This window comes from Phytophthora infestans, genomic scaffold, assembly GCF_000142945.1.
Source record: "Phytophthora infestans T30-4 supercont1.8 genomic scaffold, whole genome shotgun sequence".
Lineage (NCBI taxonomy): Eukaryota > Oomycota > Peronosporomycetes > Peronosporales > Peronosporaceae > Phytophthora > Phytophthora infestans.
In genome coordinates this window covers 2,787,458-2,857,682 of record NW_003303751.1, presented here as the reverse complement: position 1 = coordinate 2,857,682, position 70,225 = coordinate 2,787,458, and the positions used below count along the sequence as shown (strand labels likewise).

The window sequence follows — 70,225 nt, the reverse complement described above, 5'->3', positions numbered from 1 at the left end:
GGCCGTATCGGACGGTAAACCTCGCGGATGTAGAGCGACCACCATCGTCTTTTTGTGGTTTAGCGTCAACCCGGCCGCCGCCCCAAAAGCGTCGGTGATGGTTAATAGCGTTGGGATCAGCCGGGGAGATGCTAGGTATGAAGCCGTGTCATCCGCGTAGCCCGCGACTTTGATCTTAACAGCTCCGCCGGCAGAGCGGAGGTGAATCCCTGTTAATTGCTTGTGTATGTCCAGCTGTTGGTAGAGCGCGTCCAGGGACAGTATGAAGAGCAGCGGAGCCAGAGGACATCCTTGACGTATGCCACTAGTCACTTGGACCCTTCGTGAGAGAAATCCATTGGCCAGGAATCTGGCCGACGTGCCGTCGTGCAGGAGCTCTACCGTGTTAACGAACTGCTCTGGATACCCATGACGTCGTAGCGCTTAATAAGGAAATCTCGCGACAGTGAGTCGTACGCCTTCATGAAGTCTAGGAATAGGACAACGCCCTCCTCTTGATCGGCGTCGGACTCGATATATCTTTGGGCGGCTTCAAATAGGTGCAGAGTCTCATGGATTGTGCGCCCAGGGACGAACCCGTTTTGATTCGGATGAATGCGGTCCACGAGAGTAGGTCGGACACGCTTGGTTAGGATCTTCGCGAAGATCTTGTAGTCCGTGTTAAGGAGAGCAATGGGGCGAAAATTAAGTGCATCTCGGAGATTTGCGCCTTTCTTGTTGCAGTAGATATTGGATTTCAGGAAAGAGTGTGGGAACACTCCTGCGGAGTACCATTTGTTGAGCATCCAGGTGAAGATAGGGATCAATTGCGCTTTGTATTCGCGATACCAGTCGTTCCCCAGATGATCCGGTCCCGTCGCCTTGCCGCTCTTGCATTCATTAAAACCTGCAGCTACTTCCGCTTCCGTGATCTCACTCGTGATCGCGTGCTGATGTATTGTCGGGTCATCCACCTTCTTAATCCATGCCACCACCGCGTCCTGGGAGCCCGGGTCCCGGACCCGTTGTTGAAGTATCGGAACCCATGCATCCGCCAGGGTGTCCGCTTTGGCGTGGACCGCACGCACCGGCCATCCCTCCACAGCATCCAGGCGGCGAACGGTGTTGTCCTGGTACTTGTTAGAGGCTCGCCGGAACATGGCCTTCGTGGACTTCCCTTCCCAAAACGTCGCGTCAGTAAATCTGCGTCGTTGCCGAACCGACGACCTTTCCCGCTGGCAATCTGCTATGGCTCTACGAATGCGCGAGTGCGGCGTGGATCCGACCCCGTCCTCAAGGTCTAAGACATCCAAGCCAGCAGTGATGGCCTCAACCGTTGCAACGCCGTCAGCGTCCTGGGCCAGAAGTCGCGTCTGTTGCGCCTTCAGACGGCGGAGCTTTTGGCGAGTTGTGTTACGCAGACGGTATCTCTGACCTCTTATCACCCTCCGGGTGACTTGGGCAATCTCCATTTTAAGCGCATCCCATCTGTGTGCGACGTCCTTCGCCGAGCCCTCTCCAGTTGAGATCTCAGTCCAGAACTGTTCTAGTAGCACTGTGACGGCGGCCTTAACAGCCGTTTCTGCATACGCCGGGGCCGGGTGAAGACGCCCGGTGCGTTTGATCCGTACGGGGTCCCCTGGAACTTGGAGGTGAAGGAGAGCCCCCTGGTGATCCGCATATGTGAGCGGTGGGAGAACCGCCCAGCCTGCCACCCAGGCTGCCATCGCCGGGTTCAAATACCACCGGTCTAAGCGCGACGAGGCTTCCCCATGCCCCGCAACCGAGTAATGGTATGTGTGGGTGGCCACCTGATGGGCCCGGAGCGCCTCTGGGTCCCAGCACGCCGGTCTCGCCTCCTCCACTGGGTCCAGGAGCCCCCAGTTCGCAAGCAGTTCACGTAGGCCAGCTGAGTCGTGTGTACCTGAGGAGGAGAAATAACTTCGATCTGCCTTCTCGTCTAGGGTGCAGTTTCAGTCCCCCCCCCCCGACAGCAACTAGGGTGTCGATAGGAAGGTCAACCTCGAGTAAAGATCGGAAGAAGCTCTCTCGCTGCGCTGTTGGGTGTGGGGCGTACACATTGAGTAGGAGCAGTTTCTGACCGTGCAGGGTGCCTTGGACCGCCATGAAGTGGGGGCTCCAGTGTTGCTCAAAGGCAGGTATCACGTCCTTGAATGCACCGTACGGGATGACAAGAATGGCTACTCCCCCTTTCGAGTCTTCCGACGGTGCCCAAAACGAATAAGCACATGTGCCTGGTCCCGTACGAAAACCCCACCCGGCAGCATGGTGGCGTTCGTACCGATAGATCTCCTGCGGGTTGACATGGGTCTCCTGTAGCAACTGAATTTCTATACGTCCTTGAGGAAGCGAGCCCCGGAGTGATCTGAACCAAGCATCTCTGTCTGCCGCGCCATTTCCGAAGCCATTCACATTGTGGGACACGAAGCAGCTTGTGTCCAAGTCACGGGCACCAAGATCCCCGGGCCCACTGCTGTTGGAACGATCCATTCTAGCCTTTTCCAACCGTTGACGAGCGCGCACCGTGCGACGCCGATCTGTTCTAAACTGACGCCGGACTGAGGTGGCAACAAGCTCTGGGGGTAGAGTCTGGAAAAAATCTCCCAAGGACCGCTGCCCTGGCCGGGTCGGGGGCCTCTGCCTGCGGTGGGGAAGAGGGGTACTCTGTCGAGTATCATTCACCCTGTCCCTGCAATGCCTCCCTCGAGGCAGTCCCGCCTGATGCCGCACGGGGTTGTCATCAGGCGCTAAGGAGCCTAGGGCTCCTTTATTTACGGCGGGGGAGAGCGGCTGGGCTCACGCTAGCCTCCAGCCGTTCATCCTGCGTCAATCCAGTGGGAAGTTGCGCTACCGCTCCCCAATTACCCCCCGCGATCTCGTCACAGATGATGACAAGCACTGGGTAGGTGGGGACCCATAGTCGTAGGGAGCTGGATGCCACCCTCCCCATTGCGGTGCTCTTCCAATGTCGATGAAGATAAGGCAATACGTGGAGCAGCCGCCAGTTGGATAGAGAGATCCCTTGTGGTCGAGCTCTCGAAAAGGACGCTGGAAGCCAGTGCGCGAGGCGAGCCCACCGGTTATGGTCTGCCATTAACTCCATGCGATCCGTGCCGTCGATCGAATCCCCAGTCTGAAGCCACGCTGAGCAGTATTCCTTCGGTGTGTCCATAAGAGGCGAATCAGCAACTATCCGGCGCAGAAAGTCCCGTTGGGAGCGATACACCTCGAGTCGACCCCAGTACTCGATCACCTTTCGGGGAAGCTGCTTCGCTGCGAGTTCTGGGTATGGTAGGATTGCAAAATGCTCACGAACCACCTCTTCATCACCAACATAATGTGCTATCACATCCGCAAAGGGTGGGACTTGGCCGAGATGATCGGCGATCGCAAAACCTGCGCGGGCACGCTCCCACCATTGCTCGTAGGCACCGTTGTTTGCGTGTTTAGCCGACTGGAGTTTGATGGCTTGGGCCGGCATGAGCCCATCCAAAGTATCCGCCGCAAGCAAGTCCCAGTACCCTTCGTCTGCAAGCCGTCGCCGAGCCGGTGGTCATGTCCTCGGTGGCGCCACCCACTCCGCCACACTGGTTACTTCTGAAGTCCCCGCCGCGTATGGGTCGATTCCAGCAGCCAGGTATACCAGCTGTTCTTCCTCAAACATGATGTCCTCCGTATGTTTCCCATCATAACTGTCTGCATCTAGAATTCTCATTCCTCGCCGAAGATGCACAACGTCCAGTCGCTGTCGCATCGTAAGGCAAGTGAGAAGGATAGTGTTGACTTCATCACAATCGTTTCTGAGGTCGATAGGCTGTTTGTCAAGGGATACTGTGAAGGGGGCTTCATGACAGGAGGGGTCCTGGGTCCGTATGACCTCTACATTTGGTGCTGTCGAGAGACAAGATGAGATCCAATCGAACGGAGCGGTAATTTCCGCTCCGTAGGTCGGATCTCCTTCTGCCTGCCAACGGAGAAAAAACTCCCCGTGCTGGACTCCATAGAAGTGGCGCTCATGATGTTTAAGAAGCATCAAAGACGGTAGCACGTGCAAACGGCCGCACGCCTGTAGGTACTCTGATGCCTCGGCGTCCGTCATGACTGTGCACACGCCAGACTCATGGGTCGATGCGGTCCCCTCCCTCTCCTCTGGCATCGCATGATGGCAGTAGCTGTAGACTTGCATGTGTGCATCACCATTTGCGTCCACGTCCAACACCAGTAACGGCTGACGGAGGTACTGCGCGTATGCGCGGAGAACATTGGAGGTGGTCCAGTGGGCACAGGGAACTCTGCGAGCGACCGAGCGGTTCCGCTCAATCAACAGGTGCTGGAACAGGAGGGCCGTGGCTAGTTCCCGTGAATCTGGGGGTGGGCATGCAGGGTACAGGCGCGCCAACTCCTGAGTCGGATCGATGAGGCCGAGAAGAACGTCGGTCCGTAAATTTGCCAGCATTAAACTATAAATGGCCTTTTTGTGTGAATTCACATTTTTTGTCACGGCCGGGGACCGTTTCAGAGATCCGGCATCATGGTTGGTCACAGTTGCGTAGAACGCCAGGATGGCGCACTGTCCGGCGTCCGGCACTGACACTTCCTTTCCACCAAACCATGACAACCAAAAAGCCGCCTGCGTGGGGTTCCGGGCCGCTGCGATCGTTGTCACGTACTCCACTTCCGGTTCTGGTTCCACGGTCTCCAGTGTCGCGAGCTTGGAGGTCTGACCGAGAGGCGGCGTGGGCTGGGCTATTTCATCCGATCTAAGATCAGAGGAAGTTGAGGCAAGCGAGTAGGGGAAATCAGACCCTGGTGTCGGGGCTGTATCCTGAGAATGCGTGGGGGCTGAAGACCCTATGTAGCTCAAGGTGAGGTTCCCTTCGCTGTCCAGAGAGCTGCTCGCCTTTCCTTCGGTCCCGTTTGTGGCCTCCGCCATACCTATCGCTACGTCAGACGCTAGGGAGAGGGTCTCCACTATTCGTTGACCCCGAGGAGATAAAGCATTAAGGCTCTGCGTCTCATCCATCATGATGACGTCCACTTCCTCCGTGTTCCCGTCGTCAGGAAACGCGTAGGCTGCATCATCGTTGTTACTGTCTGAATCCTTGCCCTCGTCGTCCCCGTCCGAGCTATCTGCCTCCGACTTCATGTCTTCATCCATGAGTGCCTCGAAGCGTCCGTACGTACAAGCCGGTCCTTCCGAGGCGTGCATATCCATCTCCGCCATGTCCTCGTCTTCAGCCGGATCGGCGTGGCCTACGTTGGGCCCCTCCGACGCCGAGGGTGCCCGCGATTCTTCCCTGTTTACAGGCGTCGCCTCTCCACCCATCTCAGGTCGGTCAACCGGGCGTGTACGACGTCTCACAATTGTGTAATCTCCATCAGTCCTAGCCTCCGTGGGAGGAGGAATCGGGAGAGGTGAGAACCCCTTGCCAGGTGCACTCCGCCTGGGACGCTGCACGTTGACTGATGTGACCGGTACTAGCAGTGTATTTGGATCCTCTCCTGCCTGGTCCATCGCTGCCGACAACCCTCTAGACATGGTGGACCAGAAGAGGTCAAAACTGGCTGGGTCAGTGTGCCGATACATCGCTGCCTGGCCTACCTCAAAAACTCTCACGTTACCGGCGAATTTCCGGTAGCCTCGGGTGCGGCTGGCCTCAAGGTGGGCTGGGTTGACTTTGCAGAACCCGGTCGAATGCTTGGGATTGAAACACCGTGCACAAGGTAGCCGATGATGGATGAGGTGGTGGTGAATTACCGCGGTGGAAGACCCAATCTCCACCCGAGTGACTCCTTGTAAGGCGAGTGGGCATTCGGCTTGGGCAAAACGCAAAAGGTAGTGTCGGTTGTCAACCGTGACTCGGTCTCCCGTCCGTGGGCACTTTGCATCAAGGACCGACACTCCGGCCACCCGAGAGAGGGCTTGGACCAAAGTGGCCAGGCCAATTCCTTCCGCGTCGAGGATTCGCACCGAGTAGAATCGCCGTAGCTGAGAGCCCGTTAGGGATCCAGCATTGGAATTTCCTTGTTCTTCCAGTTCCAGGATCACACGTTGGAAACGTAGAGTCGCCCCCGCGTAACGATCGGCTATGCGTTGCGTATGAAAGACGAATTGGAGGGTATGATTGCCATCAAATTGCAGCATTTTAAGGTCCTTTGCCATACATTCCATCATTTGGGTACCATGCTGAGCGTCTGAATTAGCTCGAGATAGCTCCTCTAGTAAGTATGCGTGCGTCATGGATTTCCGTAGTCGTACTTGGGGCGGGACTGTCGCAGTAAGGGTTGCCTCAATGTGTCGCTCGTGATACTGTTCCACCATTGCTCGTTCGAGGACCGGCATCGTTTTCTTCAAGAAATTGGGGGGATGATGGAGCTCCAACTCCCGCCTCAAATATGCCATCAGGGCCTCGTTCTCCTCCGGTGAGCGTTGCCTGAGCATGGCAGGCTTGCATACCTTGGCGCTCCGGAGGGCCACGGAGCGTAAGTTGGCTTGGGTGTCAGAGAGACAGGAGAACTGGTCTTCTGTCCAGTCCTTCTCCAGTGTCTTGGCGAGGGCCTCTTTAATCGCTGGGGGCCATGGGAGCTGAAGGGACCGTCGTGCGGGGGGCTGTCGAGTTGGGGCCGATGAGGTAGTAGCTACCGCCTCAGCATAGGACCGAGTGGTCCCGAGGGGAGGAGGGCGGTCTGCTCGACGAGCCTGGTGGGAAGTGGGACCGACATGCGCGTCCGATGGTGTCGTCACATTCGGGTCCCGTCCTACCGGTGGCTTGAGGGTAGCAGGGCTCCTGGAGCCTAGGCGGACGGCCCGGCCCGCTGATGGGTGCCCGTCGCCGGGGTCTGGGGGGCGCTGTGGCGTCCCGCCAGGTGAATGGGCTGGTCTCGGCATGATGGACCCCAAGGGGAGTCCAAGGGGGATCGAAGGCTGTAAAGCGAAGAGGGTCTGAGAAAATCCTGGTCGGCGTGCCGGTGGGAATTGCGAAGTGACGCAGCAGCGTCTTCATGAGTTTACCATTCGCAATGGTCGGAATACCGTTGACCGAAATGTAATTCTCCATTGCGCTAATCGCTCCAGCTTCCGCTGCAGCTTTAAATGGTGGCAGGAAGTAGTTTAGTAAGTCATAGTCCGACAGCTGTGCCCCCTCTTTGTCGTGACCTGTGGGGGCCTTCGTGTACGCGATCCAGTGTTTCATGCATGCAGCAGTGTTGTTGTTGCTCTGGAGGCCACGAATGATGGCATCGCCTAGAACCGAGCTCAAGTACGGGTCCTCGCCGAACGTCTCAAAAGTGCGCGCCCACAGCGGGCTGCGTGAAATACCGAGAATTGGCCCGAAGACCCACGGCATCCCGGCCGCTTCCGAGTCGCGGCCCGTAATGCGGCCCATTTCGTACACCAGGTCCCGGTTGAAGGACGCACCGCCGTTAATCTGCTGGCCGAACAGCACGGCACCTTTGACCCAATTGGCACCGTGGACAGAATCAACACCATACACAATCGGGTGACCGCCGTTCTCCTCCATCGAAATTTCTTGGATCCTTGTGATGCGTTTGCGCCTGTCGTCCACCTTCCACATGTACGTGCCATTCCTAGGGCCCGTGTTGAATGGACTTGACATGTACGACCCCACACGCAGTTTTCCATACTCGCGAACCTTGTCTTCATCGACCTGCAGGTCTTCCGTAAGAACCATGTCGATGTGGAGTTGAGTCATTTGTCCAATGATGTCATCCTCGGAGAACGTGTCCATGATGGCATCAGCGCGTTCATCGTAGTCATCTGCCAACGCGACCGCGCAGCACAGTGTCGTGCAGACCACGACGGTAAACCACGACTTTAGCATGTGAGCTCTTCAGTGCAGGTGAAACTTGGGTTTGAATAAAGTAAATTGGAAAATGATTTGATCCGCTGCGGCGGGAATCGTGCTTTGAGCGAGACTACACGCATTATTAATGGCCCGGGTAATGTATCAGCATTAAAATATTGCGTGTAGTTTTGCTCAGAGCACAATGCTGTACCAGCTTCATTTCGTCACATTCCTATTAATTTAGTAGTTCTTTATTAATACTGGTCAGCCAGCTGGGACAAGTTCTCGACGTATTTTCTGTTTGAAATAGCTTGACATATACGAGTAAATCGCGGTATTCAACCATAAGCGGATAGGCATAGATTCTGATAATATGGCCTAATTCTTCTACTCCAGAATGGGTACATACTTACTACAAGACGTAACCCCGTAGCAAAAGTCTTTTTCTCGGAAGAGCTCGTAGAGTCAGGCTGACAAAGTTATCAGCTAGATGCCCTAAAATGTCCTTTAAATGTATGAGCTGCAACCACGCATCTTAGTGTTACAGTACTGCACCCCATTTTCGCGACCTCGAAGCTTTGATAGACTTTCGGGTGTAATGATCCTGAATCTAAATGAGCAATGATTTGTATGTTAAAAAATAATTGTTTTGGAAATCCTATATGGTCCACCCCCGCGAAAACGGGGTGCAGTATTTGCACTCCACAAAACTTTGATGGGTTGAAGCGATCGGCGTCAAGTGATTGAACTTCAGTGCTACAGGGTGTATTTACTCCACGCACTGATACGTGTGCGGAGCAATTTGCACCTATCTCAATTTCAGGCAAGGACTATCTCAAAAACTTCTCGAAGGATAAAGACGCTAAAATGATTCGCGTGAGCACGTTAATATTTTTTTAAAAAAAGTGCTGTGCTGTGACGGGGTCACACAGCACCTTGCGCTAGAGGAAGTTATCTTCCGAGTGTATACAAACTCTCAGTGAACGGCAGCTCACAGGTCCCCTCTATATTTAAAGAGAGCGAAGTGACCTAAATAAGGTAGATTGTAAACTGAGTATATTTATAGGTAGGTTAAGTTTGGGTTTAATACAAACTATAAGTTACCTATAGAAATGCAATGTCGTTTGACCAATGGTTGGCTTTGAACGACCTTGGTACCTTGTACCAAATATCCCGGAGTATGACGTGTCTACTCCTGAAGTGTGAAGTGTCACACTTCATGTAACCAGGGTACACTTAGGGCTACGTACCCTGTTACATCCTCCCCCACTTAGGTTCGGTTTACCGATAAATCAGAATGAAGAGGTGTTCGTCACAAACTCTCATTCTCAAAGTCGAAAACCATCGACTTGGCCGCGCGAGCGCGGCGGAGGCTCACTTCACAGTTAGAGCCTCGAGCAGCAACCTGTGCGCTCTTCGTCTAGGTCCCCACTTTGACCGTTATCATGCCTCGTGGCACTGCAAAGAGCGGTGCTAAGACACGCTCCAAAGCTGCTGCCGGTAAGGCGCAAGCCAAGAGCACTAAGCCTCACGGCAAAGGCTCTGCACTCAAGGAGGCTACTCAGGTGGCCTCCGAGGCGATCGGTTCCTCGGGTGACGCGGCTGTGGGCAAGCGAGCAAGCAAGCGCCGCAGTCCGTCGCCCTCGGCCTCAGACAATTGTCCGAACCCTCGGTTCGTGGAAAGTGAGCTCAACTCTGGCAGTGAGGACGATGCCGAGTCCGAGAGCACTCATGATGCTCCTGCGGGCTCTGTGGGAGGGAACAGCCCAGTGCCCAGTGAGCACAAAGATGACAGCGTGCAGTCGCCCGCTAGTAATCACGGTGATCACAGTCCCAGGACCTCTGTGCGCTCTGAGAGTCCGGCCGTCAAGGCTAAGGGCACTCCCAAAGCCGGTGGCGAGGAGGAAGAGAATCCTCGCAAACGTCTCTCGCTTGCCGAGGGTCTTGCGCGTGCTAAGGCCTCTGAAGCCGAACGCGCCAAGCCCTCAAAGAAGCGTACCGCCTCTAAGTCTCCACTCCGCGAGGAGAAGGAGACTCGACGCTCCTATCAGAGTATCTTCGACTCCTCGGATGAAGAGGAGGAGAAGGAGGAAGAGGAGGAGGAGGGTGCTATCGTTGAGCCCCGGGAGGTCTCGAATGACCTCGACCAGCAGCAGGAGGAATTCCAAGCTGCCCAGCGTGTGCGTGGGGGTTCGGTGGCGGCACCCGTCAGCCAGGGAGCTGCCATCAACTCAAGAGGGTATTGGCCTCCCGAGGAGAGCTCTGAGGCTGACCTCTTCTTAGAGGTCCTCGTTGCTCCTCGTGGCCTTGTGGGCGGCCACACTTCGAGGGGCGTCTATGAACGAGCCCTTGTTCAGAAAGAACAGTTGTTCGTCGACAACTTGGAGGCTGCTCGGTGTGTGCTTCTCGCGCCACACCGCATTCCCCTTAAGGACTTCACGACTTGTCGTAAAAAGCCCGAGACCCAGGGTGGTCTCTATCCTGTTTGGGGATACCCCTGGGTTATGCCCGAGAACTGTCCCATGTGGAGTTCTTGTGAGGACATGTTCTGGGCGTGGGTGGAAACTCTCAAGTACTCACCCACGGAGTTATGGGAACTCCATGAAGATCAGCAGCTGTCCCACATCCTGGACCAGCGTGATCTTCGTGTGAGGTTTGCCCACTTGATCAGCAAGCGTATGCTGCCAAGGGACATCCTGAAGCGCGCGGCTTCTAGCGCTCACGATGAGCGCGGGTACGGTATGTATTCATCGTCCGTACCCCGTTCGGGCAAGAAGCCCCGGACTACTTATGAAGCTGCCGCCGCTTCTGTTCCCAGATTGCGACAGCCTTCGGGCAGTCAATCAGGAGCCGTTCAATCGGCTCCCACGAGTTCTCGGAGTGGGCATAACCCCTCCACTTCACGAGGAGCTGTCGCTTACCGCGACACCGTTGCTCCTGGAGGATCCGCTCCACGTGGAAGTCGACTTCTCCATTCCGGTCAAGCAGGGGCGGAGGTGCCCTCGTACGAGTACGAGTACTCGGCGCCTCCCGAGAGCCACTCTCGTCCGAGTGCTCCGACTGCGGGTCCGACACAAGACCCTGAGGTTGACCGCCTCCGTCAACGTGTCCTCGTGCTTGAGATTGCACTTGGCCTTGGGACTGGCGGTAATGCTGCCGCCCAGGCCGGGAATCAGGGCGAGCTCGCTCGTCTTGCGGGTCGCCTGGACCTGGTGGAGCGAGAGGTCGCGAGCCTGCACCTGCGGGTGGATCGCCGGGCCTCTTCGTCCGATCTAGACGAGGCCTTTCGAATGATCCGACGGATCGAGGCTTTGTTGCCACGTCCGGAGCCGCCTGCGGCACACTCCCAGACGTACGCGTATGGTGCGTACCCGGCGTACTCAGCGTACTCGGCGTATGGCGCCGGGGTCCGTTCGTATGGAGCCTCTCCTGCGTACGGTCTTGACCGCAGCCTTGCCGTCCCGACCGAGGCTTGGGTGCCTGCTCCGACGCCCTCGTCGACGACTGTGACCGGCCCTCGCTTCGAGGAGCTGGGTCAAGGGGGGACTGCGAGTCAGCAACCCCCTGCGGGTCAAAGTACCGCTTAAGACGTCCGACATAGAACGTCGGGTGCGTCGTCATTGACTTTGGAAGGTCGATGGTGTACGACGCACCATGTCTGGCCACGACTGCAATAGGTCCGATGAAGCGGTGCTTCAGTTTGTTGCTGCCGACAGAGCTGATAGTGTCAAGAGGTAGGTTCCTCGTGTCTAGCAACACTAAGTCCCCAACCTCAAATATACTTGAGTTTCCTCTTCCATGTTTGTCTGAGTACTCATTTTGTTTATGTTGGGCCGCAGCCATGGCATCGCGGACCCTGCTGACAATGCTCAGCTTGGTATCCATAAAGGATTCCACCTGTTTCCGCAGCGAAACTGGTCTCACATCCGAGACCTGGGAGGAAAGGGCTTTCCGAGCCTCTCCCCCACTTAGAATAGAGGAGTCAGTGTCTCCTCGAAGAGTGAGAGGCACTCTGGGGTGGCGGAAGCCGCTCAAGTAGAACGGCGTGAACCCCGTGCACGCGTGCACCGCGTTGTTGAGCGCGAACTCAACAACTGGAAGCTGCGTCGACCACGTACGTGGTGCTGCCGCGCACACACTGCGCAGAGTGTCCTCGAGCACTCGATTGACGCGCTCTGTTTGGCCGTTTGTCTGCGGATGATCCGCAGTGGACATCTGCAGACGAGTTCCCAGTAAAGGGAACAGCGTTTTCCAAAACGCAGCAGTGAACCGTGGGTCTCGGTCCGAGACAATCGTCTCGGGGAGACCGTGATAGCGGAACACGCCATCGACGAACAACCTTGCGGTTTGTTCGCCCGTAACAGTGACGGGAACTGGAGCAAGATGTACCATCATGATCAGCCGACACACGAACACCAAAATTCCGGTGTTGCCGTGTCCGTCGGCGGGAAGCCCAAAGATGAAGTCAAGACTCATCGACTTCCAACAACCAGCCGGTACGGGCAGGCTCTGTAGTGGAGAATGAAGAGTGCCCTGCGGGTTTGACCCGCTGACATGTTTCACATGTCTTGACGTACCGGGCGACCCACTTGTACATGTGGGTCCACCAGAAGGACTGAGAGACCGACAGAAAGGTCTTCTCGCGGTCCAAGTGGCCGCTGGAGGGCGCCTCATGCGCCTCCGCGAGGATGTCGAACCTCAGACCCTCGTCGTTGGGTACGACCACCCGTGGAGGATCAGTGGGCTCCACTCGATAATAGAGGAGGCCCTCCTTCAACTCATATCGGTGGAGCCGTGAGCGCTGTCGCGACGAGAGCCAGTCGGACTTCGCGCTCGCTCCGGTCTTAAGGAACTTGACGATAGGCGCGACAGCCTCATCGTCCCGATACGCCATGCGTATCCGATCATATAGATTCGTTGTCACCCGCGTGATGTGGGCCAACTCATAGTCGGGACGCCGAGAGAGGGCGTCCGCAAGCACGTTGAGCTTGCCCGGCTTGTATTCGACGCGGAAGTTGTATTACGCGAAGAAGGACAGCCACCTCGCCATCCTTTGGGACAGGTGAGGCGAGTTAGTCGCCGTCCTTAAGGACGCGTGGTCTGTGTAGATCACAAAGGGCCTAGAGGCCAGAAGGTGAACACGGAACTTCACAAGGGCATATTTCATTGCCAGGAGCTCCTTGTCATGGACAGGGTAGTTCCGCTCGGCGTCTTTGAGCTGCCTGGACTGGAGCGAGATAACTCGTTCCTGTCCAGCCGTGTCGGCCTGCAGCAATGCACATCCGATGGCGTAATCGGAGGCATCGCAGACGACGCTAAACGGCTTTGTCTCGTCCGGCAGGGCCAGGACAGGGGCCTCTTGGAGACTGGCCTTGATGCTGTCAAAAGCATCTTGGTGCTCTTGCTCCCAGCGCCAGTCGACGTCCTTCTGAAGAAGACTCGACAAGGGCTTAGCGAAGCCCGCGTACCCTGCGCTGTACTTGTGAAGGTAGTTGGCCAAGCCCAACCACTTTCGAAGATCCTACTGGGATCGGGGCGTCGGCCGTGCTGCTATGGCCTTGACCTTGTCCGGGTCAGCCCGAACGCCCACGTTGCTTACGAAGCAGCCGAGAACTTTAATCTCTGGTGACGCGAAGACGCAATTGTCGATGTTGGCGTAGAGCTTGTTCGCTCGCTTTACGTCCAACACTTGACGGAGGTGACCTAGATGCACCTCCATGGCCGTCTTGCCTCCCTCGGCACGGCTATGGACGAATATGTCGTCGAAGTACGTCTGTACGAAGGTACGCAAAGGGCGGAACAATTGCGTCACCAGACGATTGAACGTCGCCGGGGCGTTAGACAAGCCCTGTGGCTTGACGAGCCACTCCCAAAGCATGCCGCTTGGAGTGCTTACCGCGGTGAGCGGGATGTCACTCTCGCGCATCAGGATTTGGTAGTATCCGTCTACCAAATCCAGCGCACTGTACAGTACGCTCCCGGCCATGTTGTTCAACAACACATCCTTTCGTGGGATCGGTGTTTGGGCCGGCACCGTTGCGTTGTTCAGCTTGTTATAAGCGTGAACCAGACGCCACTTTCCGTTCGGCTTACGAGCGCAGAAAGTCGGCGTCGAGTGCGGGGATTTCGACTCCCGCACCATGCCTGCCTTCGCTTTCGCGGCGAAGAAGGCATCAATGACCTCGCACTGTTCGCGCACGAGAAGCCATTGCCTCGTGACACAATACTTTGTGCCGGGCACGAGATCAATCTCGTGCCGTACGCCTCGATCCGGTGGGAGTTGGGTCGGTGGGTGTTTGTTCACCACGTCCGCATACTCCGTCACCAAAGGATACACCGGATCCTTGGGGTTCTTAAGAATATCAGAACCAAAGCTCGTCTGACGCTGCTTGTTGAGGTCTTCCAGGGCGTTCTCGTCCAAGACAGAGGAGGCGTTCAGCTCCTCCCGAGTCTCATGAGTACCATCTCAGCAATCTCTCCAGCCTTGAGGTTGGTCAGGAAAGACTCAGCCGTCATTTCCTCGAGGTGCAGTATCTCTGCAACCTCTGGCAACGGTTCCAAGTGGACACTAGATGCCTTGACGGGTAAACCTGTCTCGCCATCGAAGATGTGATAACACTCTTCCACCGGCCTTGTCGGAGGAGCCCGGGCCCTGGACTCCGAGTCGCTTGAAGCGACGTCGATCGAAACGAAGTTCGGATCCGACCTGAGGCGGCGGCGGCGTCTTTGCCGACGGCGTCTGTGACGGGGAGCTTTGCTGCCCACGTCTAGGGATGCCGTCGCTACGACATCCGAGGCACTCGTGGCCTCGTGTGGTACTGTTGTACCCACACAGGAAGCGTGTTCAACGCCTTCCTCTTCAGTTAAGGTCTGGGCGACCGCGTGTGGCACTGTGTTACCCACACAGGAAGCGTGTTCAACGCCTTCCTCTTCAGTTTAGGTCTGGGCGACCGCGTGTGGCACTGTGTTACCCACACAGGAAGCGTATCCGACGTCTTCCTCTTCAGTTATGGTCTGGGCGATCGTGAGTGGAACTCTGTTACCCACTCTGAACACGCTGTTCTCAGTGTTCATGACAGCTGCAGCTGTCTGCGGAACTAAGTTACCCGCCTGTGGACCTAAGTTACCCACCTGGCCGGCCCCTCTTCTGAGCGCGGCCACCATAAAAACATCCTCGGAGTCGTCATGTACGTCGACGACTCCCAAGCATCTGCCGGATGCTTTGGTACCCTGGCAGCCCTCGCGGGCGCCCCGGGTCCTGACAGAGGTGGGAACATGACTCACCAATGCTCTGTCGGACTGCGCAGGGCGGCTGGCACCGATTGCCTTGCCTCGCCAGTCGATCCAGGGCTCGTGCTTCTCGAGCCAGGGCATGCCCAGGATCATATCATATGGATCCATATCGAGAACAGTGAACTGTTCGAGGCTGTCAAAGTCTTCAAACTTGACAGCCAGATCCACTTGGACGTTGGGGACAGTGACGACCTTCCCGTCGGCCAGTCGCACTGACACCGTCCCGTTGCCCTTCTTTCTCTCAAACCATCGGACAACTTGTTGCTGTTACGAGCAACCGTCTGGCGGCGTGCGAAATTCTTCGACGCTCCAGAGTCAATCAAGATTCTAAAGGGATGATCGTATCCCCGTACACATCCGTGTACTACGAGCAACCCGCCGCTGCTCTTCGCCGATTCGAGAGTGCGAAGACTCTCAGGGGCTAAGTCCCCGTGGTACGCGCCACCCGCGCGCCCATCACGAAGACTTAGTTCTTCCCCAGTAGGGTGCCCCGCCCCTACTGGTTCCCCGCGTTCCCCTGTCCCCGAGATCCTGGCTTTTGCCAGCGACCCTTGAGGACGGGCTTGGGGAAGGACCGTCTGTGGATTCTTTCCGCGGGGCAGTCGCGCTTGAAGTGGCCCATCTTCCCACAGCCGAAGCAGCGGATGTCACGCTGTTCGGCGGACCCGAGTTTCATGGGAACTGGTCCGTTGGGGCTTGTTCGACCGGGAGCCGACAAGGAACTCCCAGGCCACGCTGAGGCCGGCGTACGCGCCTGGCGATGGCTGTACTCTTTTTGAAGAGCCACTTGAATCGCCTCTTCAAGGGTGCTTGACTGCACCCGGAACAGCTGAGTGCGTGCGGGGCCCACTCGAAGGCCGTCCATGAACACAGTCATCTTGATGTGTTCGTTAAGTGGGTTTCCCACTAGGGACGCCGTGAGCTCCCGTATCTCTTGCACATACTCGTGCAGTTCGCGCCTTCCTTGTTTACACGCGAGGAAGCGCGAACGCTGGCGGTACTCGTAGTTCGCCGGGAGGAACGCGGCTCGGAGCTGTTCGCACAGCTGAGCCCAGGATGTGAAACATCCATGAGATGTTGCTTCCCGTGTGTACACCCAGCTCTTAGAACGACCGCTAAGGTTGGAGAGTGCAAAAGCAACACGCAGTTGCTCGGTCGAGATCAGAGCCGCGTCCATCGCGAGCTCTACTTCTCGGACCCAGAAGTGAAGGCTCTCGCCTTCCTTCCCCTCATACGGCTTAACCTTCAGCCGTATTGGCTTCGGGCGAGGCGGATTTGCTTCCGCCGCCGGAGCCTGCAGGTTATCCCGCACATGCGCGATGAGGCCCTGCTCGTACGCGTCGAATGCATTGACGCGCTCGAGCTGCTCAGCCGGTGTTGACACCACCAGGCTCTGCAGGGCCTCCATCCCGAAGATGCCTGCCATCTTCCGAACCGACTCGAACTGAGAGTCGTTCAAATGGGAGAAGTCGTTCCTATCCATGGCAACGAACTTCGGAGAGGTTCAGGTAGTCTACCCGCGGTGGCGTGGATTGACTACTAGTGCTACCAAGTGTGACGGGGTCACACAGCACCTTGCGCTAGAGGAAATTATCTTCCGAGAGTATACAAACTCTCAGTGAACGGCAGTTCACAGGTCCCCTCTTTATTTAAAGAGAGCGAAGTGACCTAAATAAGGTAGATTGTAAACTGAGCATATTTATAGGTAGGTAAAGTTTGGGTTTAATACAAACTATAAGTTACCTATAGAAATGCAATGTCGTTTGACCAATGGTTGGCTTTGAACGACCTTGGTACCTTGTACCAAATACCCCGGAGTATGACGTGTCTACTCCTGAAGTGTGAAGTGTCACACTTCATGTAACCAGGGTACACTTAGGGCTACGTATTCCGTTACATGTGCTCACGTACCACCCTTAATGAGCCTTGAGAAACCTGATATCCTGTCGTACATTATATAATCCAGGTCCACCGAGTACATTTACTTTGGAGTAAACTTGTTTTGCTCCGCTTCGCGTCGCAAACGCAGTCGCTGCGCTCCTGCAATAAAAAAGATTCTCTCACCTGGAGAGTGAGGTGATCGGCACTTGGCCCGCCTCCGCAAATACCGCGCGGGTTTGATACGGTTTCGCGACCGCTCGCTTTCTCCGTTTTGATGTGCACTATAAATTCATCCCTCAATCCCAGTTGTCTTTTTTGTATTTTCAAATAGTTGGTGGACTATCATTGTGGATTAAAATGTAGCCCTGACTAATTACAACTTTGGCTACATACAATATTTCATCGAGAACAGATACAAGCTGTTTTTGTTCTCGATGCAGTCGAAGTATGATAAAAAAAATATCAAGGGCGCAGCAACGAATGCCGTGTTTAATTTGTGGGTAGTAAAGAAACACAGAATGACGGTCATTCAGTGTTTGTTATCATTATTATGATCAAGTGTTTCATAATCCAACAAATGACTGCGGTGCCCGAAGAAGCTCTGAAATTAATCCAGGCTGCGCTTTGAGCTGCACGCTTTCGAGGATTACGTACGGCCAAACAGCCTTAACACACAAGAGAGTGAAGAAATGACTAATCCTGATCCTAGCACGTAGGCCCAGTGCTTTTACTTACATACCAGCATATCAAGCGCTATATGAACTTCGAAGATGTTGGATTTCTGTGGTAGGTCACACTTGTACACAGTCTGGGGAAGCTGGCACTTCCTTCAGGTTGTTGCCGATTGTATTGTACTTGTCGACAGTAAATGTAAATATGAAACAGGAAAACGTGTACGTCGACTAGCTACTCTACATCGCATTCACTAGCGTCCCAGTGAATGTGTCCTTCTCGACCATCTTACAGATGGTCGCCACCTGTACCAGCTTGAGTTGGTGAAGGCACGTCAGCGCTGCTCTCGTGTCTACTGAGCCACTAGTCGGTAGTTGTCGTCTATAGCTTCAACACAGCAGCTCTGTGAGCCGCAGCACTGTGGCTGACTGCAACCACGTGCTGCCATTACCATACTTGACTGCATTGCGTGGTCGTGGTTGGGCTTTCATGCCACCACCCACTACAATTTACTGTAGTAAGTACCACCGACGCAGTATCTATTATATACAAGCTGCACTTCGAGCTGCACGCCCGATTTCTAGAGTATTAAACTCCTCTTAAGAACAAACGGCCTTAGCAGAAGAGAGAGTAGAGTTCCTAACACCAGAGCTCAGGGCCCTTACCTAAATACTATATCCGCGACTTTGTTCCCATTTTCCCACCGTAAGTCAGTCATCTTATTACCTGGCTTCGAGCTCATATTCCAGTTCTATATTCAATAGCTGTGCACCGAAGCCGTTGATCGCCACATACGTAGTTGCTGACACCAAATTTTGTCTGGGATTATTGCATTCCGCTCTGCCGACACTGATTGATAGCTATTTCCGTGACCTTCTTGCAACATTATGTAATATGATTAGGAACCGACCCGGGCGACACAGGCAACATTCAATGAGTCTATCGTTTTCACTCGGATATTAAGATCCACGGACTCGCAGTTTTGGAAGTTTATAAAAAGACCTCTCTTTTTCGCTGACACATCAGCATCGTTATAGACAGGAATTTAGGAATCCACAAAATAACACCTCGGCCTCTGAAATAAATTTCCGAGAAAAAGATTTCATTATACTCCGAGTTCGTTGAACGACGCGATTGCCAAGTGACTTAAGAATTGTAATGGCTTACTTAAAAATCATGCGCGGTTCTTGCGCTTGAGTGAGATTCAGTACGATTTACGACGACTTAAGTACGATCTGGGCCGCTTCAAAATGGCAGGAAATGCGTATGTGATTGACTCGGCAGAATTGGTCGGAGTTCACAATTCGACAGCAAACTAAACTCAGGGCGAGTTCTAATTGCAGAAAAACTTGGCATCGAAACAGCGTAGAAGATTACATTGAAGTTTCGCGTAGCCTCATTCACACAGATTTCCTCACGCGTCCAAGTCGTAGAGATGTGTGTGGGGCAACCCGTGTGTATTGCCTTGGTATGTTCGGGGGCGAGGCTAGCGGCCCACATGCTTGTTGCTGGCCCGCGCTTAAACAGGACGAGACAATATCATGTGACTTGAGAGATCAATTGTTGAATCAGCCGCTTGCATTGGGTACTCCTCGAAGCATCGTGATAGCCATCGTCTCAGCAACTTGATCGATAGGCCGTCGGCCTTTCCCGTCATAAGCGCCGTAGCACCGCCGCTCCTCAACGAGTATGTGGAATAGCTAGCTGGAGACACCCTTGCCCTTGTGGCCGCCGCTTTGATCGCTGTATTGACCTCACGAGCGCTGAGGTCAGCAAAGAGACACTTATGGTTGGCCCTTCCGAGTGCCTGACGGGCACGGGGGACGTGCTGGAGTGCTCGGACTGGGCACAACAATTGATCGCCAGACTGATGCATAGATATCCATGCGTTTCGACCGGATTAATCATTTTTGGCGCCACGTAGGCCGATTGTTACTGCTGTTGCACGTTGTTCCTCAACTGGGTTGCCTCGTGAGTCTGTAAAATTGACTTCAGCTATCCTCAGACAGTAGAAACTGCGTGTGTGTCCGATCTTCAGATACTCGGATCGCCGCAGTAAGAGGAAGAAGCCGAGGAGCACGCTACCCCACAGGAGCCGGTCGCGAGGGCGGCTGAGATGCAGTGAACGTCGGAGAATCCGTAGGAATGCGGGTGCTATCGGCATTTTCTTCGCTGCACAAAGACGCTCCCAAACGCTGTAGAGATTGTTGAAGGGAGGAAGAACCTCGACCTGTGTCCATGAAAGAGATAAGTTAGACCATAATTTCCATAACGGATGCGTATCCGCTCACGCTCGAGACCCTGCGTCGGCCATGATGTTGAGCTTTCCGGCAATGTGCTCTGCTGAGAGCGCCAAGTGATACTTGAATTCGGCAAAGAAGAGCAGTCGGTTGTAAAGCTGCGCAGTCGGATGGCGGCTGCGACGGCTGTTAGCTCATGTTACTGCACTTGTGTTGTTTATGTGGAGGCGAACGTGCACCGGATGTGTTTGTTGCTCGTGCTGCCATCGCGGCCCCCAGTGAAGTGCTGCTGCTAAGACCGCGCTATGGGTTCGCGAACATTGATAGAATTCTCGAATGTACCTGACTGAATGTGTTGGAGCTCCAACTCGCTGTACTGCACTCGTATATATTCTTTTCGTTGCGGCTCCAAGACACAAAGCCCTGACCCGGACGCGTCCATGTAGACGTGAACACTTGGTGTGGCAACTCCAGCAAGCTCTGCAGCCGGATTCTATTAAAATGATCCTTGTAATCGATTTCTGACGTAAACCAGCGCAAGTTCTCGAACACTTCCGATTCCATTTTACGACTGCCGAACAGTGGCGCAGTGATGCAGCAACGTGGACACCCTGATAAAATGATCGTGCAGGCGGGAAGCACGTCGTCCCATGCCTCATAATATTAAGTAGCTTGTTGAGCTCCGTCCGTGTAGTTCGTCCTCTTGCGACGAGTTCGTTGAGGCGACGGCTTGCCTTGTCCGCTTATCGTTTGGAATGGACACCGTACCGTCTGCTGTGTTCCAGAGCAGACCAATAGCTTTGTTTTGTGTGCTCCAAGCTGTAAACTTCCTGTCATTGATGGCGGTGGGCTCTAGGACGGAAGCCATTGCAAGTCGTAGAGCTGAGTTTGCTGCCTAGCAGCGCTGCCCTCGGTTGACCTCTACACAAGTGTGATCATCACACCACAAATTACCTTGCAGATGGCCAAGTTCGGGGTCCGACGCCTCCGTCAGGGCTGTCGATTCATACAGGTCGCTAATAACTGAGCCTGCTAGAGAATAAAAGGCCGGCGATCCACACCAGCCAAAACCACAGGACAAGTCGATGACTACGTAGCCATCGTACCCAAATGTGAGCCTGTACACTGCGTTTTCGTGCACCGGCACATGCCGAAATGCTCCGGAGACGCCTCCGAGCATTATGAGTACTTCCTCGTCCGGGTACTGGATCCGCAACTCGTGAATGCGGCGTGCAATATCCAGAGGTGGATTGTACGAAATGGACGGATAGTTGACTCGATCAGTAACTTCGTTTACTGAAGCCCACGTGAGTAGAAGTAATTGTTGATCATTCGCGTGTCATCACCCGCCTTGTCGATCACGCCGACGGGGCTGACAACAAGTTCTGGCCAGCGTTGCAGCACACTCTCGTTGAGCACGAGATACCTGCCATCGTGCTGCCCTTTACGAATGTGGCGGCGAACGCTTTGTGGGTTCGTGATGGCGCTCTTGTGGTTTGGTGATCGTATCAGCTGGACCTGTGCGGCGTTATTAGTCCACTTTGGGCGTACTCCTTCGCGGAATCTCTCGTTCCATTGGCGATACAGACTTTGCCGACTTGAATCAGATGGCACGGGGACTTCATATAGTGCATTGTTTGGCCTTCCATCTGTGGGTGTTTGACCACGCACTAGTCGAACAAAGGCCGGTAGCGATAACTGTGATCGGCTAGCGAGATCGGACAGGAATTTAGCGGCCGCAGCATCGATTGTGTCGCCTTGATCCCTGGAGGGGAGAGGCACCATATCGAGCTTGGATACAAATACACGTACTTGTTCAAGCCATTCAGCCTCGGAGACTTCGGCAATACACCCAAGTAACTGGACCGTTGACGACGATGAGGATACAGAACTGTGTTCTTGGGATGCGAGCTGGTGTTGCTGGTGTTGGCGTCCGGTCGTTTCCTGTAGTCACTGATTCGGAGTCTCTGCGAGCCCATTGTACTTCTCCGTGATGTACACTTTGACCACGTCCGGCAATTGCTGCGGCCGAAAATGTGCTCGCTTGCTATCGAAGCACCCGCCGTGGCCATCTCAGGAGCACCCGAGGGCGGAGTTGTACTTCATACAGAGTCGTTTGTCGCCTTGGCGGGGAAGAGCAGATAGAACTTCGGTAGGAACTGATGACTGTCGACGTTGGCGTTCCGATCCACGACCTCGGCCCGACTGGTTGTGGCTTCGCGAGGGCGCGGCGGAGCCGTTGTTGTGAGATCAGCGTAGGCCAAGTAGCTCGAGTAAGTCCTCGTCCATTCGTCAGAATTAGTGGTGAACTTCTTGGGCTGAATCTAGATCGCGAGCGACGACACAGCTACAAAATTTCACAAACTTTTTCGTAACCCAGAAGCTGATCAGCTTCCAACCGACTGCGTCTGAGTCTACAATGCCTCTGTATCGCTCGATCAACGTCAGTGCGCTATCGATGAGATCCGTTACGTCCTCCACGTAGAATTACTGAGCAAAACCTCGGAGAGCGCGGAGTGCACTGTTAATATCAGAGCGGGACGTTGCTGAGGGCGCGACGCGTAGTGCGTTGCGCTCCGAGAAATCGGTCATACTGGTGTTGGATTCCTGTGCTTTTAATTGGGTCCATATATCGGCCGGTCGACAGTGCATCAACGTAAGGCCCCGCGCGAGGAAACCGAAATCCAGAAGCCCACGACATACTGGTGGGAGCCGCAGGAACGACGCGTTTCTGGAATGTTGCATTCGTTCTAGCACATACACAGCAGGCTTACCTTGGAAACGAGGCTGGAGAACAGTCTTGCTAACGCATCTCTGGGTTACTGACTGCCGGAACGCTTCACGGGTGCCGAGGCCCTCACTGTCTTCGTCTTGTTCACTATCGTCGAGGCGTAGTCGACTGCGGCGGTCTCGAAGGCTCGGGTCTGTTGCGCGCCGTCGTTTGCCGAGTGAACGGTTCATTAGCTGAACTTCCTGTATATTCGCATCATCTGAGCTACTGTATGTGCTTGAAGCGCTATTTGAACGTCTTCCAACTGGCCTAGCTTCACTCGTAACTGACGCAGTCTCGTCTTGTCTGTCCGGTATCGTGTCGCGGTATAAATCGAGCGCGTTTCTCTTTCGTTTTCCCATGGAACAATTTAAAATATGCTGGCGACGTACGGACACGACACAAAAAATAGAGGGTTGAACGAGAGGGATACGTTCGCCGGGAGGAAATGGCACGGAAAGTAATGCTCGCACCGATGGAGGAAGAGCGCCCCGCTTCTTGCAGCACGTGTCCTGGTGAAGGAGAAGTTCCTTCGGGTTTAGCATCATGTCGGATACTGTTGCACCGATCTGAAGCGCGTAGGTGATTGGGTCTGCCTTGATAATACACATCGGCTCAAGCAAAGGGACAAGGATGGTGTCATCGCCGGAAAGCACAGTGAGGCAGGTTCCTTTCGAGTTCACATCGTAGCGAAGAACAGCGCCGTAAGCCCATTGGTCAGTTCGTGGTCCTCCTGGTTGAATGAGCGCTACTGGGTGCGCCAAGTAGCTTCCTAGCCACAGCTTCCCCTCCTCCGCTTCAACAACCCGGAGTTCGAGGGTTGAAATAGGCACCAATATTTCTTACCCGTCCTCATCAGAGTTAGGTCGCACGACTTGAGCAACCGCTTCCTCGCCAAATACACGGCGGAGGCGTACATAGCAGAACTCTGTCAGCTCAGAGGCGTGTCCTGGGCCGAGAAAGGCAAGCGTGTTCGGAGCAAGGTGTCTTGGCGACATTCGAGAAGCTTGAAGGAGCGGAAGGGGCGCTTGAAGTGACTGTTGCACTACTATGCAGAAAGCTGAATAATCTACCGCTCCTGCTTCTATCTACAACCGACTGCTGAGAATACGCTTCTGGTCTCGGGACCTTACCGCCTATCGGAAAACGGATCATCCTCAGGACTAATCTCAGGTATGCTGCTGTGCGTGTCACTAAGCAATTTTTTTTCGATTGAATTGATCTATGTAAGGCTGTCCATAAAGCTCTCCTAGCTGTCCTCCCTGGATATACTTTCATCTGCACTGCTCACGAAGCTTCTAACTTCGGACTTTACCATACTACTTGTTTGGAAAATCTTGGAATAACTACGAACCCTACAAAAATCTGATCGGCTTTTGAGCTCCCAAGTATTAATCTTTTCGTGTGTTTTGAAAGTTTCGTATCAGATGACATTAAATGTCACTAATGGTTACAAATTTTGTAACCAAACGGAGCTTGAGCTTAGGGAGCTCAATGTACCCAAATTTAGAAATAGGGCTATTTGATGTACCCAAATGCATTTTGTGTTTTAAACAAAGTTGTCAGGTTGGTTTAATTGAGCTGCCACAATTTCAGCACAACTACCTATATCATACATATATTTTACACGTCCGAGATGACAGTGATGATTACAGACCTGTTCTCCGCATAAGTGCCCCTCCTCGTCCACGGACCCCTTCGTAGGTTTAGAGAGCATTAGAGTGGTCTTTTGCTCTTTCTTGTGGTATTTTGTGCATCTTAGCAGTCTATGAGGGCATGCAACATTTGATACGTAGTCGATGGTGGTCAGACCGTTCTTCTATAAAGGTAAGTGAATGAACGGGATAGTACTACTCAAGTATCTACCAGTATTGATGAAGGACCTTTAACCCTTAGACAAACACCATTTACAAAAAAAAAATCAAGGAAAGCTCCAGATTTCCTACAGATACAGGAACGAAGCGCTATATAAATGCTGGCTTCTTCCCACACGGTGCAGGATATTCTAAGACACCCCGCCACTCGACGAGGTGGCCGTATCATTGTGTCCAGGAGTGTACCCGCACGTGTCTTTAGGACTGCCATGAATAATATTTGACTGAATTGAGATAATATTCAATAAAGTCAATAATGAATGGTGTTTTCCACACCAGTTTTTTTATACCGACACGGTACCGGTATACACTGCTCCTGCTTGTTGCTGACCACACGTGGCGAGCTCTCTCACTTCGTATTTGGAGAACAAGCAGCAAGCAGTCAAGAAATACCCGCCTCTCCTCGTCCCTTTTCGGATCGAGCTGATGGTCATTGCATAAGCTCTTATTAATGTATTTGCTCGTTTGACCCCCAAGGATTGTGGAAATGAGATAATAAGAAATTGAATTGAATAATATTCACAAATACCTACTGTAGATAATAAAGCGAGCAATATCTATAGTTAAGGGCATCTGTATAGTAAAAGCCATCGGTTTTGTATCACTAAGTAGAACCTGGAGGTGAGAGGTAGTTTAGGGAAAAAACTATGGAGCTCGAGCTTAGGGAGCTCGAGGTACCCAAATTTAGAAATAGGGCTATTTGACCTGTAGACCCTCATAGAATTGCAATGTCGTGAGCTGGGCCAAGAGAATACGGTATGCCTCGCTCAATGAATTACAGCGGAGATGTATTGTAATATATCACGAAGCTATATTACGCCTCAGCTTTGCTAGTTGGTGACTTAAAGTAGAGATCACCCTAAATGAGGCGACAATTGCCCATTCTAGAGCAAGTGTAGGCGTTTTTGAATGCGAACTAGACCAACAAATCGTACGCTGACACATGGACACTTAATCGTGTAGTGTTGAGTTTCGCAAGAGTTACAAGTAGCCATGGACCTTTAATAGTGCGCTTCCTAATTTTTTCGCCCATAACTCAGTCAATTTTAATTATTTGACGGTGCGGTTTTCACACAAGTTGCAAAACATGTTTCAAAATAGCAAGGATGTGCTAACGCTCGCGTTTTTGCACTTTATAGGGAGGCTCACATACAAAAAATAGATTTGTCAAGCTGGACACAATTTACGGCCACCATTGTCCCAATACAAAAACCATTTTAAAATAAAACATGTTTCATTTTGGTACAGGTTTGCATAATCCATTGGCAGCAAATCATGCAGCCAATGGCACCCTTGTAATATTACAGCTCTGGATAGAGATTCCTCCGGATAGTGATAAAAAGTGGCTTCCCGACGGGTACTATTATACAAAGAGGATCGTATTCACGTGAACGTGCGGCGCATTCCCTACACCAGTTGGGATTGCCAACTGGTGTACTGGGGAGCTTGCCATCAACATTTCACGGATTTAGTTTTTATTACTGTTCTCCAATGCCAGCAGTGGCGCGTCCCGGACGAGCAGACGTTTGGGCCAAATTACTTCCGCATAAGATTCAATTTTGCTGAGAACATGCGGTCAGCGAGCCCAGAACACATAACATGTAAAGCGGCAAACTCGAGCTGATTGCGGACACTCAAAGTTAGTGTCCGCTCCCAAAGTTTAATAAAAATACTCCGTACCGTATTCCTTATGTGATTGGCGACTGTCATATTCCTGAGGTGGTCCAGCCTATCTGCCAGCATAAAAGATACATGCTTAGAAAAACTACTACGTATTATAGTATAAAACATGGGCGAAATTATACACCATTTCCTGGCCAAGTTTCCAGCTTTACCAACCATCGTGCAAATGGCCCGTTCTTGTGAGATCTAATTTGGAGTAACACCATTTTTACTTTTAAGCTACGGCATTTGGCCCATCACACTTTTCAAGCAGGTTGCAAACCTGGTCAAATACATAGAGCCTACGTTACCGCATGATCTGACGCTTCAAGGGTACCCCTTCTTCAGAGAAGAAAAAAATGCACAAACAAAGCCAAGCAGCGACTACAGTATTCATTGTACCATATAAACAACATTTAAGTTGTCCCACAATAAAAAATGTTTTGGAGGGCTTCATTTCTTGAAGCACCAAGAGCCGTGCCCTTCGATGCGGTAACGTAGGTCTATGTATTTGACCAGGTTTGCAGCCTGCTTGAAAAGTGTGATGGGCCAAATGCCGTAGCTTAAAAGTAAAAATGGTGTTACTCCAAATTAGATCTCACAAGAACGGGCCATTTGCACGATGGTTGGTCAAACTGGAAACTTAAGCACTTAAAGCGCGACGACACGAAATTCAAATGAATTTGATTGGCTGCTGGATTTGTCGGTAATGTTCGTGCGTCAATCACATAAGGAATACGGTAATTGATTAATGCAAGTACCGGTACAGTAATCATCTGGAGTAGGGACCATCACGGGGTCGCGAAAACTAAGTGTCTAGGAAATAATACATACTTGTACTAGGCAGGGTTTTTATAATAATAGGGCTGTAGTGATCATCAACGTTACAAAGAATCCCTTGTATCTTCAGTCTTGCACACCATGGCGGACATTAATAAAAATATGTTCATCGGTGTACATGTATTCTTTATAAGTAGGAAGCAAGTTTTTCTATTTATGAGTCAAGACTCGCAGGCAAAAAAAGTCAAAGCGATCGTATCATACGAAGGCCGTGACAGCCATAAGCTAGATATCCGTGAGGCCACTTGGGCGGGGAAGGGGAACCCACCAACGAGTTGCAAAATCGCGAGCATACGAAGCACGATCATCGAAAGCACCGATAACGATCACGTTCTATTAATCTCCAGCTCATTCCTGAATTAACCTTCCACGTCACACAAGACCCAAAACTCGACTATGCAGATCATTGCACCCCTCGTTGCTTTCGCCGGTCTCACCACTGTCGGAGCTCTTGGCGACCGCGCATGCAGCGGACCGAATGCGCGTACGGACCCTCCGACTGGCGCTATTGTTGTCGACGCCACGGGTGCCTACAAGAACAGTTTTCGGACTGTGTCGGAGGGTGTGGCAAAACTGGACCCCAAGACGACCTCGGAGCAGACTGTGTTCGTGCGTCCTGGTGTCTACAACGAACAGGTGCTGATCTCGCCGCTGTCGGGCCCACTGGTGCTCCAGGGCTTCACGTGCGACGCTATGTCATACGCCAGCAACGAGGTTACCATTACCCAGGCAAAGGCCCAGAAGGACATCCCCGCCGAGGTGACGGGCGAAGCTCGAAACGACATGACCAGTACTGTGCGCTTCAAGTCGGACAACGTAAAGGTGTACAACCTCAACATCGCTAATACCGCTGGCAACGTGGGTCAAGCGCTGGCCGTCAACGTCAACGCCACCGACTATGGCTTCTACGCGTGCAACCTCACGGGCTATCAGGACACTGTTCTCGCCGACAAGGGCCGTGAGCTCTACGCCCGCACGTACATCAACGGTGCCACTGACTTTATCTTCGGTCGCTACGCCCAGGCCTGGTTCGAGTCTTGCGACATCGAGACCATCGGCACCGGTTTCATTACCGCAAGTGGGCGTGAATCCGAGTCCAGCTCGGCCACATTCGTCATTAACCGTGCCCGTGTATTCGGTAAGAGTGGCGTTAACTCGACTGTTCTAGGCCGCCCGTGGCGTCCGTACGCCAAGGTCATCTGGCAGAACAGCGAGCTCGGTGACGTGGTCAAGCCGGAGGGCTGGGCGAAATGGGACGCTACTTCCAGCACGGATAAAATTATCTTCAAGGAGTTCAACAACTCAGGTCCCGGTGCCAACACTGGCAACCGTGTTGCCTTCAGCGGACAGCTCGACGCACCTGTGACCATCAAGGAAGTCCTCGGCGAGGACTACGAGACCCAGTGGTGGGTTGACAACAACTACCTGTGGTAATTGTGCTTGTCTTTGCATAGAGTACAAGGGATGAATACATATCCAAAGATTGATGTTAGTCAGTACTGTACACCATTTTCAGATCAAATTGAGAATCTCTCCGTTCAAAATGAGAAAAGGTCAGTTCAAAATGAAATATGTAGCCCGCAAAAATTATCATCGCATTTTCAGTAATTAATACTGAGATGTAATCATTGGTGTATCTCACACCAATGTGAAAAACCTTCTTCCTAACAATTGGTTTGGAAGAAGGTGCTAAACTGCTATTGCTCAGTTTCTATTATTACACTTGAGCTCATAAATGATCGTTATTAATATACATCTAGCCCGAAAATAAAGTTGTGTACACAATCGAGTACTTTACGATAGAGCCTTCATTTACTTAATGGGTATCATGTGTCTCGGTCGTATGGGTCCGGACCCAAGTCACTATCAAATTTGTGACCTAACCAAAATATGTGTTTCCTGTTACTTCACCCGTCACATTCGAACAGACCCAGTCAAGATGGCTAAGCAATCTGGCACCTCTCTTCGCTCGCCAGCAGCAGCATCTTTAGCAGAAAGTATACGCTCACCAGTGGATGACAGCGCAATTCAAGTGCAAATCGAAGCGTGTGAACGCTCAACGTTCCAGGCCACGTTGGAGTCCCGCCCTACTAATACCAAGAGGAAGTACGGTGGCTACCAGAAAGAATTCAGTGCATGGTGCACTGCCAAGAAATTTTGCGATGGTGCCACCGTCACGAAGGGGAAACTGCACCTCTTCCTGACTGAGCAAGCTGTAGGGAGAGAATCTAAGAAGAAGAAAGGCAGCACTGTTGAAGGATCGACTGTATGTGGGTACACAAATGCTGTTGTAGATTTATACAATCAACAAGTCGCGCTGCGTATCAACTCGAACGAGCACCCGCGGTCTGTCCAAGTGAAACAGTTGATTAGAAATGTGCAAGCTCAGACCACTCAAACGAAGAAGAAGAATTATCAAGATCGGGGTGTCGATTCACTTCTAGACGGCTATCATTCTGAATTGCAATTCCAACATATTTGCGATGCATTTTTGCAGCTTGATGACCTTCGTGGACGTGCAGCCTTTTTGCTATCTCACTACGGATTACTTCGGGGCGAAAATGTACGCGACTTAGAATTGGCTGATATGTTTTCGCAGCTGCTTGACAATGAAGGTTTCCGGCCCTGCATAGCTCGTGTTTTGCTAATTCAACATGGTAAAACAAACACGTACGGGAAACTTCAACACGTCGGCTTTATGCGAAGCAAAAACGTACACTTGTGTCCAATTGGTTTTTTGATTAGCACTTTGGTCGTGACCTAAATACTGCGCGTTCATTGGAGGATGCGTCACAAATTTTTGGGTGGGCTTCCTTCTTTGCCGAAAGACCAAGTAGTAGCAAACAAGCTGCCGTTTGGACGCAGCGCAGAATACGAGCTTGAGATTGACTTTAGAGGCCTGTTAGAGCCACAAACAAGGCGTGCATGTGCATGCAGCGGTGCGGCAGCGTCCATCTCCAACGCCACGACAGAAGTTCCTCCTCGGTCACCGCCACGCCCGGATCCACGACTTCGGCGCAAGTTCTGGCCACTGCAGATCCAACCCCAAGTAGCACCGGAAAGAACACCGCCCACGTCTGAGATGCCCACTGCCACTGCAAAGGCACCGACGAGCACTGCATGCAATGATACGACAGCAGCAACGGTGTCATCATCGACGTTAACCCTTAATGGTAATTCAGACACGCACGTCTCGACAGCTTCTAGAGCTAACTGGATTATATCACTAATGTGGTACTCGGAGCACTGCTGCTGCAAGACCATCACGTACTTGTACCCCGGATTACGCTTTTAGTGCAAGCCCATACATCCTCCGCGATACACAGCGTCGTTTTGCTAAATCTGATGCATCAGCTTCTATCATGGCTGCATTACGATTTAAAGTTTTCGAAGCAAGTTGCTGATCTAAACTCAAGATCAGTTATGGTCCACTTCTAGGTAAGTATTGTACTTTGTTCAAAACAAATAGAAACTAATTTTTATCATCGCGATCATTATTGCGTACCCATTTCGAAAATGCGTCGATACTTTTACGACCACGTTCAGCATCAGCCTTTTCGATGAATGATTGGACAGACAGTCCGCTTCGCGCAAGACGTTGGACGTACTTGATGACCAACAAGCATCCTGAAAAGAACTTTGATTCTTTTGCCGAGGATCTCCACTTTGTTCCGTACGTGCGCTCTAGCGTTTCAATAGAAGGATGGTTTACCAATCCGTCGTGCCATCCAGTCCATAACTCGCGTACAGTTGATACACCACGACTCATGTATATTGAACAAGGTTACAGCTCGACGGTGACACTTGCTGATGAGTAAGTTCTGGATTGATGCTGACTGTACCCTCGTGTACCAAGGCCTCACTGTCCAGTGTTGCTCTGTTATTAGGAAGCGGCATTAAACGGAAGGCTGCGTCGCCGTGAAGGAATGAGGTGAGCTGTCCTTGCATCTGCTGTACTTGCTTCATCACATCAAGATGCCTTGCTTCTACTTTATCCATGACTGCTGCGTGTTGGGTTTTAATTTGTTCAGATAAGAGAGGCAAGGCTACTTGAAGTTGCGATTCGATGGGGTCCTGAGCTGAATGGATGGCAGCCAAAAATTGAGCTCGATACTGCTGAAAACGTTCACCAAATAATTGATGTTGCTGTATTCTAGTAGGAAGGTTCTGAAAAAGTACAGCTGCATCTTGAATCAGTACTACACGTAAAAACTTCAGTAATTCAGTGAGCCCTCGAGCAGCCAAGTTCTGCTCCCATTCTCCAGAAAGTACTCTCGACTTAAATGTGTGTAGACCCGGAAAAATATTTAGCAGCAGCTCTTCAGGAGGATCGACTGTCGCGCGTGACAAATAGCAAAGACGAGCTTTTGCAGGATGACCTGATAGAGCACGGATGGCTTCACGGGCCAAAGGAGCCGAGTAGACGGCTTCCACCGTATCCATTCCCCATCGTCCATGGCGTCGAGTTTGTGAGACGTCGACATCAGCGCTTTCTAGTTGCCTTACGCCCTGTTGTCTTTGATGTGTGTTTTCTTGTTGAATGTCAACCCTCGTAGCTTGAAAACAGCTTCGTAGTTTTTCTTATGCGTATCGTACGAGATTGACTTGACTCGATTCTTGCCACTTTATAATTTAATGTCAAACCAGTCTCTAGACCGCTCAAACGAGGGAAGTGGTTCTAAGAGAACGTGAAAGCGCTCGAACAAATAAAATGAGACAGCACCGATTGGACACACGTGTACGTTTTTGTTTCGCATAAAGCCGACGTGTTGAAGTTTCCCGTACGTGTTTGTTTTACCATGTTAAATTAGCAAAACCAGAGCTATGCAGGGCCGGAAACCTTCATTGTCAAGCGGCTGCGAAAACATATCAGCCAATTCCAAGTCGCGTACATTTTTGCCCCGAAGTAATCCGTAGTGAGATAGCAAAAAGGCTGCACGTCCACGAAGGTCATCAAGCTGCAAAAATGCATCGCAAATATGTTGGAATTGCAATTCAGAATGATAGCCGTCTAGAAGTGAATCGACACCCCGATCTTGATAATTCTTCTTCTTCGTTTGAGTGGTCTGAGCTTGCACATTTCTAATCAACTGTTTCACTTGGACAGACCGCGTATGCTCGTTCGAGTTGATACGCAGCGCGACTTGTTGATTGTATAAATCTACAACAGCATTTGTGTACCCACATACAGTCGATCCTTCAACAGTGCTGCCTTTCTTCTTCTTAGATTCTCTCCCTACAACTTGCTCAGTCAGGAAGAGGTGCAGTTTCCCCTTCGTGACGGTGGCACCATCGCAACATTTCTTGGCAGTGCACCATGCACTAAATTCTTTCTGGTAGCCACCTTACTTCCTCTTGGTATTAGTAGGGCGGGACTCCAACGTGGCCTGGAGCGTTGAGCGTTCACTCGCTTCGATTTGCACTTGAATTGCGCTGTCATCCACTGGTGAGCGTATACTTTCTGCTAAAGATGCTGCTGCTGGCAAGCGAAGAGAGGTGTCAGATTGCTTAGCCATCTTGACTGCGTCTGTTCGAATGTGACGGGTGAAGTAACAGGAAACACATATTTTGGTTAGGTCACAAATTTGATAGTGACTTGGGTCCGGACCCATACGACCGAGACATATGATACTCATTAAATATTAGGTAATTAACGGTAGTTAGTAGAAACGTTTTGGGCGATTGAATTTTCATATTATAATACAAATAATATATATCGGAGCTGGTTGGATTTAGCAAAACCATAATGTTTTGCCTTTAAGCAAGCAGAAGGCGGTAGATGGATCAACGGGCTCTAAACGCAACTTGAATTAAATTACGGTATCAAAAATTTAGACTGCACTACGATTTGAAGATTGATTCTCGGCTTCCAAGGTCAACTATTGCACTTTGGATGCTTCTTTTTCGCGTATCTGAACCAGGTTCGCTCTACCACCACTTCCCCATTGCTGTCCGCCGGTGCTTTTGTGTCGGTAGCAAAAATGCTGAGCTATTCCCGCGCTGCGCCGTCTCCATCCTACGCCGACGGGTTTTATGTTTTCTGGTCATTTCCACCTCAGATAGTGCACAGTCAGAAGTAAGAGTCGTCGCCTTACGGTTAGGGGAGTGGGTGTACCGTGCTGCAGCCCAAGTTGGGCTGAACCCCTCTGGTTGGTACGGTGGAAGAGGCACGACCGCTGCGGCGTGGTGGTCGGATTTATGTTCTGTTGAATATCCGTAAAGAAACACCAGCGATTGATTCTTGGCTGAGTCGGGTGAACATCTTGAACGTGTCTGAAGCCCATCGGCCGTGGAATTGGATGTGGAGGGCGCCCATTCCCGCTCAATACCTGTTGGTTGAGCCGCCTGGTTTGAGGGAGGGCACGCTGTAACGAGAAGGGTCTTCGCCTACCGCCTCGGCGGCGCCCTGGATCGCCAGGACCATTCGAGTGGCCGCCAAGCAGCCGGAATTGCCGTCACTACCCGTAAACACCGCCGAGGGGATGGTCTCCGGTTGTTGTCCTCTTGCTTGTCGTAAAAGAAGGGTACCGAGGACTGGGCATAGGACTGGGTGACCAGATCGTGATAGCATTCTTGTGGTGGGCGCTTCACCTTCGTTCGTCTTCCATTCGAGCGAGCGTATGCACACGGCCTCGGTCGCGCGCGGATCCGCCGTGGCCACGCTGGTCGGCTGCGCTGAGAGAAATCATGCGGAACGACGTACCCGGCGTGGCTATAATCTTGAACGGCGGGAAGAAAGAAGAAGGCCAGACACAGATCCCCTCATAGAGCTTGGTCGATAGAGTCGTGGAGGTTGCGTGTACTCACACATCGCTTTATGATTTTGAGTGCTTTCACGGTTTGTCGTAGCGGACCACACCTTTCAGGAGCATGCGAACCTGTGTATGGTCCACGGGAAACTTGAGGCCGGCGGAAGCGAGGAGTGGCGAACGAGCGCATAGCGAGCTTGATTGTTGAGGTGCGCACGGAACCTCGCGATCTGAATCCGGGCTGGGAACCGTCAATGATACATTTGAAGATTATGAGTATCGGTTCGCTCACTGGAACGTCGAACTGCCACTGCCGCCTGCGGGCGATCATCCATTGCTTTCAGTAGTCGAAGACCGAACGTATAGCTTGGATAAGGAGTCGGCCACGGAACACTCTCGGAGATGTCGCACTAAACTAGGTCTGAGCTGTAGCGCACCAGTGGCGGGGTCTGCCTCCAACAGTGCGTGGGATTGGCGAACAGTTGGTGGCCTCTCAACGCCGAGATCCGGCGTCTTCCGCCGTGTTCGTGCACGAGCAACGAATTGGCAAGCTGCGGTGTAGCGGGATAGCAAAATCTGCGAGATTGCTGGATCCAACTTACCAACAGCGCCCATACACCGACTAACGAAGGGGTCCCCCGATGATCCGTGATCTGATGAGCCTTCCTCACCTTGTGTACCCGATGGTAGGGCGAAATCTTGCTCTCTCGGTAACTTTCGAAGAGTTCAAGTGGTGGAGTTTGAGTGTCTTGGCTAAACATGAGGATAGGGTGGAGCAGTTGTGGTAAGATCTTCACTCTGCGTCCGTAGTTGTTTCTGGACCCCAAGCGAATATTCGAGCTTGATGGATCCAGGGCCTAGATCTGGGATCTCGCCGGAGGGTTGCCTTGCGAGAGCGTTCCCTTGCCTTTGCTTTCCTTTGCGTCGTTCTTACCGTTTCCTGTAGCGAGATCTTGAGAGTTGAGAGCGTCTTAGGTATACCCGACCAAGTCGTAAATTCGGTTAGCCTTTCGAATCTGCACGTGTAAAGGAAAGCTCACGAGGTGGTAGAATCTGGCCAGTATATAATTCATTTATCACTACCAACACTAGATTCGCAATTCCCAACCTTCACTTAGCTCGTACGGCCAAATGTAGCTCTGATTGTTGAATGCAGGAACTTGCGTGATACTGTGCAAAATGAAGTCTGATTCATAGTTAAGCCTATACCTGCCTGGATTTCTACCTTCTATGTCTTTTACCTGCTAAATCCCTACCAGACTCGGCTGCTTGCCCTTTCAATCCTTGGTCCGCTGTATCAGCATCAGATCCACCGGATCCATGGCGTAACCATCGTGGGGTGACCATGTTATGGGTGCACTGTCCCGGATCCAGCCACTATAATCCACCTTACTGCAAGTGGACACTCATCGTGGATCTGAACCCTCCAATCATCCAACATCACATTACGAATGTCTGCGGTCTGCATCGCTCCACGAAAGTTCGAGATCCATTAGATTTACCACCCATATACCATAGATCCAAGTCACTTGGTGTGGGATCCTCAATCTCTTGGATCCGGACCTGAGGGGGTCGGATCCGGGACTTCTAGCGGTAGATCTTATCTTCTCATTCGTCGCTAATATCAGATCCACCTTCAGAAGGTGTCTACTGCCCTTCCTCCATAGGATCCCCACTCAACCCACTCACACGTGGTGGATTTAATATATCCTAGGTGTAATCGGGCGAGGGTGGATCCGAGCCTTCACTTGGTCGATCTCAGGTGTACTGCCACCAACCATGGCTCTCTTGCCATTCTCCATACTCTGAGCCAATGTTATCCCCGAGATCAATCGTCTGTCACCTCTTATTCCCGATCCGCTTTCCCTCCGCCTAATCCACTTCGAGCAGTTCGGATTCACGTCGAGCAATCTAGATCCACCCTAATCACCGGGCGCTGTCACTAATCTGTGATAATGACTCCTTGTCGGATCCCATCTCTCATTACTCAGAAGGGCTTCGCCACAATACGGCTAACGTTTTGTCGACGCGAAAGTGGACGTGCAGTGATTGGACAGCGTAGTGGGATCCCGCCATGATGGCCCATGCGTTGATCGCAAATGAGCACGCAAGAAGCTCGCGGAGTTGATGTCGAAGTGGCTGGGCTCTTCAGCTTTGAAACCTTTGATTAATTCCAGCTCGAGCAGCAAGCGTTTAAATGTAAAATGAGAGCCGGTGAGCCGGTACGAGCGTGCAAAGTCCTACTCTGACGCGTCGGTAAATACTGTTTTATCGAGGCCGGGTACTGCGTGTAAGTGCTCAAGACCCAAAAACAAACAGCTCAGAGCTGGATCGCGTAAAATGTAGCGCTACTACACGGGGTCCTCTCGCATTATCTTCGAGACACAGACACGTGATTAGCAAGACAGCTGTGCCTCCTGTACGCGCAAACGCTGCATAAATGTCTGTGCAGGACGGACGCATGCTGCCACGTGACGCAGCGAGTCTTGAAGTGAGTGAAACGCTCGAGAGATATGCTGGTACGGCGTCAATGGGGCGTTTACCTTTGGCAATCTTTGTAGGTAGCAGCGCGGTGGTGACGGCTTCTAGTGTCGAAGCCGAGGCCCAGAACATTCTTGGTGGTACTCCATGTGGTAATTTTCGCTTCGTTTACTGCGGCTGGGACGTTCTAGCAAGAAAAAGCAACGCTCACGCGGTCGTTCACTCAGTGATAGTTGTAGGTGCCGTGGGGGTGGGCTGCGTCGAAGATGTTATCATGCGCGAAGGCGACGACTCCGCCTACTACGCTGTAACTGCCGGCAGGCCCAGACAGCCAGCCGAATGCGGCCGTTAAGTCGGTCACGATGGCGATGTCCTCGAAAATATGGCCGATGAACATGTGGACGCACTCGCTGTGGGTGCAGGCATTGCGATCCGTGAATGCTCCATCGCCGGTCATTACCTTTATCTATAATGCGGGGTCTGCGCGTTTGTATCAAAGAATTATCTCGAGCGATGCTGGAGCAGTGTTTGAACGACGCTTTCGGCACACCAGAATGGTGTGATCATTGACTGGGCTGTCTATCGAAAAGGATAAGTCACGGATTACTTTTCCAGGGAGTTGAAAATCTCTACCTCCCTTTCCGACTTGAGAATAAGTCGGGTCAGTTATCAATGATATTCGCGTCGACAACAAAGCACATGAGTAAATCAAATTATTTCCTGGTGCTTTCCGGAAGACGTTGATGCGCTTGGTCGTTGAAGGATTGTTGCGCGGGAAGAGAGTCGGATTGGGTAACGTACCGGGAAACTTGATGCGTACGCTATACTGATGAGCTCGTCTAAGAGGGGGTAACCCCGATAAAGGCGTGTCCGTGCTTCCGGTAAGAGAACTTTGTCGAGGCGTTAGATCTAGCCTGGTTGTCCACGATTCATGTCTACAAATGCACTGAGCGGCGGGCGTGGATGGCCTATGAAGCCAGACATCGCTACTTGGAGCGGCTTGTTTAGGCAATAGGCGCCATTGGGTGATTCGATGCCTCCGTCCGCTTCAGGGCTAGATGGGCGCCCCAGCGTGACGGTTGGCGCGCAGAAGCGAGGCCCGTCGTATCGATTCCCAGATATGTCGACGTCGTTCCGCGTTTGCTGACACTGCTTGAAATATCGCGGGGGACGATTCCCGTAGTAGCGACAGCGGCTTCTCAGTGGCACGTGAACGTGGTGCGGATGCTGTTGGGCTATCGGTAGTTGTCTTCACCAGGACTTTAACAGGTGGTGTAGCGAAAGATCAGTACCGAGCCGGCCCGTCTGATTCTTCCCTTTAATGGTGCCGGAGACGTGCGATGCCGGAATTTGTGCGGCGTTTCTTCCGCCGTGTGTGGCGACGACGCTAGACTCGTTTGTTTGATCGAGCGAGCACACGCTTGGGTTTACCGCAACTGCTATGTGACGACGTGAGTGGTGGAAGGCATCCATCGACGGCAAGTTCGGCGCGAGGCGCGCTGGGGTTCTTGTTGGCATGTGCTGAGGTGTCGGCGGAACACACAACAGTGGCGTGCCAGCATGGATGAAGGACGGGTTTTCACCGTCAATTCCTATCTTTTGGACGCGCGTGTCGGCAGTCTAGTTTCGCTGTAGTAGATCGCACATTTTGGAAAAACGTCGTTGCTCGCCGTGCCGAAACGGTTGACCTGCTTAAAAGGGCTGATAAACAACACATTACAGTAGTCGGTAGTCCTAATTCTGAAAAATTGTTGGTAAAAGCTTTGTTTGGTAACAGCTTACAAAATCATACTTTGAAACCCTTGTTTAATTTTTTATACTACTATAATGTACACGTAGTAGTACTTTTTCGAAGAAAATTCAGAGCATTAGCTCAAAACGAACTAGACTCGTTGGTGCATCGAAGAGTCCGAGAGATAGAACTAGGAAGGGGGGGGGTCGTGCTGATTATATATTCTAAGATGTTTTGGAAGTCCGATGCTGTTGTTGCACTTATTCACACACGGAGGCTTATAAATCGATGTTCCCATTGTATGATTAATCTGAGTACAAGCTTTCGAGTGAATGGAGAATGTCCAAGCAAAGTCATACCACCAACCACCAAACATTTGTAAGGTGCTGGTGAAATCAGCTGAGACGAATTCACGAATGATGTACATTTCACCTATGATCACGGTCACGGGGCTGACTTTTCGATACATGAACCGCACAAAAACACAAATAGAAACAAAATTTAATGCTTTGCGACTGTTGATGCCAACATGGACAGAATCTATACATGAATTTTGTCAATCGTTCCCTACTGCAAAATGCACAATGAATTCATGATTGCATTTTTGTTTTTTTTATCTAACACTTTGTAAGCCTGGCGTTTTGTATTTAGGAAGTTCTTTGTTGAGTTTAGCATGAAAATTCCATTCAAATCACCTGATTGGAGTTTTGATTTTACAAATCATTATGATGTGACCACATTTTCATGTTGCATGAACGTTGACCCAGTTGACGACAAATTAATCCTCGTTGTTACATGTACGCTAGCTATCTCCCAGTATAAAGCGTTCTATCCCAAATAGGTTACACTTTTCTGATAAGTAGAATTTCAGCTGAACAATGCAGCTTCTAAGCGCGCAATTCTTTCGTCAAGCAGATATCCGCGTTGCTTTGCCATCCACTCGGGGGAGCTGGAAGAGTTAAAAGTTAGCAGCAATTCCAAGCAGCGCAATTACAAATAACATCGTCAATTCACAAACCCGGAGAGATTGTCATTCAGGCAGTCCATGAAAGGCTGACTGGCGCGTAAAGAGGACCCAAACAATAGGTTCTACAGTAGTCGAGACAAGTTCAAAGTTTGAGAAAGTGAGGCAAATACTTGTACTTGTAAAAGCACTGACCTCGGTTGTATGGCTCAGCACTGTGCAGAGAGAGAGCCCGCACTCGGCCTCAATGTCATCGCTGGGAACGCCGAGGGGTCGAATTCTGACCATCGCAATAGCATAAAAAACGTCAGCAATGTCGCAACAATACGGAGAAATACCTCTTACGCGTAAACGGCGATTGAAGGCAGCGCCTCACGTTCAAATTGTAGTCTGAGAGCGCAGTGTTTAGTCAGCATATCGTCACCGACATACGCACAAGCAGCAGCTTAAACGTACCGAACAAAGTTGCAGGGAAAGAACGGCAGTTTCACGCTCACCTCCCGGTTGTGCGCTAAGTTTTCCAGTCGCTTCACTACAGCCCAACCCACCGTCAGTAGGATCGCTAAAGCTGGTCTATCACATATCGACATACCATGAATATAAGATCTCGGTCGGTTTTCCACCGCCACACTCACGCTGACAGCGCACGCATTCTATCGCAAAGTGCTCAGTACTCCGATCATAAAATCAGTCCAACACCCCCAGCTGTAATACCTTATTCAGTATTCGTATTTCCGACAGGAGCGTCTTCGTCTCTCTGTTAACCAAAGTGTCGTTACCGACGAACTTTTAGCATAACTTTTAGCCTCCGCTGGATTTCAAGCACCTATCGTCAACGTACAGCGCCAGCACGAGTGTTTCCTTGGGGTTCACATAACTCCTCCAGCACGTGTGGGTCGCGTACTGCAGCAGATGATTGGTAGATCCTGTGCCCGCTGCGCTTGTGGCTGATCGAACCTGGAATCCAATGACCTTCACTCCTTCGTTCCTTGGCTCTTGCCACTGCTGCTGCGCTCGTCGCTTTTTGGTCGTCATTTTTATTGTGGGACCGTTTCAAATTTTGAATTTAAAAATTGGAAGAATGGGTAAACTTCGCATTTCTAAATCAAATTGAAGTTTCTGGATGTTGTCCACATTTATTCGTACCTAACCTGACGGCAGTTAGCAAAAAGCCCGAATTACGATCGCGTCCGACGCGCATCGACGTTCCTTGCGCCGCTCTTCCTGCGTCCGCTAGAGCCCGAACCCGCTCAGACGCATCTGCATCTTCTCCCCAACACTAAATTCCATCTCTACATACCTGAATTATGTCGTTTGCGTCCTTCCCGGCCCCTCCGTCAGACGACGTCCAGCTGGACACACAGCTCTACACTATGATCGAACTCGAGGGCAATCGGTACCGTGCCTTCTTCGCCAAACTGTGCGGGGGTGATAACTCCTTAATCTCCCGTGACGCTGCGCTCGAGTTCTTTCGCAAGTCCAGTCTCAGTGAGGAGCAGGTGCAAGAGCTTTACACTCGTCTTAAGGAGCTGCATTTGCTCCGGGACAACGCTCACATGAACGAGACGGAGTTCGTCATGGGGATGCACTTCATTGTGTGCATGACTAAGCGTAACTTGGTCAAGATCCCGCCCAAATTTCCTGGCTACTTGTTCCCTTCACTGGACCTGACGCCTGAGAGGCAGCAGAGCTTCGACTTCCCGAGCCCCGAGGAGCACTCGTACACATCCGAGGCGTCCAGTGGCACCCCTCTCGTGCCTCCCCCTTCAACAAGGTTAATGGGGGCTATGGGGCCGACTATTTCTCAAATTGCGACGTCGCCGATGACCTCCGGAGCGCCATTAGTGGACACCAAGTCACTGAGTGAGTTGGCGCATTTGGAGATACGTACGAAACAACACGAAGCGGAAGTCCTATCAAGAGTGGATCAGTCTGAAGCAAGAGCGCTGCAGAGTTTGCACGCTTGTGTGGAACGTATTGCGGATCAGGTGGACGGGTTGGGATTCCCTGTTCCTAGTTCGGCGAGGTCACTGGATGCGTTGGATGATTTGAGAAGCTTGCTGCAGAAGCACGTACATGCAGCCAAGCAGGAGATCCAAAGTATGCAGATTGATGCACAGATGAGGAGTGTGGCGTCGGAGGTGGCACAAGGTGAAAGCCGTGAAGACCCGCTGAAGGTCACTAGTATTTTGACGCAAGAGCTGATTGCATTGCAGCATCAGACTGCGCACCTTATGGCGAAGAAGGCGGATGTTGTCGGGCGTCTTGTGGCCGTGAAATCGGGTGGGTCTGCCTCTGAAAGCATTATTCGGTCGAGTGGTTCGGGGTTTGCGGAGTCAAAGAATCCTGCTTTTGCCCTGTCGAAAGGTGCGCTAACGGTGGGAGAGCTGGGCACAGTCTCAGCCTCTACGACACCTCCGAAGAACGTCAACCCGTCTTTGATGCAATCCCACAACAGTGCTTCTAGTGGTGCCTGGGGAACCTTTGGTGCTGCTACTTAGCAGGACCCTCCTCCCGGGAGAAGTTAAGGAGCTGGGAAAAATATATTTTGTGGGAATATATTTTTTCCGTAAATAATTTAGCTCGCAAACCCGAAACTTATTTATGTTTTTTGTGCTTACATGCTAGTAAATGATTTATTTTGCTCGGCTCGCCAGTGACGCTCAAGATCTCAAGGTCAATCATAAGTACTGGGACGTTACTACCGTCGAAGGATGCATCTAGGGAGATAACTGTGATACTGATAATACTATGGTATGTTATTGCATTGTTCAAGCTACAATTACTTTTTTTTAGTGTCAGGGTTGGGTACGCTTAGGATTTCGTGGACCTTTTGGCCAATCAGCGATGCGTATTTGGCGTTGCGTCCTGCAACGAAAATTTCAATCCTGCCAGTGGTCTGCCTAGAACTCCATGGGCTTTACTTATCAAACTCGCACTATGAATAAACTCCTCGTCACGAAACATATTACTTCACTTAGTTTCACGAAACTACTCTCGTCTCAAAGAACAACCCTCGTCCAGAGTGCTTATGACGAAGCCGCGGGCATCAACGGGGTCAGAGGTGTGACTTCAACCTCCAGCGGCCCCTTGACCGGGATAGTGAGCGAGAATTCATACGTGAGCTTCCACGGATCCTCGACTGTCTTGATGTCGAACTTACTGAAAAGTGTAGCCATGGCCAACTTGATCTCCATCATCGCAAACTTCTGACCAATACACACGTGCTGACCCGAGCCAAAGCCGCTGAACACGTACGGCGAGTACACGCGCAGCTTACCCGTCTCCGAGTCGATCATCCGCTCCGGCTTTAACTCCAGTGTGTCTTCACCCCACGTCTTCTTGTTGCGAGCGTTGCAGTAGGACGAGGCCATGACAGTTTGTCCCTTCTGGACAAAAGTCCCATCGACCAGAGTCGTATCCTGCATGGCTTCACGCACGATAAAACCCGTGGATGGGTGGAGACGGATGTTTTCCTTCACAACAGCCTCCAAGTACACCAGATCGCGTATCTGTTCCTGTGTAGGGACCTTGATCTCCCCAGTGAGCAAACCTGGCAGCTTTTCCTTCATTTCTTCGCGGATCTGGCGCAACACTTCTGGGTACCGATTCATGTTGACGATGAACCAGCCCATACTGTGAGCCGTCGAGTCCTTCCCAGCAAAGACGAAGGTCATGACCATGTCTCGCATAATAGTCGCGTCATCATCCTTGATGTGCATGTCTTCGGTTTGCTTTAGTCTCTTCTCCATGAACAGAGTGATGAGATCTCTGGCTTCCATCGTCTCGCCCTTAGCTGCCAGCTCCGCCTTCTTGTTCATCGAATCCACAATCACTTTACTGATGAAATCGTGCATGATCTTGGTGTTGTCCATGAGGATCTTCTCCCATCCAATGTTCAAGTACTTTTTGAGCTCCCAGAGCCAAAGTGGCGACTGGATACGCACACCGAAAGCCACGGATCCTTCGTTGAAAGCCTGGAGGAATTCGTGGTCCTCGTCGCGGTTTGGACTGTTCTTGAGTGTATCCATCTCGATTCCAAAGCCAATTTTGGCGATCGCATCCATGGTGAAGTGACTCAGCTCTTCCTTGATACTGAACACCTGACCACGCTTCGAGTAGAGACTCAAGACGTCCAAGAAGACGCTCAATTTCTCACATACAGTGGTTTCCATGACGTCTCGCATCATCTGCATGGAGAACAAGTGGCTGGCTGTCTTACGGTGGTAGTACCACGGATCACCGTCGGAGATGACCATCCCGTTGCCGAAGATGTCGTAGCTGATGTACTGACCCACAGGACCACGAAGGAAGACGTCGTCTTGAGTCACCAGCACGTCCTCGAACATTTCAGGCGAGGAGAGCACAATTGTGGCTGGACGGCCAGGGATCGAGAACATCCACGGGCGGTTGTCGAACTCGAGGGATTGTTCGTTCAGCCAGTCGTGGAAGCGCTCGGCATGGCCACCGACGTCCAGGATGTTCTTGAGAATGGGCAGAGTAGTCTTCGGCATGGGCGGCAGCTTGCGAGCCTCGGTGTCCTTGCTCTTCTTCGTGTTGCGCAGTAGCAACGTCAGTCCCAAACTTACAGCCACTGCGACTGCTGCAGTGGCGGCCACGTCGTCCTTGATGCCGAAAAGCTCCGAGACGGCTTTCATCGCGCTACTGTACTTGGTATCTGCAATTCCGATGGGCTGGTCGCTTCTGTGAATGGACGTGGTTTCGAAGGTTCATGTCCGCGGTCAAAAAGAGACTCCCCTCGCCCAGACGAGGCGCAAAGTGTTGAAAAGGATTGGAATATTTCACATAAGGAGAACCTGGATCTATTTTATGTTGCAAAATGCGGCATGATTAGAATTACAGCGAGATTCAGACTGTAGCAAAACCTATCGTCGGTATGTAGAAAATATAGTGTATTATTGATCCATGAGCATTTCAAAAGCAACCAGAACGAGTGTGTAAGCTGGAATTTTTGTGTGAGACGGGGATACTTCACCCACATGCTTAAAAGTTTGAAATCAACCGTCATCCTCACAAGAGTTACAGAACAGAGTGGTCTCAGGTTTAAGAAGTTCGTCAGGGTGGCCGATACACTACTGACGAAGCTGATTGACGCTCCGAAGTGGTGTCTAGCTCCGCTGTCATTTCTTTTGCCTTCACTCTCAATTTGATACGCTGTTCAATCTCGGTAAGCTCCCGGAATTTCGATTTACTGTTAGTTTTGGTTCACAGTCAGTGTCCTGCGACAATGATCCGGGAGCTCCGCCTTGATGCAAAACGACTGAGATTCCGACCGGTGCTGATCTCGAAGAACTATTCCTTCGGTCTGTGCCGGACTCTGCCACGCGCGTTGAAGCTGCAGTTGCTCGATAAAGAGTTAACGCTCCTTAAAATTTAAGCTCAATGAAGCATTGGCGAGTTCACCAATCTCAACTTGAGATTCTTAAGTAGCTTTGACGAGCTGCTTAGGCTGCTGTAGACGGTGCATGGTCTTGCTTGAAGTTGGTGTGAGACTTAAGTACAATTCGTGGTCCTATCGGAACGAGGCCCGCCTTGACAAAACCCCGCTGTATTGTTTCGGGGGGAACTGCCCTCCACGCCTCGTGCACTATAGACGTGATTAACTTGCGTCTTTCCTTAGCGTTCAAGCTAAAGTCGTTTGTAATGTGGTGTTAAACGTATAGCTCTCTACACCAGTGTTTAAAAACACGCATGACAGACACATCCATCGGCTGGGCAAGTCCTGTCGCTCCTGCTGGCACAAAGTCTACACCCGTCATAGCTTCCTCAAGCTTGGCGCGAACGGAGCCCATTTTGTAAACTTTTAGGCTGTCTAGCAAGAGCATGCGGCAAAAGGTGACCGACGGAGTCCACACCTGCTCATAATATTAGTAAAAACAACAAAATGTAAAGAAAAATAAAAACATACCATTCGATCATAATGCGCTCATCACAATACGCATTCTTTTGCACAGTAAGCACAACCTCATCTGCTTTATGCAGCGGATGAGCTTGCAGCTCGCAGTGAACAGGGCCTCCTGTGGCACCAGAGAACACAATAAACGCTGGCAGCTTCTTTCCAGTGGCCGATGTGCACAGAAAACACTGGCACGAAAAGAGTTTTCAGACATTCCTAGATCACAGTTAGAATCAAAAGTATATAAGTCTTATATTATAGGACAATAACAAAATGATTACCTTGCACAACATCAACGTCACGGTCCCCACGAAACGTGATAGTTGTTTTAGGATTCATGTCGATATATATGGGGGTTTGATCCATATTGTAGAAGTGATTATACTTCTCAGTTCCTGCGCTAAACATTTCCATCTTATGGCGCATTGCGAGGCCGAACTCGTCAGCAACGACCTCAATAGTAAAATTAGTATTTTAGCAACAAATTAAAAAAATTTTTTTTTAGCACATACCTCCACTTCGCTCCGCTTGCGTCGACCCTTGTGCGTGATACGACGCACGCTCAAGCCATTTCTGCTGCGGAAACGGCGGAGGTACTCAACAGCAGCTTGTTCCGAGCGACCGAGAAGAAAGCGTGGCTCTAAATGTGCGCTCATCATGAGCAGGCACCTCGACGTGACAGCGCGCACCTTGTTCTTGCGCATGTCACGAACCCAGTCCAAAAGCCTAGAAAGCAGCATTTTGTTAGAAAATATAATATATAAAACTCAAATGATCTTACTTTTTTTCTAGTTCTGGAAAAGCAACTTAGGCCCACGACGCCCTTGAAGAATAGTAGTGCTTCCGGCTGCAGCGGCTTCGATGTCTTGTCTTCTTTTCGTCCATTGATACAGCGTAGAGCGGTGGCACTTATTTTCGGATGCCAAGCTCGTCGAGACACCGCTTTCACAGGCCGCATCAACCGCCTTGAGGCGGTGCGCGTTTGTATGGAGCGCTTCGCGCATCGGCTGTCAAAACTTGTAGTGATTTCCAGCCACTGGTTCGGAGAACTATGTTTGCAGTTTTTACCGATTTTGATAATTTACAATTTCTAATGATGTAGTTTTTACAGTGGTTGCACGAAATGTATGTAGTCCGGTAGATGGCACGTTTCGTGTTGCCGAGCCACCAGCGCCGGAACTAGCATAGCATAGCTCACTCACTAAAAACTAAAAGTTTGGTGCTATTTTACTTTTTTTGTCAAGGATGGAAGTTCGTTGTAGAAGGGGTGTCACCATATAGATTTTGGTTGTGTTGACTTTTTACGTTCGCGGTTGCATGAAATGCATTGGTTGCACGAAATGCATGGAGTCCGGTACAGATAGAAGGAAAAGCGGCCATTGACTTAAAGAATACAAGAAGTGCCTAAAGGTGTTTTTTGCCGCCCAGTGACTGTGTCGACTTACATCGACTTGCTTCCTATTCTACATGTGCTAGAGCTACCGATCTGTAGTGATTGGGAAGTGAATCGAGCTTCAGCATGCGGTGATGCTTGCATTTTTTGGGCCACCTAGCAGCAAAAGTCTGCTTAGTTATCACTGATATATATCGGGCGGTGAACGTAAGTATCTAGTCGAGCCATAGGTCACTTTGACTGCAACACTGGGTTTTGTCGCCAGCTAAGCGCTCGTGAACTAAGTCGTTTAATACCTACAAAAACGTTTCTGTAGCGCACTTGGTAGCATATTCCTGAGCATGGCAACTTGAACTTCGATTTGTTAAGCCGGCAAAGTCCATCACATGTATTTACAGTCCTCGATGCAGCGAATAGCGAATTGCATTGTTCTCTTACAATGGTATGGAAGAGGTGTTCCTTCGCACAATTCATCGACTCGTGACTTGTAAGTCATACAAGTCACGAAAGTATCCACATGCCGCGTTGCGCAAAACCCACTACTGCGTCGTTCGAATGTAAATAAAATGAGTACGTCGATCTCTACCAGTAGTTTGCTGTTGGATGCCGCATAGCGATAGCTTTAAAGCAAGTTACCGAAGACCAACGACGAAAATCTAGCACTCTGTCGTGTTAATCGTGGTATATTAAAACAAACGACACGAATGGATAGCCACAACCACACACAAGATTGCGGTCGCCATTCTTCCGACGATAGGCCGCGGTGATTCGCCAATCCGAACTCTCGATAAAGATTCTCAGGTCTCACTTTTCAAAGTCGCAATTGCCACGTCAGTCGTTTCTAAATCTGGGTAAAAATGGAAGAGCACGTCGTGGAGCGGATTCGTCAACGCGTTTTGCTGGAGGTGTTCAACCTGGATCCTGTGGCTACACCCGCACCCTCTCGGGCCGAGTGGCCGTTGTGGACTGACCAGGACAAGCAGCACGTCAAGCTCCGCGTGCTGAGTCTAAACGCCTGGGGTACATTGATACTTGTTGTCATTCAGAAAATAATGATAGAAACGTCAGAAACTGACTGCGTGCTCTTGCTTCAGGTCTCCCAGTTGCCCCAAAATGCACGGAGCGTGCTGCCAAGATCGCGAGTGCCATCTCCAGTGACTTTGAGCTCGTTGTACTGCAAGAAATCTGGCACATGCGCGAGCGGAACATCGTCATTTCTAAAGCCCAAAAGAGCGGTTTTCACTACTACCACTACTTCAATCCGGCCGTAGGCTTCCCGTTCCCAATGGGAGCCGACTCGTTCGGTACAGGTCTACTGGTATTGTCCAAATTGCCCATCTCCAACGCGCTGTATCACTCGTTTAGTCTCAGCGGACGTCCGTACGCCCTTCACGAGTCCGACTTCGTGGCCAACAAAGGCGTAGGCTTACTGCGGGTAGAAACACCCGCCGGTCAGATCGACGTGTACGTGACGCATCTACTGGCCAACTACAACGTCGGAGGCAAACCAGGGCCAGGCGATTTCTATCGAGGCCACCGAACAGGTCAAAGTTACGAGCTGACCCAATTCATCTCGGCCACCAATAGAAACGACCTAACGATCGTCTGCGGAGACTTCAACTCGTCTCCGGATTGTCTGGAGCTTAAAGTGCCCAAGCAATTACTGAGTCTACGAGACGCGTACACAGACACGAACGACGAGGACGGACTGACGTTCGCGTCGCCGGATAACAAATACTCGCATGGGGAGCACCCTATGCGTATGGATTACGTCATGTACAAGATCGAGAAACGAGCTAAAGGCGATTCGGACTGGCATTTGGAAGGCAGCAGCATCTTTAAAGGCTTTTTCACCGACGCGAGGGGCGAGAAAACGCCCTTATCGGATCATTTTGGCGTAAAAGCCGAGTTTACCTTCAGTGAACCGCGACCACATGTGTGTGAGCAGCAAGAAGGGTACGCTGTTGTGTCTTCGGACGACGTTGATGCATCGGAACGCTCTTGTCCTACAACGACGTGCGCACATTGCGACGAGAACGGGGTGGAGCCGAGCGACGTGGATAAAGCGGCAGCCGACGCCGCGTGCCTCGAGGAGGTGCAAGAAATGCTCTTTGTCGGTCGTAACCAGGCGATCACAGCACGCCACATTCGACTACGACGTGCTGCGGCCTTCTTCGTGGCAGCTTTGGCCGTGTTTGTGACGCATATCATGTCGATTGTGGTGTCCAGATGGTCCTGGGTCGCTGTACTGCTCTTCGGTATGATTAGCGTGACGGAGTATGTGCTGACCTTCTTCTTCCTCACTTTTGAGTGCTCGACGTTCACTGAATTGATCAACCAAGTGCAGCTGCATCTCCACTTGCACACGCATCGGATCAAAGGGATAGTTGAAGCGGAAACAAAGGAAAAGTGATCTCATGATAAAGCGACCGCGGTGTGTCTTTTGCTGAAGGCTCTTGGACGCTCTCGACCCCACCCACCTCGTAGACGATAAACACTTCATACACGCAGGTCGTAGACGAACAACACAATGAAAAAAAGTAGAAGTTTATGTTGAGGCGGGCGTTGACAAAGTTGAAGCACTTTTGACTAAAGCGCTGGCACTTCAACATGTGCACAACAGAAATATTAACCAACTTTCATTGCTTACGATCACCTTGTGACGATGAACGCGGCGCAAGACCAGTGGGTGATCACTGCCTTGGTTGCGGCATAAAGCCACGCTTTACTACGAGCACCGTGCACGTGGATACCTTTTAGAAGAAAGGCACCGCATCAGTGACTATGCCCCAGACGTTGTGGCTCATGAGCGGCTGGACGTCGCGCTCTAAATTTCCAACATCGCGGCGTCGCGCTCGTCGACGCGTGACGACGAGCCTAAGTTGTAGCCGGATCGATCATGGTGGTCTACAACAGTTGTGCCGGGCTGCACATCCAAATTCATCAAGAGTAATGACATGGTTGCCAGCCGAGGAAGTTTCAGCGGGTTTGCGTGTCAGCCGCAGACATAAGAAAAACCATCAAATCCATTAGTCAAGCATTCTAATACGAACTAATGCACTATGTTGCTGGCCATTTTACAGCTCGGTGCGCGGCATTTATCCATGACTTTACAGGTAGTAAACTAAAGTAGATTGTCAATTAGCGTTGAAGACTGTACAAATAAAGGAAGCCAAACTAACGGAGCTTCTCATGGCCATTGATCTTTCGGACAACTCGACAACGTTCGTACCGGTAGCTTCGGTGCGTCGCCGACGGGCCAGCCAGACGGCAGGACGCTGCGAGTCCAGGAAACAGCCGACATCAATGTGGCATATGCGTCGCCACAGATGTACTGACGGGCTGGAAGTCGAGCACTATTTCGTGGCGCCCGATGCGTTTGGAACGGTATCGGATGGATTCGCAGCGACACATGGGTGGGCTTGCTGTTTCTGTAGTTTACCCATGCGACTTGAGGCGGATCGTGAGCTGGTCAAAGGCTCAAGCATTTGCGCTTTCGACGCTTGCAGCTCAAGAAGCGACTTGGATTTGCCCTCGGTAGTATTTTACCCTGTACAACCTTGTACAGACTCTTAAACCAACGCCACGATGCCTCGTCGAATGAAGTATTCGCCGCACCTCGTGACCATCTCCGAGACCGCCACCATGAGCAAGGAAAAGGAGTCGCCTATTGCAGAAGTTGAGGAAAGTGTCGCCTCTAGTCGTTCGAAAGATGCGAGGATCGAGCGATCGCACTCTGCGCCTCCTGAAGCGGAGGCTACAGACCGACACATGCCTACGACTGCGTCGAAACGCGGTCGTTCACAGTCTGCCAAGTGTCTGCACAGTCTCCACAGTACCCACAAACCCGAGACTGAGACTCGTGCTACGTCCCCCACAACCAAGGACAAGCAGCCTGCGTCTCCCAGAAAGAGCAGTAAATATGGCCGGTCAGCCCTTCACAATGCCGTCCGGAAAGGAGACAAGCAGGCGATCAAGAAAATCCTCGAAACAGAGCCCGAACTGTTGTACCAGGCCGACAGCCGAGGCAACCACCCGCTACACTATGCTGCTAGTCCGAACGTGTCCGATGGGTTTACAGTCTGCTACATGCTGCTGAAGGCTGGTGCGTCCGTGAACGCCTTGAACGACCGACAGCAGACGCCGCTACTGATCTCCGTCATCTCGAACGACGACGACGACGATAAGGTGGCGAGAATCCTGCTCTTCCACCACGCCAAGCCTATGATCAAGGTCACCGATGATCTCATGTTGGCCCAATACGCCTCCTCTCGGGGGCTACACAAGATCGCTGCTGCCATCCGTGAGTACATGTGAACTCACTCAGGTGTTTCGCGGTTTGTAAGTCATCCAGGTGTTGCGAGTTGGATGACGAGCTAGTTAAGTGAAGTGTACCTTATTAGTTAAACTGTAAATTAACAATGTGAATATGAATCGCCCTCCTCGATTGAAGCGAACTGAGGAGAAAGCTTGGGGTCCCTACATTCCAAGTAGAGCTTTTTTCTCGGAAATATTTGAAACGCAGTCCATTCATTTTTTTAATTTCAATTCATAATTCTCCTCACTAATTTTTCTAAAGTGCAGATTTTAGGCTGAGGCAGCAGGTGTCAAGGGCGTAACTTTGACGTTGAGGCCTCCCTTTACGGGAGTGGTGAGGGAGAATTCGTACGTGAGTTTCCACGGATCCTCCACCGTCTCGATGTCAAACTTGCTCAATAGCGTAGCCAGCGTCATCTTGATCTCCATCATAGCGAACTTCTGACCGATACACACATGCTGACCCGACCCGAAGCCGCTGAACACGTACGGAGACAACACACGTAGCTTCCCCGTCTCGGGGTCAATCATACGCTCGGGCTTGAATTTCAGACAGTCTTCGCCCCAAGTGCGTTTGTTGCGAGCATTACAGTACGAGGAAACCATCAAGGTCTGGCCCTTCCGAACGAACGTTCCGTCAACGAGAGTTGTATCCTGCATGGCCTCCCGCATGATGAAAGCTGTGGACGGATGGAGCCGCATGTTCTCCTTAATCACGGCCTCCAAGTACACCAGATCTCGGACCTGGTCCTGCGTCGGGACCACAATCTCACCAGTCAGCAGACCGGGCAGCTTCTGCTTCATCTCGTCGCGAACCTTACGCAACTCGTTCGGGTAGCGGTTCATGTTGACGATAAACCAGCACATGTTGTCAGCTGTCGAGTCCTTGCCAGCGAACGCAAAGGACATGACCATATCGCGCATAATAGTAGCGTCGTCATCCTCAATCTGGATATCCTCCGTCTGTCGGAGGTTGCTCTCCATGAAGAGAGTAATCAAATCTCTCGCTACCATTGTCTCGCCTTTAGCTGCAAGTTCCGCTTTCTTGTTCATCGACTTGACGATCACATCGTTGATAAAGTTCTGGATAATCGCGTTGTTCTCCTTTAAGACCTTCTCCCAGCCAACGTTCAGGTATCGTTTGAGTCTCCAGAGCCACAACGGTGACTGGATACGCACACCGAACGCCACACAGGCCTTGTTGAAGGCCTGTAGGAACTCATGATCTTCGTCTCTATCGGGACTGTTCTTAAGCGTATCCAACTCAATAGCAAACGCGATCTTGGCGATGACGTCCATGGTGAAGTGACTCAGCTCCTGTTTCACACTGAACTGCTGGTTACGTTTCGAGTAGATGTTTAAAACATCCAAGAAGACCGCCAATTTCTCACGGACTGTAGCTTCCATCACGTCCTTCATCATCTGCATGGAGAAGAGGTGACTCGCCGTCTTACGGTGGTAGAACCACAAATCTCCGTCGGTGATGACCATACCGTTGCCGAACAAGTCGTAGCTGATGTATTGACCCGAGGGACCTCGAAGGAACACGTCGTCTTGGGTCTTGAGCACGTCCTCGAACATTTCCGGTGAGGACAGCACGATGTTGTCTGGACGGCCGGGGATTGTGAACATCCACGGGCGATTGCCAAACTCGGTGGATTGTTCGTTGAGCCAATCGTGGAAGCGTTCGGCATTGCCACCGGCGTCCAAAATGTTTTTGAGAAGGGGGAGGGTGGTCTTCGGCACGGGCGGCAGTTTTTGGGCCTCTGTCGACTTGTTCTTCTTGGCGTGCAGCAACAATGACAGTCCCAGACTTACAGCCACTGCAGCGGCAGCAGTGACGACGAGGTCGTTCTTGTCACCGAGAAGATCCGTGACGGATTTCATGGCGAGCTTGCTTGTTCGACTTAGCGTCTCGGGATTCCGACGGGCTGGCTTGAAAAAGCGAAAGTGAGAGGGAAGGCGTTGATAGCGGAGACCTTCCAGATGCTGCCGACGTCAGACATAAAGAAAAGGGCCACGGGTGTCGTAGATTGGCCACCGACCCATTTCCCTCTGTTCATGTTGCAGATCATTAGGAGATTTTGTTCATGTCGAAAAGAGGTTGACCTTGAAGCAACCAGCAGAATGGAAAAGGAGCCATTGGAAGAAAGAGGAATGTCACCAGGATAGTCTAGATATCAAACTAAGCGTTGTTATTAATAAGGATTACATGCAAGTGAAATCGACACATTATCACGATGAAGCTGCGTCGGTGTCAACAGGCAGACGCGAACCATTGTTATTTGTACGTGCAACACGGTTTCTGAGCTGTGATCGTTCGTGTTCCCGATATATCAACAGAAATACTTAAGGTTTGTTTTATCTTGACAAGAATTCTACACCGGTACTAAAAAATTCGGACGATTTAAGTTCTGTACGTGTATTTCAGTTAGCTGACTTTAAGCCGCAACAAGTTCAATATCAGGGCTTTCGTCTTTGTTGACGTTGGCTCACTCGCCAGTGGCGAGTCGCCACTACAGAAGTGCTGGTCTTCGACTTTACACACTGTGAGTATCTAATCAAACAGCCTTCAGGGAATACACATGTACTTGGGTGGTATTCAAAACATGTACTTCTAGAATCTACGCAGAAGTCGCAGGTGTCGAAGCCAGAGGCGTGACTACCACTTCCAGTGGGCCCTTGACCGGGATACCGATGGAGAATTCGTACGTGATGTCCAATGGGTCCTCCACCGTCTTGATGTCGAATTTGCTGAAGAGCGTGGCCAACGTCATCTTGAGTTGCATCATAGCGAATCTCTGGCCAATGCACACGTGCTGGCCGGAGCCAAAAGCGCTGAATTTGAAGGGTGAAAACACACGCAGTTTGCCTGTTTCCGGGTTGATCATGCGCTCAGGCTTGAACTCGAGGGCATCGTCGCCCCAGGATTTCGTGTTGCGACCGTTGCAGTAGGACGAGACCATGGTCGTCTGACCTTTCTTGATGAACGTACCGTCCACGAGCGTCGTGTCCTGCATGCATTCGCGCGCGATGAATCCCGTCGAAGGCGTGAGACGCATGTTCTCCTTGATCACAGCTTCCAGGTACACGAGATTGCGGACTTGTTCCTGGGTCGGCACTCTAATCTCGCCGTTAAAGAGGCCGGGCAGCTTCTCCTTCATCTCTTCTCGGATCTTACGTAGCACGTCCGGATATCTGTTCATCATGACGATGAACCAGCTCATGCTGTGCGCCGTCGTGTCCTTCCCAGCGAAAATAAAGGTCATGACCATGTCGCGCATGATAGTCACGTCGTCGTCCGCGATGTGCATGTCTTCGGACTCTCTCAAGTTGCTCTCCATAAAGAGCGAGATTAAATCTTTGGCGACCATCTTTTCACCTTTAGCAGCCAGCTCTGCCTTCTTCTGCATCGACTCCATGATGACTTTGTTGATAAAGTTGTGCATAGTCGCAATGTCGTTTTGGAAGACCCTCTCCCAACCAATATTTAGGAATCTCTTGATCCGCCAGACCCAGATAGGCGTCTGAACACGAACAGCAAAACCCACCCCGGCACTGTCGAACGCTTCGAGGAATTCGTGGTCTGTCTCGCGGTCTGGACTGTCCTTGAGCGTGTTGAGTTCCACTCCAAAGCCGATCTTGGAAATCACGTCCATGGTGAAGTGGAGAAGCTCCTCCTTGAGACTAAATGGCTTACCGCGCTTGTGGTAGATGTCCAACACGTCCAAGAAGACGCCAAGCTTCTCGTGCACAGAGGATTCCATGGCCTCTTTCATCATCTGCATGGAGAACAAGTGACTCGCAGTTTTACGGTGGTAGTACCACTGATCTCCGTCAGCAATGATCATCCCCTTTCCGAAGATATCATAACTTGTGTATTGCCCCACGGGACCACGTAGAAAGATGTGGCCTTGAGTGGACATGACATCCTCAATTGTATCGGGAGAAGAGAGCACGATGGTCTCAGGACGCCCGGGGATGTGGTACATCCACGGGCGATTGTCGAACTCGGCGGATTGTTCATACAGCCAGTCGTGGAAGGTGTCGACAGCACCACCAATATCAAGTAAGCTCTTGAGAATGGGCAGCGTTGACTTGGGCATTGGAGGCACTCTACGAGCTTCAGTGGTTTTACTCCTCTTGGTGCTGTGTAGCAACGACAGCCCCAGACTCACGGCGACTGCAGTGGCTGCGGTGATGGCCACGTCATTCCTGTCACCGAAAAGTTCCGAGACGAGTTTCATGAGATTCTTGTCAGACTTGGTGATGAGGTTTTGATGGTCTAGCAACGGCCCAAAAACGCGAATGACACGTCGACGACGAACCGAGGAAGCGCGTAGGGCGTGCGTAGACTCCCTGGACGACGCTCAGACGAGTCGCGCATTGACGCCATCTCTGAAAAGAAAGGCCAATGATAAATCTTCGAGATCCATTCGAGGTCCAAGCTGAAGCCACTTTGTAAAACTTTTTATTAATACCCTTGTACATTGTATTGTATACCCTTGCAGGCATCGATTTGTTTTATCTGTGATCGAATTACCATTATAAAACGGCAAAAATGGTCGATTTACAAGATATCGATGTGGATTTGGTGGTTGATCGATGCCGAGCGGTGGATTTGACTGCCGTAGCTCGATTTATCAGCCAGTCTAGCTTGATCGATTTGTACTTTTTATAGACCTCGATTTAATAAAACGACCTTCATTTATTATAAATCGAGCTCAGGTTTAGTGAAAAGGACAAAAGCATTGAAATGCACAATACTATTATTATACTAAATGCATTGGTCGCTCGAAATCGGAGCTGATGTGTCCAGAAGTTTAAAGCAAAACTAATAATAGGCGAACCTGTACGTGCAACATATATTTTTTCTAGGTTTCAGACTAAGAGTGGCGTTCTATGTTGCTTATATTTTCAATAAAAGTACTGAAACAACAACTACGAGAAGCTCTGACTGCTTTGTCAAAACAAAGCTTATTGCATGTAATACCTGCTTTGTATCTTATAAGATGGTCTAGCAATGCTTTTAAAATAGAGATTTTCTTATTCACTGCTGTGGGCGGGGGATTCTCATTATCTTAAACTTGGAAAGAGCTTAAAAATGAAATGCAAATGTCGGCTTCAACGCCTGGTTTATCGAAATATCTAACTGAGAAATTTATATTTGAGCGCAATACATTTCAATAAAAAAAATATAAAAAAAGAATAAGCATATTATGCTTCTTCTCTTTCTTTAAATATTTTTTAGCCTTTTTATGCGAGAAGTCTTATAAAAATACTTTCTTTAATTGATCTAGCTCCTCAAACTCTTCTCTACCCCAGCAAATCCACAATAACTACAGGTCGGCACAGCGCGACAATGATTCGCACCACAAATTCTGGTCCTGCATAAATGGTAGTAGCGACAGCTGAGCCGATGGAAATAATCAAAACTACGGAAGAACAACAATCCCAGAAAGACTCAACAGATGCGTAGGCAGATTATTGGGGCAAGCTGGCACAGGTCTGGCCGACTTTGGCGACGGCGGCGTTTCCATTGCTCATAAGTACAGTGGAGGAGTGGTGTTATACTGTCCAGCAAGAGCCAATGGCTCTTTTTGGTATGTGCCAAATATATTGCTTCCCAGAAGAAGTACTTAGTTCTCTAGTAGAACAAGTCATGGAAGTACGGACGGCGCGGTGGAGACATAAATGTTTGTACAAGAGCTTGGCTGCCTTCACAGCCAGAATAGACGACAAACGAGCTCAAGCATTGATTGATGCCTGGAGAAATCAACTCAGACCACCTCCGCAAACAATTGCGCCCCAAATTGATAACCGAGACAACTGGACCCGACTCAGAAACAAAGGCTATGGAAATGACGAAGACCTGAAGTTATGTGACGTCGGTAACAAATTATGGTTGAGGCAACATCTCCTTTGTGCTTTTGTCTATGGCAAGGAAAATCGAGTACTAACAGATCGAGAAGAAGATGATGATCAAGGAGCAATCGCACGACTAACACGACATCTTATTGCACTCGAAGCGTTCGAAACCTACAAGACGGCGTATGCAGCTACGCGATGGTCAGTAGACTGGGGCAATATCACACTTCTTCTCCGACGCAGTAGAGCGTGGAGCAGAAGGGTGGAAACGTCGTGATTAAAGGATGTAGTGAGCAACCTACTGTGGTTCCAAGACAAGCAAAAAATGGAACCGCAGGGGACGTTTACAGTCGTCATGTGTATTTGCAAGGAGACCACTGCACAAGGAAGAAGAACAGAAGACGAGTGGGGACAACGGATCAATGGCGCATAGAGACGCAAAATGTAAGAGGGGTTGTTGCAGGAAACAGAGAGCGTTGGTTGGACGGATGGAGACGGACACTTTGGAAAGATATGCCTTTAATCTGGTTACTTCAAGAAACACACGTTGAATCGGACGACGAGTCACAACATTTGATGGATCACTGGAAACGTATTTGGGGTCAACAAGGTATAGCCCATCAAGTTGAGCCATGGCAACAAGATAAATGGACGAAACAGGTGATAGCAGTCAAGTTTCGAGAGAGTGTACTGGTAAATGTATACGCGCCAAACACGGATCGAAAACTTTTTTTTGGCAGTTTACAGTCGTGGACATGGCCATCGCGGGAGATACTATCGGTAGGCGACTTTATCTGTGTTTTCAGTCCCGTCTTAGATAGACTGGGTGGCGTAAGATCCGGAAGATCTATAAAGTGCAGCGCTACAAGGGCTTCTTACGATTTTACAAATAGAAAATGCCACGACATTAACAGGTCAAGCTGATGACGAAGCTGCCCAGCTCTTACAAACGGAGTTCTACATGTACTGGGGACCGGAGGCAGCGAGTAGAATCGGCAGATTGTACGCACCAACAACCTGGACGACAAAAGTACAATGGGTGGAGGTCACGGAACCATCAGCAGCGTCAGACCACCAGCGCGTAGTAATTCACACAGGGAGACACCCCAAAGGGACAAGCGACAAGAAAAACGAGACGTAGCTTACCCAATTCGAACATCTCAACCGAATGAGTTCGAGAAACTCTATTAGATCAACTAGTGAAGCAACGTGTAGATCAAGACGCGTCAATCGCAACATGGGATTCGACTATCGAACAGTGCCAAAAGTGTATTCGTGCTATAACTCAGAAAGAACGGAGCAGACGACAAGACTTCAAACACCGGAACAATGTCCAAAACAGAGTTCACCTTAAAACAAGGAAGGAAACTATGACCGTCTCTGCCAAAGAACAACGTGCACAGCATCTTGTCCGAATGCGAGAGCAACTGAAACGAAATACAGAACGGCTTTGTTGAGTATTCAAACGAGCCTCTAACTGGGAACGTGATTAAACCATAGCAAACATCCAGCATATCCACGGGCCAGGTTTTACCCGAAATATGAACCTAGCGACCAAATTTGGACTGGAATGGGCAACAGTCTTAGGTACAGTGCATAGTACAGTGCTTCTTGATGTTCTGCCGTCTCAGGGACACTCCGTTCTCCCATTGTTGATCAGCCCCTCTAAAAGCCCAGGCCCGCCATGCCGCTGAGTACTTGTGATAAGCCATTGAATTGCATGCTTGACTTTATGAGTCTTGCATGCAATCGATATCGATGCTAAACCGACTCCTCCTGCTAATTTGGGCGTGAAGAGCAAGCTCGGTGCGATCTTATGTCTAGAAGTATCCGTCTTTGTTGAATGATACCACATAAATTATTTCTGGAGATTCCTAAGTTGTGTCTCGGCCCAGTGAGGTGTCTCGAAAACTACTGCTGTGAATAACACCGATGGCAGCATGAAAACATTCAACAGAAGGACTCGATTAGCCACGCTGTTAGAAAGTTGAGGTGCTGTTGCGAGTCGTTTTTAATTGGCTCGTATTCTTGTCGCCCAATTGATGTCTGTCAATGGTCCGGTTCCGACTTGAAAGCCAAGGTATTGAACAGTTTCTACTACTTGTAAAACTGGAATGTCATGAGTGGTCTCCATTTCGACAGCCGCATTGAGATAAATCGCTTGACGCTTTGTTGGTTGAACTTGTAGGCCGAATAAGTCCCCAAATCTTTCGAATAGCCGCATTACCTGAGGAAGTTGATTAGCTTCTTGTATAAATACTGTGGAATCATCTACAAAGGCTGAGAACGTATGTCTTTGGGCTGGAGCTCTGGGTACCTCAATGCCTTGAATTGTGTCATCTTGCTGGAAGCCAACGCTAACACTTCAGCTGCAAGGAAAAAGAGCAACGAAGCTAGAGGACAGCCTTGACGAATACCTGACGTGATTTCTAGCTGATCTGATAATACCGTTGACGAGAAATTGGGCTGTTGTTTCGGCGTGTAACCTCTTGATCATATCTATGCATTCCGGTGAGAATCTAAATCGTGATAGAGTAAGAAAAGGAAATCGCGTGATACTGTGTCGTAAGCGTTTTTAAGTCTAAGAGCAGTGTGACTCGACTCAATATCGCCGGTTCTACTTTGGCTGTGACTAATATTGCCAGCATCATCATCACAGTCTTCATCATTTGCCGACCGTGTTTAAAGCCTTGTTGGGAGTTTCCTATCGGCTTGCCCATAACGTTTTGTGCCCTGGTTGCTATTACCTTCGTAAATATCTTGTTGCCTGTTTGAAGCAACGATATTGGCATGTAGTCCATCGCGTCGTCTGAGTCTCCTTTCTTGAGCGGGATTATCAGAGCCTGTAGGTAGGAGGACGGTGGAGTACTACCATCGATCAGTTCGTTACTGATTGCCGCTATTGCTGGTACTAACATCGCTTCAGTGTCCTGGAAAAGTCGTTGTTTAGGCCATCTGGTCCAGCTGCTTTGTGGCGGTTGAGTACTGCTATTGCTGTACTCACTTTTGCTTCTAAAACGGGTGTCATAAGGACATGGTTGTCTTGAGTCGATAATTATCGGTCGTGGGGTATACCTACGAACTTGTCAAATTCGCTCTGCATCTTCTTTGCCTGGAATTATCATCGTATATGCCCTTGTTCCGATTCTGGTGATGTTCAGCTGTTCTAAAGTGCAATGTGTAATTCTCTTATACTTCTTGCTCGTCAGCATTGATCCCGTCTGGTCTAACAGACTATTATTGACATTCCAATAATAGGATGACCAGAATATCTTCTCCATTGTCGTGCAGCTCAATTGAGGTTCCGTGAAATCTTGATTAAACTCGATCCTCCATTCGTCATCATTGACAGTGCGTTCTGACGATACTTCCAGTTCTTGTAGTTGTTGTTGCGGCCGTTGCTTACTATCTGCTGTGCATTCCGTCGGCGCTAATTCATTACCAGGTGTCCGTTTCCGTCGAAGATAAACAACATCAGAAAGCGAAACTTCGACGGTGGAGCATTGCGGTCTTAAGCAGTATCCCACAGCTTATCATCGGCGAGACACTACGCATAGGAAATACAGTGGCAATGCGGCATCCACTGTCCTTAGAGTACGACTATAATTGGGAAGTAGTTGGAAAGAGCGGTAGTCGGATGCAATGCAACCGACAAAGACGAACATCAGCAAGCTTTAATCGAGCTGATCCAACAACTAAATGGAATTCATTGGGGGTTGCAAGAATCGACGCTACAACATTCGGAGCTCACGATGGATATGATGACGTTACAGCAGCGAGAGCGCGAATGGGGTATTGTATTTACAGCGCATCTGAGACTTCACGACTTTCCGTGGACTGTACCGCATTCAATTGTCAACAAACATGTTCTGAAGGCAATCGAGAAACTAGCGTTTAAGAAGTACCGAAGTGACGAAGAATCGCTAGGAGCGATAGTGGAAAAGAAATAGCAAGCGGTAAAAACGAGTCACTGGCAAGCGGCGGCCTTAACTCAGGACCCAAAGCGGTTATGGGCTCATCAAAACGAATTAAACGAGTATTAGGTATGGGTCTGCTATCGAGTAGCACTCAGACAATTAAACCTACATCATCCGACACGGCTAGTTGACAATAGCTGCCAGAAGCTAGAATGTTGTCGCGATACCAAGGCGACAATGAAGCACATCTTCTGGAACTGTGCATGCGCTCAAGTATGCTGGCAGAAAATAATCTGTCACTGGACAGGGGAGTGTTCGAACCTGGAGACCCTAGACACATTTCAAAAGAACTGCGCAGGTCGACAAGCTCCAGAGCTGTCAAAAGCAATCGCAGAAAAACTACCAAATCTCTACCCAGATGAGGCCGATCAGTACGCGATGGCCTAGAAACGGATGTGGAGAATACTATGCAGTATATGTATTACAACGCTGTGGATACAGCGCAATCGAGTCGCTTTTCAGCATGAAGAAGTAACAATGAAACGAAGTATGCAGGAGTTCTGGGCTACAGAACAAAGGAAAATACGGGCAGTAGCCACACGCGATAGACGGTGCCCTGAACGAATAGTAAAAGGGACGCGTCTCCTACTCTGCTTACAAGAGCTAGACAACCAGCCCAAAGAGATGTCCCTTCACAGGACAAGCTTCGTACAGCCTCGGTGTCCAAAGGAACCAACGTTGATAATCAGTCTTAGGATCAAACAGACATCTAGCCGTCGTTAATGACCAAATAGAATCGTCTGCCTTTCTCTAAAAACAAATTCTGGTCCTCCACACTAAATATTGTGACAGCACATCACAAAATGGTTGGGCACAGCAAAATATATTGTAGAAACAAGTTTGCAACATGCGATCATATCTCGCTTTTGAATTCTCTAGAAAACATCCACTTATTCTCCAGTCACCCCACCTCTCCTCATCATGCCCTCCCAGCGCGCCTAGCAGATGATCTGCAGTGAAATTCTCGAAGGAGATGCTGATCTACTGCTGCCTGGCATGGAAGCCTTCAAGACTGGCAAGCGTCAGCTCATGCCGTGTACCGTAAGCGCTTCGGCAACCCCGCACTCGATGCGGTACAATATACTACGCTGTGTGTGCAAGCAGCACAAGGCAGTAGCTCTGTTTACCAAGTGCCCGTGCCATGCAAGATGCTGGTCTGCCAGGAAGCCAAGACCGTATCCAAGAGTGAACTTGGCAAATACTTCTCGGCAGCTATTCCGAGCCGGAAACCATCGATCAACGGCTGTTTATTCACGACATGACTCACCAAAATCTGACGCCACTTCGTATTCTACATACAATGACCCGAAAGTTTGGTCTGAGTATCAGAGATTTACCACAACTACGGAAAGTACAAAGCTGCGTGAGCCGCTATCTCAGAACAAAACTAGGTGGTAGCGATCGTGCTAGCGACGTTGCTGCTCACGTTGCTACTGCATCCTTTACAGGACGCGAAGGAAAGCATAATGCGCTCACATTCACCCGAGACTCCGATGCCAGTGGCAAGTGCATTGCCGGCGACGGATCGGACGCACGCCCATTTGTTGCTGGAGTCACAGCAAAGGCTCTGTTGCGATCAGCCAATCGCGTCCCGTCGTCAGTTATTCTGCACGTTCATACCACCTCCAGCTCGACCAAGTCAGCTACCCGGTCATCGTCTACGGACTCTCGGATAGCTCCTGAAAATTTCATTTGCTGACTCTCTTCATTAATTCTTAGTGGAAGAAAGCCATTTTGCTGAGGCCTTCGCTGCTCTGCGCACGGTATACATGCAGGTTACCGTCGAGCGCATGAATGTGCAATATGTGATGCCGACGCTGACCGTGCTCAATTCAACGCGCTAAAACGTGTGTTTGGTGTCGACTGCACGTATACGTACCTCATGTGTGTTTACCATGTCATTGCCAAAGTACGGCCGACTCTCAAAGAACGGACGCGTGCGCTGCATGGGGATGTTGTGGCTATGGTGTATTCTGGCATATATGCTCTCCACTTTTCGTTTATGGAGGAAGTGTATACGGTGCAGAAGGAGCGGATGATGTTCTTGTAGAGCAAGCATCGCGAGCTGGACGCATTCAGGACGTTTATGAACAAGCGATGCCTAGAAGGAAACTTAAGTGGATGGCAATGCTACCTTGCGCCTTCCGAGTTAGCGACTACGAATAATTCTTGCAAAACGTTTAACCGCGCGTTCAAGCGCGACTATACTCAGAAACGAAAGCTGAAACTAGTGTTGCTGCTGTAGTAGATGCGAAACTGCTGCAGCCATCGGTCTATAGCCTCTCTGGGGTTTCAGTAGGAGCGTTCCTCCGAAAGCGTCTCCAAGCTCGTGCCACATCCCTTCGAGCTGGAGTCTTTCTTCGTAAGCATGTACATTAGCGTACCTCTTGCTAAACGGCACCAGCTCCAGCATTCGTACGGGTTGTTGCAGTGCAACCGTCGCGCTTCTGCATTCCGTCCCGAGGCCGCTCGGAGGAAGCTCTTGATGTAACCGCTAAATTTTCGGTCAACTATGCTTGGAAGGAGATGAATGAGCAGCCAAGTACACGGTAAGCCGTCAACATCAAGACGGGCCATTGTCGCTGTCGAGTCCAAGCCAAAATGAACTGCTCTGCTCATCGACGTTTTGGCCTGCGCGCTCGTAACTACCTGAACGGACCGGGTGAGATGGCGACGTGGGCGACAAGCGTAGCCCAGAGCGACCGATCAATGCTGGACGTGCATTGCAGAAAAATTAAACACGTCGAAGGCTGCAGTACGTTTAAGTAATTCATCCTGCAGCGTCACATCTCTTGAAGTGCCTTGTTTCTGAATACGTAGTAGACGTTTTGAGCTGAGTGATAGCAGATATGCTAACTACAAGTTGTTGCCCTCCTTCATGACCTTCAACATGTTCTGTTAGCAGCAACGTTACGTGGTAAAGCTCGAGGTTTGGGCCACTGGCGCCGAGTTGGTAGGATAATCATCGCGTGCAAGCTGCTGCATCAAGCACTAGATTAGATTATGCGGTCCTTTTTCGATCTAGCAATTTGACAATACAGCACCTTGAGAAATGGCCGCGATTGGTACTCAGATCCCAAACGACAGCGGCGATCCAGCGGCTCTCTCAGAACTTCAGCGGCGGTCGATGCTCCCGTGGCTCGTGCCACAATGGTCCGTTATTCGTGACTGCACCACCGGCGTCGCTATGCTCCAGAGCCTGTGCCCTTTTGTAGCCTCTTCAATTGTGATCGTGCTTAGCCTGTGCGCTTGTGTAGACGCTTCAATTGTGATCGTGCTTAGCCATCGCCGCCACTTCATAGGGGCAGGTATCGAAGTCATTTCTCAGCGAGCAATGCTCACCGTGGCCGCCATAGTCGCGATAAATTCTGGTACACGTAATGTATACAGTATACGACACAATGTACTCTTTGAGGGCGCAGCGCCTTAGAGAACGTTTTCCGGACATTCCTAATGACCAGTGTCTATTGGACGACGGCGCAAATTGAGCAGTCATGTCTCGTCACTGGACTTGTGCTCGTTAGCATTGTCTTGGGTTGATCAGATATTTTACTGTGTTTGTGATATTTTCTCCCGAAGAAGCTGCGGTTGACGATAACGTTTTGCTCTGATTTGACTGAATACTGTATTGCGAGGCTTCGGAAAAGCGGAACCCGCAATAGCAAAATAAAACTTGGGTGTATTCTCTGGCGGCTTGCTGTATGGCTCGTGAGCAACAGCAGCATCGTGTCAACTCCCTGGGGAATTTAGAGAAGCACAGCTAATCGTTCCAGCATGGGAAAAAGCAAAGCCTGAAGCACAATAATGCAGACGCGTCCAGTCGTTGTACTGGGAGTTCTGCATGTCTTCATCTAGCGACTCTGCACCTGGGATTTCACCCCATCTACGAAATTAAAGTCATCTTCATGACGGTCTGCAATCATATCAGCAATATTTCGATACTCAGCGAGACTTCTTGATCATGATATGCGTCCTTCGGGTGCTCTTCGGAGCGTTACCAGCAGAGGGTTTATTCCAAAGACGAGATGGTGGCTGCAAACGGTCGGCGTCAGGCCAAAAATCTCATAAAAAGCGATATCGTTTATTGTGGAGTTGAGGAAGTAAAGCACAAGTCCAAGGGCACCAACAGACGATAATAAGCGCTTTAGCAGGTAGCTCACGCCATTCAAATTAGCGTCGCTTCGAAAACCTCCGAGAACCGCTCCAAAGGAAATGGGATCTTGCTACATCAAAACCACTCGTAAGGATAAATGCGGAGTCATGTCCACCTGCTCTCCCAGGATGTGCCGGGGCGTGGATTCGGCAGTAGATACGCTCGTGTAAGCTTGCTCCTGCCTCGCTGTCGCGCCTTGCGTATCCGCTCGCCCTCCACTGCCATTGCAATGGCTCAATTTGGTGACTCCTCGACGAGACCTTCGTCGTCGCTTTCATAAAGCAAGCGCAAGATGCTCACACTGAGAGCGACTGATCTTCAACGTGGCCAGGGGATCGCTCCCCACGTTGATCCATCTATGGCGCGTATGCTGAACCCGCAACGTCGCTGATTTTAAGATCATTGGCAAGCCGAACGTGTTGGAGCAGTTGCCCGCGGCACTTTCAATTATTACATGCGTTGTCATCGCTTCTACCGCATTATGTCGAACTTGCACTTTTAAAATAGTACAGATGTTTAAGCCACCTGCAATCGGTGATCGATACACTCCAAGAGAGGTTCCCGCTTGGATACAAAACTCCTCCAGTTCTCTCTGTTGACGAAGGAATAATCCTGTCGCGGAACCGGAACAACCCAACTCGCCAATATCTTAAAGTGAAGTCCCACAATGGGGTACGAAGCTGATTTTGACTTGCTGTACCGACATAGCTTACTGTTTAAGGTGAGCATTGGGACTTGCTTTTTGTTTGGTCCGAGTCAACATGTTGTATTTGACATGATGTTACTTGCTGTATGTACAACATGTAGACTTGAAGAATACTGCGACAAGGCGCAGGATTTGGAAGAAGTGCGCAATGTACCTGCGAGTCAACAATCTGTAGATCCGAACACGGGGCCCTCCGCTGTGATTCGCAACCTTGAGGCGGTGTTAAAGGAGGGTGTGTATCATCTTGTTGTCACGAATAGATTCTACTCATCGGTGCAACTGGCATTCCAGTTGTTGCATTGTAACGTGTATTCAATCGGAAGTATTACAGGAGACAAGGTTGGATACCTACGTGATATTGTGGAGACTAATCGAGACCGGCCTTAAAGCATTGCCCATGGCACTGTGTGCATGGCAGTCGCTAAAAATTGTCCTTTGGTGACCGGTCTCGTATGGTGGCACCGCAAGCCCGTGCAGTTCTTGGAGGCAGGATCAAGTTGGTCGATGGAATCTTGCAGTACGTTAACTATGCCTTTATGTTTTACTCTATCTGACAATTGGATTGGTATGTCATCAGGGAGACGAACACGAGACACAGGTGGGATACGCCACGTCGTCCCATGCACATCCATGGTCCGTGGCTATCACCGTTGGATGGGAGGGGTCGACATACACGATCAGCTTTGACTTCAGCGGAATTACCTCCAGCTGCAAACATGATGCAGGAAACACTACAAGGTTCTCTTCATGGAGCTGGTTGGCGTAGCAATTGCGAACACCTATATCGTGTTCCGCGATGCACAACAGCGAATTGACGTCAGACCTACTTCCCACGCTTAGATTTTGCTGGGGCTCCATGCACAGCTGCTGGCGACGAAGAGAAAAGACTTCGTTGAGAGGGTAAGAACTCGTGCTGTATGGTTGATATGCTGGATGTATCGTTGCATCTGTGATGTTGTATGGTTGACGTGCTGGATGTATCGAATTCAAGCTATATTTTGTTTGTAGTCTACCGCCTCGTATGTGAATAGTGATGAGAAAGATCTAGCACCGTTTACAAAATATCACGAACCAGTGGAATGCCCAGACTGGCAAGTCGTAAATGGCGTTCGCAAGCGTCGTCAGAGGCAATGTAAATTGTGCTCGATTTTGAAGCGCAAGATTGGTGAGCGTCGTGCAACTAAATACTTATGCGCTGGCTGCAGCAAGTTCGACAAAGCGCGGAACGTACAAGTCGATTCGGTTGCGGCGATTGAACGCAAGACTAATTAATCTATGCAGGTTATATCTGTGCAGCAAGGCGTGGAAGCACTACCCTGGAAGACCAATGACGTGCTTTTAGATCTTGCACAACAAGTGGGGTAATGGAGCAAACCCGTGCTGTGGGCGCGATATTGAGAGCTGAGCTGCTGGAACAGGTGGATGAAAAAAGCGCAAGCGTCTCGAGGCTGGCAGTCAAGCAGGAGACGGACAGGAAAGCGATAGTGGCGAGTAGGACGCGCCAGACGACGATGGCGAAGAAATGAATAGTGATGGAGACAGAGTACTCTCAGGTGGTGAGGATCAAGAACAAGACGAATAGTAGGGTGCTGGTGAAAGTCTGCACTGTTCATGTTGGATTACACTTGTTGAGTCTGGCGATTTCAATGACTTTGTTGCTTTCAATTGCATCTACATTTGTGCTGACCAGTCTCTTGATAGAAAGGCCACTCAGATACCCTGTCGAAGCTGATATGATGATAGATGAACATCTTTAGTCCCCTCATGGTGTACATACAACATGGCTTGCGATTTAAAGAGAGATCTCATGTCGCGTTTTTCAGATTAGAGCGTCGGACTCAAAGGAGACCATATTAAAATCAAGTGTATGATGTCTATAACATGCTGAAACATACAACATGTGAAAAATCTTGGTAAAGTCCGAAAACTGGCTTGGGCGTTGGGGGGGGGGGGGGTAAATGATTACCTATTGTGTCTGTCAGAATTTTCGTCGTTGTCAATTAGGTAGCTTTATCATCTATAATAGTAGATTACTCGTTTTGTATATCGAGCTCCAAAAAAAAGGCAGATCGATCTAGCTAGAGATCGATAAATCGAGCTACGACAGACTAAATCGAGCACACGAGATGGATTTCGAAACAAATTCCATCGATCTCCTATAAATCGATCCATATTGCGTGTTTAAAAACGCAATTCGAGCGTAGATAAATAATTCCATGTATAATTGGATAGCGCAAGACGAGTTCAGCACCGTCGCGACCTCTAAGCCTGTGGTCAGAACACCTGTGTTGCAAATACCATTACACCATCGCCAACAGCCTGAAACACCACAGCACTCTCAATATGTCCAAACGCTGCTCACCCGTGACGCTAAGCACACATCGTCAGTGATATCTGCATTCTCTTGGTATAATTATTAATAACGTACAAACTCTACTGAGCTCAAACCTCGTGGCCTTACCGGTGATTACACTTCTTAGGGCATTTACGAACGTGCCCTGGTCCGGGAGAAGCAGTTGTTCGACGAGAGCTTGGAACCGGTCCGGTGCGTGCTTCTCGCGCCGTACCGAATCCATCTGAAGGACTTCTTGACTTGTCGTAAGAAGCCCGTGGTCTCTATCCTCTATGGGGCTCCCCATGGGTTCTTCCCGAGAGCTGTTCTAACTGGAACTGCTCCAACCTGAACTCGTGTGAAGACATGTTCTGGGCGTGGGCTGAGTCTCTCAAGTACTTGCCCTCGTAGTTTCGGGAGCTCCATGAAGATCAGCTGCTGTCCCGCATCCGGGACCAGCGTGATCTTCGTGTCCGGCTCACCCACTTGGTCAGCAAGCGCATGCTGCCAAGGGACATTCTGAAGCGCGCGGCTTCTAGCGCTCACGATGGGCGCGGGTACAGAGTGTCATCGTCAACCGTACCTCGTTCAGGTAAGAAGGCTCGGACTACTTATGAAACCGCCGCCGCTTCTGTTCCCAGATTGCGACAGCCTTTGGGCAGTCTATCAGGAGCCGTTCAATTGGCTTCCACGAGTTCTCGGAGTGGGCATAACCCCTCCACTTCACGAGGAGCTGTCGCTTACCGCGACGCCGTTGCTCCTGGAGGATCCGCTCCACGTGGTAGTGGACTTCTCCATTCCGGTCAAGCAGGGGTGGAGGTGCCCTCGTACGAGTACGAGTACTCGGCGCCTCCCTAACGCTATTCTCGTCTGAGTGCTTCTCCTGCGGGTCCGACACAGAGCCCTGAGGTTGACCGCCCTCGTCAACGGGTCCTCGTGCTTAAGATTGCACTTGGCTTTGGGACTGGTGGGGATGCTGCCACCCATGCCGTGAATCAGGGTGAGTTCGCTCGTCTTGCGGGCCGCCTGGGCCTGTTGGAGCGTGAGGTCACGACCCTGCATCTGCGGTTGGATCGCCGGGCCTCTTCGACCGATCTGGACGAGGCCTTCCGCATGATCCGACGGATCGAAGCTCTGTTGCCACGTCCGGAGCCGCCTTCGAAGCACTCCCAGACGTACGCGTATGGTGCGTACCCGACGTATTCGACGTACTCGGCGTATGGCTCTGGGGTCCGTTCCTACGGGGCCCCTCCAGCGTACGGTCTCGACACGTAGCCTTGCTGTTTAGCCCGAGGCTTGGGCGCCTGCTCCGACGCCCTCGTCGCCATCTGTGGCCGGACCTTGTTTCGAGGTGTTGGGCCAAGGTGGGCTGTGAGACAGTAACCCCCTGCGGATCATGGTACCGCTTAAGCCATCCAGCGTAGAGTGTCGGGTGCGTCGTCAATAAATTAGGCAGGTTGATGGTGTACGACGCGCCATGCCTGACCAGGACTGCTAACGGTCCAATAAAGCGGTGCTTCAGCTTGTTGCTGCCGATAGAATTTACAGTGTCTAGCGGTAGGTTCCTCGTGTCTAATAACACTAATTCACCCACCGTAAACACAGTTAAGTTTCCTCTTCCCTGTTAGTCAGAGTACTCCTTCTGTCTATACTGGGCCGCTGTCATGGCATCGCGGCTCTTGCTGATCACGTACCCACAAAGGATTCTAGTTGTTTCCGCAGCGAGACCGCTCTTACATCTGAGATCTGGGAGGAAAGAGCTTTCCGAGCCTTTCCTTCCCACTTAGAATAGAGGAGGCAGCGAATCCTCAAAGAGTGGGAGACACTACGGGGTGACAAAGGACGCTCAAGTAGAGCGGCGTGAGCCTCGTGGACGCGTGCACCGCGTTGTTAATAATAATAAGGTGAGGTGTATTGTGTTACTGCTCATCCAGAGCTGAACTCTAATCACCATGCTTGGGTGACGCCTCCGGTCGACCAAGTTGTGCATGCGCACTACCGCTCTCCCTCTACTTCCTTCTAACCTCTGGGCCCCGCTCTCCCGTCAATCGTTTCTTCCTGCTTGTTGTCCGACACCGTATGCCTGTCTCGCCAATGGTCGCAGTCATTGTCCATCCACCGAACGACTCCGTTGTGTAGGCTGGACGCCTGGGAGGTATCTCCTTCCGACCAGGTAATACTTTTGCACGAGTCCATAGCTAGATTGGCTAACCAATCCGCCATTTTGTTGTGCTGACGGTAATGGTGGCTCCAGCTACTCACCCTGCATTTGTCAGCTAATCTTCTGTTGATCCGATACCACGCCAGCAATTTCTTGGCCCTCGAGGGTTGACGTCGCTCCATCATCCCAAGAATCAGCGCGCTATCTCCAATCACGTGCATACCTATTCATTCCTTCTCCACGGCTCTCTGCAATAACCGATTTAGCCCGATGGATTCCGCCACATTGTTGGTAGTGTCCTTCCGACCTAATGCAGTGGCAGCCGCCCATCTAATTGTAAACTCCTTGTGGATTGGCTCTATCTCTACCATTACACTGCCGCTTCCTCCAGCCCCAGGATTCCCTCTGGAGCCTCCGTCAAAGAAGCCAACACGAGTC

General features: G+C 50.7%; 10 protein-coding genes across 10 annotated transcripts; 5 read left to right on the top strand and 5 right to left on the bottom strand.

Moving 5' to 3' along the window:
• Positions 1-7,000: 7,000 nt before the first annotated feature.
• Positions 7,001-7,520, bottom strand: PITG_06562 (glycoside hydrolase, putative; the record flags this gene model as incomplete). The annotated part of the gene is made up of 2 exons (XM_002998609.1): positions 7,001-7,052; positions 7,132-7,520. 2 exons carry the CDS (start codon positions 7,518-7,520, stop codon positions 7,001-7,003), a joined length of 441 nt encoding a protein of 146 aa, XP_002998655.1.
• Positions 7,521-27,433: 19,913 nt separating this feature from the next.
• Positions 27,434-28,471, top strand: PITG_06560 (pectinesterase, putative; the record flags this gene model as incomplete). The annotated part of the gene is made up of 1 exon (XM_002998608.1): positions 27,434-28,471. One exon carries the CDS (start codon positions 27,434-27,436, stop codon positions 28,469-28,471), a length of 1,038 nt encoding a protein of 345 aa, XP_002998654.1.
• Positions 28,472-36,316: 7,845 nt separating this feature from the next.
• Positions 36,317-36,619, top strand: PITG_22803 (uncharacterized protein; the record flags this gene model as incomplete). The annotated part of the gene is made up of 1 exon (XM_002998607.1): positions 36,317-36,619. One exon carries the CDS (start codon positions 36,317-36,319, stop codon positions 36,617-36,619), a length of 303 nt encoding a protein of 100 aa, XP_002998653.1.
• Positions 36,620-38,866: 2,247 nt separating this feature from the next.
• Positions 38,867-39,998, bottom strand: PITG_06559 (uncharacterized protein; the record flags this gene model as incomplete). The annotated part of the gene is made up of 7 exons (XM_002998606.1): positions 38,867-38,948; positions 39,018-39,088; positions 39,159-39,243; positions 39,420-39,495; positions 39,556-39,616; positions 39,678-39,720; positions 39,805-39,998. 7 exons carry the CDS (start codon positions 39,996-39,998, stop codon positions 38,867-38,869), a joined length of 612 nt encoding a protein of 203 aa, XP_002998652.1.
• A 146-nt stretch (positions 39,999-40,144) lies between these two features.
• On the top strand, positions 40,145-41,524 carry PITG_06558 (uncharacterized protein; the record flags this gene model as incomplete). Its single annotated transcript, XM_002998605.1, has 1 exon — positions 40,145-41,524. The coding sequence occupies one exon, from the start codon at positions 40,271-40,273 to the stop codon at positions 41,462-41,464; it is 1,194 nt and encodes a 397-aa protein (XP_002998651.1).
• A 468-nt stretch (positions 41,525-41,992) lies between these two features.
• PITG_06557 (cytochrome P450, putative) lies at positions 41,993-45,884 on the bottom strand (the record flags this gene model as incomplete). The annotated part of the gene is made up of 6 exons (XM_002998604.1): positions 41,993-43,667; positions 44,065-44,175; positions 44,685-44,839; positions 44,949-45,068; positions 45,393-45,606; positions 45,772-45,884. 6 exons carry the CDS (start codon positions 45,882-45,884, stop codon positions 41,993-41,995), a joined length of 2,388 nt encoding a protein of 795 aa, XP_002998650.1.
• A 1,246-nt stretch (positions 45,885-47,130) lies between these two features.
• Positions 47,131-48,686, top strand: PITG_06556 (uncharacterized protein; the record flags this gene model as incomplete). The annotated part of the gene is made up of 2 exons (XM_002998603.1): positions 47,131-47,293; positions 47,368-48,686. 2 exons carry the CDS (start codon positions 47,131-47,133, stop codon positions 48,684-48,686), a joined length of 1,482 nt encoding a protein of 493 aa, XP_002998649.1.
• Positions 48,687-49,861: 1,175 nt separating this feature from the next.
• PITG_06555 (uncharacterized protein) lies at positions 49,862-50,590 on the top strand (the record flags this gene model as incomplete). Its single annotated transcript, XM_002998602.1, has 3 exons — positions 49,862-49,935; positions 49,993-50,088; positions 50,188-50,590. The coding sequence occupies 3 exons, from the start codon at positions 49,862-49,864 to the stop codon at positions 50,588-50,590; spliced, it is 573 nt and encodes a 190-aa protein (XP_002998648.1).
• A 270-nt stretch (positions 50,591-50,860) lies between these two features.
• Positions 50,861-54,986, bottom strand: PITG_06554 (cytochrome P450, putative; the record flags this gene model as incomplete). Its single annotated transcript, XM_002998601.1, has 4 exons — positions 50,861-52,569; positions 53,087-53,106; positions 53,303-54,805; positions 54,919-54,986. The coding sequence occupies 4 exons, from the start codon at positions 54,984-54,986 to the stop codon at positions 50,861-50,863; spliced, it is 3,300 nt and encodes a 1,099-aa protein (XP_002998647.1).
• A 7,741-nt stretch (positions 54,987-62,727) lies between these two features.
• Positions 62,728-63,789, bottom strand: PITG_06553 (uncharacterized protein; the record flags this gene model as incomplete). Its single annotated transcript, XM_002998600.1, has 3 exons — positions 62,728-62,929; positions 63,350-63,414; positions 63,778-63,789. 3 exons carry the CDS (start codon positions 63,787-63,789, stop codon positions 62,728-62,730), a joined length of 279 nt encoding a protein of 92 aa, XP_002998646.1.
• Positions 63,790-70,225: the final 6,436 nt, after the last annotated feature.